Raw genomic sequence first — 72,089 nt, forward strand, 5'->3', positions numbered from 1 at the left:
AATGGAAATGTTAGATTACCCACAATACAGTCCGCAATTGTCTCCCCCTGAGTTTCATCTCTGGTCACATGAACCGCTGTCTTTGAAGACAACATTTTGACACAGACAATGAGGTGTAGGCCAGCGTGGAGAATTGGCGGAAAGCACTGGCGGCTGCCTTCTATGATGAGGCTATTGAAAAGTTGGTACAACGCTATGACAAAAGTCTAAGTCAGAACGGCGACTACGTAGAGAAGTAGCTGAAAGGTGTAGCTAATTGTTACAAGTAAAACATTTCTGATGTTCACTGTGGTTTCAATTTGGCAATCAATCGGAGCTTACTTTCTGAACAGGCCTCGTAATTGTATTTTGCACTTCAATATTTTCCCCGATCTCTTTTTGGTTGTCTTCCTATCTCTGCTAGTAATTGCCGAAGTGCGTCCTTTCATTATTCTCCACGCAGCAGTCTGAATTTGAATTGTATCTGGATGTACTAAGGTATAATTATCGGTTTGGGGAACCGATATGTTACCCATTTCCGCTCTAGGTGATGAAGTATGGTTGTGACTTTTCATTCGTTTTTCCCTTTAGAGAAGTAGTCAGTTTTTATCCGCGTATTGTTTGTGGAAATATATGTCTTTTGTGCATGTAGCTTGAAATGTGTTGGATGTAACATATCTGCAAGCAGGACGATCGACTGACAGCATTTCCGCGCCTTGCGGCACTTGCTTTGGGGCAGTTACTCCGTATTGCCGGCGACCTCATTTAGGTCCATGCAACATCGACGATCCTAAGAGTAGCATGACGCCAGGAAAATGGAGATAGATTTGTCTGAGAGGTCTCGAGCGATAAAGTTGAGCTATAGTCATAACTGTTATGAGCCTTTGTAGTAAACTTTCTATTTAAAAAATTGTCTATTTGTGAGAAAGCTGAATAAATTTGATTTCGAAAATTTTCTCCTAATGTTACATGTACTTTAGGTCAAGGATTCAACTGCTCAGAAAAACTGATTTTTGGTTGGCCCTGTGTTCTGCGTGTGGGCAATGTCGTGAAATAAAACTTTAAATTTCATGAAATAAGGAAACTTAATCAGATTAAATGCCAAAAGAAACTAATCTTATGCTTAATGGAAATTATATAACTAAAATTCAGTATGATGCACATTATGAATGACGTATGGTTTGAAGTGCAATGTTAAACTAAGAATAACCACAAAAATAAACTGCTGCTTTACTCAGAAGAAAATAGCTGTTTGAAATTACTAACACTGTTCACTGAAAATTAACGTACTTGCTAGCAAGACACCTGACAAACATGACTTCACGTTATTTGCACGAGAATGCATTGTGAGATCCGTTCTGACGTAAAAGTGATTTACGTCTTGCTCAACGTGCTGTTTTTCTGTCTGGAGAACTGACGTTCTCGAAAGCAAATACAAATCACCAAATGCAGCAGCCAAAGGTAAATAACCTAGTCTAAATTTCCTTATCAAAAACAATTTCTTATTGAGTGTGGCGTATGGTGTAACGCACACACGACAGAATTCAAAACTTTACCATGAATCATGGTGGTTTATTCTACTTCAAAGAAAATCGTTTTTGAGAAATCAAACTCAGAGCATTGATAAAAAGGCTACACAACATAGGAGGACTCTAACAACTACAAAATTTTCTCATTACAAAGAAACAACGAAAATACCTTTAAAATTCCTCCAAAACCTTCTCCAACAATAAAAAGAACAAGTAACAGTTAGAAAAGAGATTTTATCTCCATAATAAAGTCTTTCAAATAGCTTCTTCAGATTCACAGTAAACAGATCTCATTCTCTGAAAATTAGAGTGCTCGCTACTATGCCTCAGATAAGAATGTCCCAGTGCTGCACAACAGACTGGCTAGCAAGTAAGCCACATATAAAACTTAACACAAAGTTGACGATGTTACTCACTACTCGTGCAGTGCGCTAGTTCACGTTTGTCCCGGTACAATAAAGGCGAATTACTTACAAAAGCAGAAAACATACGAGAACCTTCCACTGTCAGCATTGTGGAATGTAACCGTTGTAAAGGAGGGATAATACACTCATGTCAAAGAAGAAGCAGCAAATGTTATGAAGCAGCATTTGATGTTGTGATTAACTTTTCAGCTTGCATAGACGTCAGCAGCCACACAGAAGGAGTCTGAGAGTACAAATTCCTGAACACAGTTATTCTAGCTGCTATTGACAGAACAAGCAGCCACTATTAATAAATAGCGGCGACCGTTAAAAGTTTACGCAACCAATCCTCCTTAAACAACAAAAGAATGATATTGGCCTCAGGGGAAGGAAATAAGTTGAAATTTTTGGAAGAAAATAAGGAATTTTTGAAGAAAATTTCAGTGAAATACACAGTTGGTGTGCATAGCAACCCTGTCAGCAACTACGGTTACGGCAGTGTATAATCTGTTAATCGCACTGCAGTAGAAGAATTTTAAGGAGAATCAATTTGTTGAGGGGTAACTCCTGAATCCCTCAGCAAGAATTATCTTAAAGAAGAATTTATTGAGTCCTCGTGTTTGGAAGCTAGTCGATAGAGGCTACTGGAGACTCAAATTGTTTCACTTGTACCACTACGACGTCCCGTTAGCCGGCTGCAGTAACGTCGGCAGCTCATCAGAGCTGCAGCGTCGACTGCGTCATCACCACAACCATCTCTCATGGGCCGATGCTCCCTATACGTCGAACCAGCCGCTGCTCCTCGAGAAACTTTTTGTGAGTAGTACTTACACTAAATTGTTTTTAACACGTTTACTGTTCCAACCGCGAATGTTTCGCTGTAAGAAAAATTGCCGGTAATCCTCCAGATGAGCATGAACGTCTCTAATTTTTGCCTTTGCGGCCTTATCGCGATATGTAAAAGGAAGCAATGAATTGGTTTGCTCATGTGAAGAGAAATTGAAATAATCCTGAAATTTACCACGTGTCTCTGTTGTAATCCCGTCAAAATGTTTCTTGAGAAATTTCGCACATACAACACTAAAAATCAGAAAATAGTGATTTAATTAAAATACCTTTTCATATAACACATTTTAAAAACGGACTTAGAATATAAAATAATTTTTCGTAGCCCCATATAGGTTCGTAACCTCAAACACATAGCCTCGAAATTTTGTGCTTGTGAAATTTTAATACCTACGATAATACTTCTAAAACTGAAAAAAAGTGGGATATTAGTTAACCGAAGTCACCAAGAATTCTATTGCATTGCAAATGATGCTATCTATCGTGTGATCATTCTCAACGACAGCTATTATCTATACTTCTTACTGTTATCTACTGCATGTGCCCTACGTTTTGAAGCGTCTCTTTGTAAGTCACTTCATTGACTTTCAGGGTCGTGTCCCACTTTTACATTACTTAACAGCATAGCTTATGAGTTCATGCTGTTACAATTTCATACTGAGAGAAAGATGGTCAGCTGGGTGCTATATCTGGGAGCCATAGCGGTACTCGTATTTCAGCACTACAGTACTACATTCGAATTTTACTTGTTTCCCATATTAACTATATACTTATTAAAGGATTAACTGATAAAGAAGTCGTCATGTATCTACATCGCCGTCTTACGTTTTACCACTTCCTCTTGTTGTCTTCTTGGAAGTGTGCTTGTCGTCCGATTATGTATCTGTTCGTATCTTTGGCCATGGGATAAGTTCCTCTGAATGTAGGGGCAGCTTAATCAACTTTGGTCTAAAGCTAAGGGAAACTATTCTGAGTCCTAGAGACACGGCGACCAGTGGTCCGTCGTTTTGTTGAGGTGGGCTCACATAGAACGCGCGTATTGCGGAGCTAGCGAGCACCTTCCCTGTCCAGGGAAATGTCGGAGACCTACTTTTAGTTCTTACTGCTCGTAATTTTGTGACTGTGATTGTTCAGCTTGATTGAGTCTCTTACTCATCTCTTACTAGGTTTCAGATATCAAAAACTAGCTCGGAATACCTTCCTTATGTAGGAACTGATAGTAATTCACGAATTTGGGAATTTATTGGATTGTTTCTTTCTGGTCTATAACTGCGATAGAGGGACATGAGGCTAGGTGAATGCATCAGTGGATTAGTTTTCTGAATCAGTTGTTCAACGTTTAGGAGCACTGCATGTGTATTTAAAATTGTGGCTGCCATATTAAAATCCCAGTGTGTTTTGTGGAGATTTGAGTGAGTTCCATTGTGCGTCGATTGCATTGCCGTTACCGCGTGTCTGTTCGTCAGACTTTGTTCATGGTATTCTGCATTCACTAGAAAACCAGTTTGTCCTTATAAATAAATCCTCATGCCCTACAGTTTGGACTCGTGTTCTTTCTTGTCGCCATTTTGTAGCTAATCGTCATTCCTTTGCAGTGCATATGTACGTTATTACTACTGATTTACGGTGGCTGCCACCACAGGAAGAATTGTTCACAGAACGTAGTTTCTGTTCATTGTTTCTTCATTGTCATTCCACGCATTTTTGCTGCAAATACCTGTTTAATGCCTGTTGTCCCGATACTCAACCATCTAGGCTAATTTCTCTCTCATACACTTGAGATTTTTCGTTCTCTCTTGAGTTTGTGAATTACTTCTTTCTCTGCGATGAATGGTTAGCCGGACTGTCTGTGCGTGTGTAACCCATGTATCCCACTGTACTTCCAATTCTCAAGTGATCGCATCAGACATACATAATTCTGCGTGTTATTTCAGTGATTTATGTGGTATTTAGTACCAACACTCCACAACAGAATAAGATCCTTAATACATGAAGTGTTCGATAAGTAATGCTACATTTTTTTTCTTGAAAGCAGGTTGGTTGTATTCAGGATTCCAATAAACCATAAATTACACACTATTTTGACTACTAAACCCTATTTTTCAGCATAATCTCCCTTTAATGTTGCGGTATTACGCCACCTCACTGGGAGGGCCTGTACGCCCACGTGCTGCATCAATAACTTCCCCATCATCCACGTATTGCTTCCCATGGAGTGCATTGTTTATTGGGCCAAACACATGGAAATCGGAAGGCGAGAAACCCAGCGAGAGATACCATGAAAGCACCCCAACTGGCGGACGAATGTATCAGCACTATTAACAGAGACGCCCAACTCAGCAGCGATGTGTTTGATTACACTGAACAACAATTTTGAAGTGAAAGTGTGTAAATTACGTGATTTTTAGTTAGTTATATTTATTGCAGTATAAAATGATACAAAATCATCATCTTCATAAATATTTAACTCTAGTTTTTTTAAAACGTAATCTAAACATTTGTATAAATAACTCACTAACTAAATATGCATTCATGTTCCAAGATTCAGCATAACAAGTTTTAGGTGAATAATTGCTTGAATTATGTTATGTGTATGCACTGATAATTTTCAATGGCATTATGGAACTACAAAAGTAAAATGTTAAGAAAAAATGAAGATAATATTACATGAATGAAAATACTTTGTAAGTCTACTTTGTGCCAGAACTATGTAAAGCACAAAAGAAAATATATTAATTAACTAGTAACAAATGTACACTCCTGGAAATTGAAATAAGAACACCGTGAATTCATTGTCCCAGGAAGGGGAAACTTTATTGACACATTCCTGGGGTCAGATACATCACATGATCACACTGACAGAACCACAGGCACATAGACACAGGCAACAGAGCATGCACAATGTCAGCACTAGTACAGTGTATATCCACCTTTCGCAGCAATGCAGGCTGCTATTCTCCCATGGAGACGATCGTAGAGATGCTGGATGTAGTCCTGTGGAACGGCTTGCCATGCCATTTCCACCTGGCGCCTCAGTTGGACCAGCGTTCGTGCTGGACGTGCAGACCGCGTGAGACGACGCTTCATCCAGTCCCAAACATGCTCAATGGGGGACAGATCTGGAGATCTTGCTGGCCAGGGTAGTTGACTTACACCTTCTAGAGCACGTTGGGTGGCACGGGATACATGCGGACGTGCATTGTCCTGCTGGAACAGCAAGTTCCCTTGCCGGTCTAGGAATGGTAGAACGATGGGTTCGATGACGGTTTGGATGTACCGTGCACTATTCAGTGTCCCCTCGACGATCACCAGTGGTGTACGGCCAGTGTAGGAGATCGCTCCCCACACCATGATGCCGGGTGTTGGCCCTGTGTGCCTCGGTCGTATGCAGTCCTGATTGTGGCGCTCACCTGCACGGCGCCAAACACGCATACGACCATCATTGGCACCAAGGCAGAAGCGACTCTCATCGCTGAAGACGACACGTCTCCATTCGTCCCTCCATTCACGCCTGTCGCGACACCACTGGAGGCGGGCTGCACGATGTTGGGGCGTGAGCGGAAGACGGCCTAACGGTGTACGGGACCGTAGCCCAGCTTCATGGAGACGGTTGTGAATGGTCCTCGCTGATACCCCAGGAGCAACAGTGTCCCTAATTTGCTGGGAAGTGGCGGTGCGGTCCCCTACGGCACTGCGTAGGATCCTACGGTCTTGGCGTGCATCCGTGCGTCGCTGCGGTCCGGTCCCAGGTCGACGGGCACGTGCACCTCCCGCCGACCACTGGCGACAACATCGATGTACTGTGGAGACCTCACGCCCCACGTGTTGAGCAATTCGGCGGTACGTCCACCCGGCCTCCCGCATGCCCACTATACGCCCTCGCTCAAAGTCCGTCAACTGCACATACGGTTCACGTCCACGCTGTCGCGGCATGCTACCAGTGTTAAAGACTGCGATGGAACTCCGTATGCCACGGCAAACTGGCTGACACTGACGGCGGCGGTGCACAAATGCTGCGCAGCTAGCGCCATTCGACGGCCAACACCGCGGTTCCTGGTGTGTCCACTGTGCCGTGCGTGTGATCATTGCTTGTACAGCCCTCTCGCAGTGTCCGGAGCAAGTATGGTGGGTCTGACACACCGGTGTCAATGTGTTCTTTTTTCCATTTCCAGGAGTGTATATAAAAGATTACAACTGTTAAATGTCTATATGTACAGTACATACAATTACATATTTTGTTCAGAGATAAATTCAAAAAATGACCGTTTTCGCCTGGCTTGACATTTATAAACATACTCGGGAGCATCCCTTATGACAGTCCAGCAGTAATCTGCTAAAATAGTAGGGCTCCACTTTCCGGTATACTTCTTCTCAAATGTGGCAATATCTTAATGAAATCACTCCCTATGTTCATCACCTTCTGCACCACAATCTTTGGGGAAGAAGTCAAGATGACTTTGTAAGAAATGCATTTTCAGTGACATGTTGCAACCAAGTTTTTCATAAGATGACAACATGTTATCTACAGTCCCCTTGTAATTTATTGCTCGTTTGTTCCCTAAGAACTGTAAACAGACTGTCTTAAAACATTCCCATGTAGGCTTCTCATCATCTTGTATGATTCCATCAAAAGTATGGCCTCCAAAAAGCTCTCGAATCTGTGGGCCTACAAAGATGCCCTCCTTTACTTTGGCATCACTTAAATAGGGAATTTTTGCCTTAAGTACTTAAACATGTCACCACCTTTGTTCATTCCTTTGACAGAGTTATTCATGAGACCCACCTTGATGTGCAAGGGAGCAAAATCTTTTTAGGGTCCACTAGAGGTTCACTCTTAATGTTCTTTAAACCTAGTTGAAGAGATTTTCTGGTTGGCCATTCATGTTTACTGTAATGAGATGCACGAGCTCGGCTATCGCATTCACAGAGAAAGCAGCATTATTTAGTATACCCTAACTGCATATCTAATAGCAGTGCAACCACTTTCAAGTCACCACAAATCTGCCGTTGAGTGTCATTATATTTGATGGATTCTAGTAAAATTTTCATATTTTGGTATGACTCTTTCATATGCACACTATGCCCAACTGGAATAGAAGGAAGCTCATTACCAATATGTAAAAGCACTGCCTTTAAGCTCAACTTTGACGAATCAATAAAGAGTCTCCACTCATCAGGGTTGTAATTGATTCTGAGAGTCTTCATTAGATCATTTATGTCTAAACATGCCACAAGAGTATCTTGCAATTTCAAAAAAAGGAGTGAATTGTTGCTCTCTTCTGCGGTAGAATGAAACATTTACATTGCTTTCCAGAAAATTGCACTGCGCCGTCTTGATGCTAAAATCTCAGTCTTAGCTTTAGAGAGCTCAAATATCTAATGAGACCGCTTAACACATTTTGAGCTAATTTTTATGGATCATCAGTTGATGATATATTTGGAAGAAACTCTGGATATTGTGATGTACATGCTTCAGGACATTCAGAATCCCCATCAAAAGTAATCTCGTACTCTATCGGTGGTTCAGGTATTGGCAATCCTTCCCCATATAGAGCTGGATGTATGGAAGATGGAATTTTAGGATAGATCACTGCCCGCTTTTTCTTCTTAGATATTCCGTTCTTGATAGGAGGAACCATACAAAAGTAGCAGTCACCGACATGGTTAGTTGGCTCATACCAGATCATGGGCACTGCAAAGGGCATTGAACGTCCTTTCACATGCATCCAATTCCTGACGTTGCTGGCACAAGTGTTGCAGATCACCCAAAATAACAACTGTAAGCTTTTTTGCTCGAACAGTCCACGGGTGTACTGCCGATCCATAGTGTCCAACGGGCAAAATATTTCGGCGATCAGACATGTCGCCACCGTCAGGTGCGCTGACGAACTGAGCTTCTGAGGGTGGGCGGCCGTCCTAAATCCCCTTCCCCCGCGAGGCGTCTCTCCGTGGTCCGCGCCCGCGGCCGCGCGTCGGCGATCGCTGAGAGGCTGGCGTCGGCGTCTGGTGGCGTCGGTGTAACTGCCTCGTCCGCCCTGGTCGCTCGTTCGTTTTCTTTGCGGAGCCTCTTTTTAATCAGACTCAGTGCTGGTTCCCATGCTTTCTGAGGTTATATCCGCAATCTCTGTAGATGAGTCCGTCCCTGGTACGAATTTCGATAGCCTCTCTAACGACGCTGTCCCAGTATTTAGATGTCTGTGCCAAGACCCTGGTATGTTGATAGTCCATTTCGTTATTTTCGGACAAACAGTGCTCTACGACTGCCGACTTGTTGGGGTACATAAATCGAGTGAGCTTCTGATGTTCTCGGCAACGATCTTCGATGGTGCACTCTCTGTCCAATGTTAGTCTTCCCACACTCAGAGGGAATCTGGTATATGCCGGCCTTCCGCAAACCGAGATCGTCTTTGACACTTCCCAATATTGGTCGTGTTTTATTGGGCGGCCAAAAGACAGTTCCTACTCGGAGTTTCCTTAATATTCGTCCTATATTTTTAATCAATGGAGATATTTGCTATTTTGTGAAGCAAATGTCACTTTTCTACACACATAGCAAAATCTGTCAGCACTGTTAACACAAAGTCGTGGCGTTTTTGTTCACTTTAATAGCAGGCAGCTTGAACAACTGGTAGTTAATCTGGAAACAAAGGTGCAAAAATTATTACATGCATTAATGAAGTCACTGAAGTTGAAGAGGAGGGAGACAAAAAGATCACTAAAATTGGTATCAAAATGCTTATATCCAAAAAATTGCACACAATTAAGACCAGGGACAGTAATATAATCCATTGTTACTAGTTATTATGACTTTGACAAACCATTATAATATTTGATTTTAAACTCAACATAAAAATCCGTATATAATTATCTCACCGTAATAAAACAGTGTAAAATGAAAACTAGAGCTAATTTTGAATTGTCTTTGAGATATTCGCGATCAGCACATTAGAACTGATAGGAATTGGCTATTTTCATTCGATTTACATTTTCATTGTTGCGCAGTGTTATGATCCGTCCACCACCTCTACTGAGTGTGTCTGCAGGTTTCAACATTGCAAGAGTCGCAGCTGTGTACGGCCCGCCGGCAAGCGGAGGATCGGACAGGTGTGATTGATCTCGTTGAAGTGATGACAAACGCTTCGCCCGGTTACTCACTGTGCTTTTGTTCAGAGCTAGATCTCCGTAGACATTCTGCAAGCGCCTATGAATATCTGCGAAGCTCTGGTTTTCCGCCAGAAAGAAAAAAAAAATCTGTGGCAGTTCTCTGCTTGGGTCGAATCTCTGTTACAGACACTATTTAATTTTGAAGGGCACATATAGCGCCGTCACTGTGAAAATATGTTCGGGACATGTGTACCAACATAACAAAAAAAAAAGATCGATAGTCGAATGCACGTTGCCCGCGGAATTTGAAGTCACCTTGCCTTCTGAACAGCCCTCGTACATGCAGTGTGCAAAAGTTGTCCCGTCTCCACTATATGGTAGTTTTTCACTGTCATCGGACATCCTTTGCATTACAGAATGGCACCATCCCTATACTAGAAGTATTTAAAGAAGCGCGGTATCAGTGAAATACAATACTTCACTTGCTTTAAAAGATTAAAAACCACAACCAACTAGGGGTGAAACACAAGGAAGAAACGTAAGACTTAACAATTCATTCATTGTTTACAATAAAAACAGAAATTGATCTGCTGCCTCTGTCTACATAATATGCCTTTATTTGCTTGTACCTCTTGAAAACGGACAAATTAACATAAAAAATAGAGTTCTACAACCCCAGTTCTCATCTTTTAGCACAGACTATTCGTAATGCCCAAATGGTGGTATCAACTTCAATTAGAAAATTATTTTTGAGCAGAGTTTCAAGAAACTGGAATCAGTAGCAGAATACTAGTGAGTTTCGGTATTAGTTTATCACTTTTTTGAGAAAAAGCAGCCTGCCGGTGTGGCCGAGTCGTTCTAGGCGCTTGAGTCTGGAACTGCGCGACCGCTACGGTCGCAGGTTCGAATCCTGCCTCGGGCAAGAATGTGTGTGATGTCCTTAGGTTAGTTGGATTTAAGTAGTTCTAAGTTCTAAGGGACTGATGACCTCAGATGTTAAGTCCCATAGTGCTCAGAGCCATTTGAGCGCACGGTGTGTGGACTAAGTAGTGTTTTATTTGCATATTTAACTTTATATTTTGAAACTGAGGTAGTCAGAATTTTACAATATTTGTTCGGTTTCTACATTCATTACAGGAAGTACGAACAAAGAACTGAATAACGGTCATTCCAGAAATCGGTTATTATGAGTGGTTTTGATAGTCCGATTGAAGTTGCTACGAAAAAAGGCGATATCGCCGAAAACCGGTTGTTTCAGTGACAACAGTCATTCCTAAGCAGAGGAGGCTGATGTGTGTATACGTGGGGGAAAGTGGTAGTGGGATGACGAAGGAAAGATGGTGCGGCAAGTTTGACCGGCCAGCCGTGTCGTGGTCGTTTCCGAAGAAATGCACTGCTGGACCGTATCGCGCAGACCGATAGTGGATATCGGCGATCACGTAGTCCTGGAACCATAAGGCTGAATGTGCAACATGGGTGGTCCATAGAAGAGTCATGGACGTGTGCAGGCGCCCGCAGTGTCATGGTAATAGAAAGGCAGCCATCATTAGCATTGCTAGCCGCGATGCCGTCCTTATCGGCGTCGGCAGATAGCAGAAATGAACGAAGTGGGCTGACGTGACTGGATGACGGATCTTCGTGTGACAGCGGAGGAGAAATCAATACGAAGAGCGTACCGCAGATGTTGAAAATACCGCTTCAGTTGTAAATTACTTTATTATCGTAATTTACAACTGAAGCGGTGTTTTCAGTATCTGCTATAATGCTCAGTTGCGGATGTTCTGCCAACAGGATTGATTGAAGAGCGTACCGTTTAGTAGCTGAGCGGAAATAATTGTCCTCAGGGCGGAAGTTGGACACATCGACCATGAAAACTGTAACACCAGAGGCGAATGGGTCGAAAGGCGCTTGTAATTTCACAACCTCGTTTGCAGGAAGAATACCACAACGGGCTTGTCATTTGTTCAGCAGGAAGCACACGTAGCGTCGTAGGCAGTGTAGCGTTATAACAGTGGTGTGACGTCAGGCTTTAGGGCTAGCAGGCCGAAGACTGCAGCTGCAGACGAAACTCGACAGTCGACCAAACCTTGTGTGCGAGCCGATCCTGGAGTAAGTTTTCCTCGCCATGGCGGCGCCACGGAGGTTGGATAGGCCTCTGGGGAACCAAAAGTAGCCGAAAATAGGAAATTATTTGCGGACGCGCCTGTGTTGATACTGTTGCTTCACAGTAGTACCCAGGCATGAAATGGGAAACACGGGCGTCGTATCATTCCCCTGTTCGCAATCCATTGTCTTCAATAAACGTCGCGGATGAACACACGAAACGAATAACGAGAAAAGAAATCGACTCGGGGTCACAAGTGTGGGTTGACATTAGTACACTCGATCGTGGTAGGAAAAACAAACCAACTTTCGTATGAAGATAATTTACTACCGAGATTTCACACACACAGTGGAAACAACATGCACATCAAAAACTGACTAGAGCAGAAATGTAAAAGTTCTCCTATCTCAGAATTATCTTTGTTATGCTTGATGTCGACAGTCAATTCACTGTCGATAGGCCCCACATATTCATTTGTACCGATATTTTTAAAGTATAGGAGAGAGAAGATATCAACACGTCAACAACCTAGTGTTCCACTTTCTCTTGTAAGCATGTTGCGAGAACACGGTATATAAATATGCGATAACAGAGATAAATTCTGTGATTTTTATCGACGTGATGGTACTAAGTAGAATAAAAATATTATACTCAGTAAATGTAAAGAAACATAATAACAGTTAATACACTCCTGGAAATGGAAAAAAGAACACATTGACACCGGTGTGTCAGACCCACCATACTTGCTCCGGACACTGCGAGAGGGCTGTACAAGCAATGATCACACGCACGGCACAGCGGACACACCAGGAACCGCGGTGTTGGCCGTCGAATGGCGCTAGCTGCGCAGCATTTGTGCACCGCCGCCGTCAGTGTCAGCCAGTTTGCCGTGGCATACGGAGCTCCATCGCAGTCTTTAACACTGGTAGCATGCCGCGACAGCGTGGACGTGAACCGTATGTGCAGTTGACGGACTTTGAGCGAGGGCGTATAGTGGGCATGCGGGAGGCCGGGTGGACGTACCGCCGAATTGCTCAACACGTGGGGCGTGAGGTCTCCACAGTACATCGATGTTGTCGCCAGTGGTCGGCGGAAGGTGCTCGTGCCCGTCGACCTGGGACCGGACCGCAGCGACGCACGGATGCACGCCAAGACCGTAGGATCCTACGCAGTGCCGTAGGGGACCGCACCGCCACTTCCCAGCAAATTAGGGACACTGTTGCTCCTGGGGTATCGGCGAGGACCATTCACAACCGTCTCCATGAAGCTGGGCTACGGTCCCGCACACCGTTAGGCCGTCTTCCGCTCACGCCCCAACATCGTGCAGCCCGCCTCCAGTGGTGTCGCGACAGGCGTGAATGGAGGGACGAATGGAGACGTGTCGTCTTCAGCGATGAGAGTCGCTTCTGCCTTGGTGCCAATGACGGTCGTATGCGTGTTTGGCGCCGTGCAGGTGAGCGCCACAATCAGGACTGCATACGACCGAGGCACACAGGGCCAACACCCGGCATCATGGTGTGGGGAGCGATCTCCTACACTGGCCGTTCACCACTGGTGATCGTCGAGGGGACACTGAATAGTGCACGGTACATCCAAACCGTCATCGAACACATCGTTCTACCATTCCTAGACCGGCAAGGGAACTTGCTGTTCCAACAGGACAATGCACGTCCGCATGTATCCCGTGCCACCCAACGTGCTCTACAAGGTGTAAGTCAACTACCCTGGCCAGCAAGATCTCCGGATCTGTCCCCCATTGAGCATGTTTGGGACTGGATGAAGCGCCGTCTCACGCGGTCTGCACGTCCAGCACGAACGCTGGTCCAACTGAGGCGCCAGGTGGAAATGGCATGGCAAGCCGTTCCACAGGACTACATCCAGAAACTCTACGATCGTCTCCATGGGAGAATAGCAGCCTGCATTGCTGCGAAAGGTGGATATACACTGTACTAGTGCCGACATTGTGCATGCTCTGTTGCCTGTGTCTATGTGCCTGTGGTTCTGTCAGTGTCATCATGTGATGTATCTGACCCCAGGAATGTGTCAATAAAGTTTCCCCTTCCTGGGACAATGAATTCACGGTGTTCTTATTTCAATTTCCAGGAGTGTACAATGGCAAGTGGGTATTTGTAGGACATACTTCTTCAGAAGTATGTCATTGCAGAAAGTCCTCGCTTACAGTTAAAAATTAAGCTATTTTACACAAAGAAGTAACAGAAGAAAGAAGCGGAGGTATTTAAGAAGAATCGTTGGTAGAACTGCTGTTGAAAGTTAAGCTACTGGATTTACTGACGTCGCGCTAGGTGGGGATAGAGGGGCGATTACGCATATATACTAGGTGCACCGAATATAATTCTTCACGTGATACCATCCGCCCTAGACCCTGGTAAGACTCGAATAAGGACATTAGGTGCTGAAATGAAATAGCAAATAGATAATAAGGGGAGATGAGATGGCGCTTTGTAGTCTCATATGGAGGAATACCCTTAGCAGCAATGGCTGTGGAAGCTCAACATAAATACAGGTACACACACACAGAAACACGTACATCTTTATTGGTGAAGTGATTAAACGTATGGGTTTAACAATGGGAGGATGAACCACACCAGAAATGGGAGCGAGAGTATATGGTGGGACACTATCGAGACGAAACGGATCTTTCTGCAGTTAGAATTTACCTGGATTGAACAGTCTCTTGGATATTCTGATCAAAACGAACAAATTATGTGGAATGAATTGTGTGAGCTTTGTTTTCTAGTTACGGGGTGGTTATACAGTAAGTAGCAATTATCAAGAAAAGTAAATAAAGGTCGCGATTTTATTTACGCATGTGAGTCCTCTGATCTGATGGCAGGACTAAAATGAACAACATTCACAGTGGAGAAAATAGTGAAGAAATAATGAATAAGAGGGATATATATGGTTCGGACAGTCTTCTGTGTGCCTGGTTCATGCAATTAATACAACAGGCACAGTATAGAATTAAGCTGGGTCAAAGGTTGTGTTGAATAAAGTTTTCTTCCCGGAGGACAAGTAAAACACTCATGTATGACGAAACGAAATAATTACATAATAAATGCATTTCAGTAACATGCACTGAACAGCCAAAACATTATGACCACTGCTCACTGCGACGTTAGATGCCACATGGTGGCGTTGCTGGCATATGACGCGATAAGGAAAGTATGTAAGCGGAGCACAAACGGATGAGGGATCGTCTTATCGAGGATATGGGCTACAGTTGAGGAAATCCGTTGCATTAAGCGGCTCTGACAGAGGGCAGATTATTATAACGCTGAGGCGCCGGCCGCTGTGACCGAGCGGTTCTAGGCGCTTCAGTCCGGAAGCGCGGCCGCTACGGTCGCAGGTTCGAATCCTGCCTTGGGCATGGATGTGTGTGTTGTCCTTAGGTTAGTTAGGTTAAGTAGTTCTAAGTCTAGGGGACTGATGACCTCAGATGATAAGTCCCATGGAGCTTAGAGCCATTTGAATCGTTATTACGCTGGCCTGTAAACGACTGTGAATCTCGAAAATGGCGGAGCTGGTCGAATGTTCATGTGCTACTGTAGTGAGCATCTACGGAAAGGGGTAGAAGAACAGTGAAACCACCCCAAGGCGCTAAGTGGTTAGACGTCCAGGACTCTTTACGGAAAGTGGGGTTCGCAGGCTTGTCTGCTCTGTAAAGCAGGATAGATGGTGATCTGAGGAATCTCTGCCGAAAGAGCACATTGCTGGAGCGCGCACAAGTGTTTCGGAGCACACTGTTCTTGGTAAACTGTTGAGCATGAAACTTAGCAGCAGACGACCCCTACGATTTCTCATGTCGACCGAACGACATCGACAGTCATTACCACAGTTGGCAAGGGACCGCCGGAGTTCGACCGTGGGTCACTGGAAACGTGTCGGCTGTCTGGCTGAATCATATTTTTTGCTACACCATGTCGATGGTCGTCTCTGAAAAAGCCATCATCGAGGCGAATGGCGGCTCCAAACATGCAGAGCAGGCTGGTGGGAGCAGTATTATGCTATGGGAGACATTCTCCTATGCTTGCATGGGGCCTGTGGTAGTAACCGCAGACATCATTTCAGATTGCGACCACCTGCATCCATGCATGCTTGGTATATTCCCTGACGGCGATGTCATCTTTCAGCAGTATAATTGTCTATATCTCAAATCCAGAATCATGCTGATATCACAAGCCTCCAAAAACATAACAGTAAATTTTGGAATCTATGGTACACGGAATCGGTACTGCATTGCGTTCCAAAGATGGACCAACAAGTTGTTGGCTCGTCAGTGTGTGTTAGGGGGACGTGGGGTAGTCTCACCAATACATAAGTAGCAAAATGAAGGTCTAGGGAGAAATGACCTTTTTAACTGTTTGACAATAGTTAAGCACACTTTAGTTTATCTGTGTATTAGAGTTCTCAAGATATCATTTATTTTAGTGGGGGATAAGAGGTGTAACATATCGGTTTGCAGAAACCTACGTGTAACTCCTCTTCTCTCTAGCGCATGAATGACGGTCGTGACTTTCTCGTGTGTTTTTGCCGTTAGTGAAGCAGTCAGTTTCGATCCACCTATTTGCGCAGAGATTTATGTCTCTTATGCACGTAGCGTGAAATGAAATAGACGCAGCATATCTGCAAGCCGGGGCAAAGGCCGATTTCATTCCTGTGCCTTGTGAAACTTGCTGTGGGGCAGTTACTCCGTGACGCTGACGATACCCGCTAGGAAATGGTCTGCAGCTCATGGAACCTCGTAGATCCTGACAATAACATGACGCCAGGCGAACTGCAGTTGTCTGAAAAGTCTCGAGCGATAAATATTGAGTTACAGCCGAAACTATTGTGATCTTTCGTTCTGTGAGCAGTTGGAATTTGGAGTGTGTGCATAGCAAGGGAGATAGGATACACATGTGTCAAAGAAGAACCAGTAATAGTTATTCAATAAGATTTGCTATTTTGAGTAATCTTTCACCCTGTACAGACATCACAATGCCAGAGGAGTCTGAAGCTACAAGATCCTGACCATGGTTATGCTAACTGCTGGTTACAGAACAAGCAGCAAATATTAGTAAATAACTGCGACCGTAAAATGTTTACACAACCAGTCTTCCTTACAAAGACGAACTGTGAAACATGCCAGTGTGTACTGACAGCTCCTCAATGAGCAATAGTAAAGTGCAGTTTCAGAATAATTAGGAAAGATAGGGAAAATGGATAACGCAAGAGACTGCAGTAGAAGGTGTGATTATTTCTGTAATGAAACGAAATTAAAAATATAAATTAATATTAATTCAACCTACTTCATGAGTTTCTGTGTTCGGAGAACCATTCTGCGTAATTTAAAAAAAATTTAAATTCTATTCTTTGAGTTCACACGAAAAACGTTTAGGACATGTGAAGATTAAAACATTGACCATGGCTCGAGGCAGCAACTGTAATGTACTCTTCTCGTAGGAAAGGTGAAAAAACTTCCAATTCAATGGCAATCGTATAGGAATTATTAAAAACACAGTGACCTAGGTATCGACGTTTTTAAAATGTCTTCTTCGGAAGAATAAATGATTAATCCTGGTTACATGATGTTGTGGAGGTACGTTAAATATGCAGTCATAAGGCACAAATGAAAATCAGATTCAGCTTCATAAGGATAACTCCACGAAGTATCGTGCCGACTGTCATTAGAAAGTGCTTCATAAATGCAACTAGTTGCTTAGGGGTGAACATGATCTTTAATTGTGCCTTACGACTACATATTTAACGTACCTGCATTACATTACGTAGTCAGTGTGAATCATTGGACCTTATGACGAAGACTTTTTCAAACACGTCGAAACCAAGGTCAAGAGTGTTTAATAAACCTTGTACACTGTAACTGGTTATGCTGTTTCTTCACATGAAGAGCATTTAAAGATACTACAGTGAGCTCCTGGGAAGCACGTAAGGGTGTATGACAGCCATGCAACGCTTTAATATAAGGACGTGCTCCTAAATAATTGATAAAGAAAGCTCTCACACAACAACAAGGCTAATGGGTAGAAATTTCAGTTACGAACTCTGGCGCAGAAACTCCCACTCAGAGCACATTCAGAAGGTACCCGTCGCATGCGTATGAGAAAATTGAAGCTCTCGGGAGAGAAGTGGAACGAATTTCATAGAATTCTCCAGAGATTTATTCCCAGAATTCTGCCTTTCTCGCTCTGCAGATATGATTCGCAAAATTCATCAGCCGAATTTATGAAATGAAACTTTTTACTGCTATTTCACTCTACGTCTATCAAAGTGATTAGAAAGCAGTCTCTTGTCTGAAAGCTCCACAAAAATTCCGAGAAGATAGAAAACAATAAAGGATATGTGAAAGTGTAGTTAATGAGCCGAAAGCCAACGTTTCTGAAAAATCCATAAAGTTAAGTCCAGAGTCTCAGTTCTCTATACGTACAGAATATAGTCTTTGGATTTATGACACACGTAAAGCACTCCTTCCTGTGCTATCAGTAAAATGAAATGGAAACTGACAACCGAAATTCTCAGGAACTGTAGATTAGTTTTGGACACGAAAAATTAGGCCAAATGTGAGAAGGACTCAAGGTCTGAAGGTTGCATACAAAGTTAATTATGTACATAGAGAGTTCATCCATCCTGAATTCCAGACACTCAATGACTTTTACGTTATCAGTATGGATACTGGCAAGACACTAGTCCTGGGAATTCCAACACTGTATCAAAATCTTTACAGTAGTTGCTCAGACTAGCCCGGACATACAAAATGAAGCGAGAAGCGGACTTCAGTTTATATATGTAGGGAGAGAAAATTTAATAAAACATGTTTTATTTACTTACTAAGACATGACTACTTCTTACATTTTATGTTTGCATTGAGTAATGTGCTCCTATTATTCTTTGAGGTATGATGAATGAAACGAATCTTCTAACGGCGAAAGATATTTTTTGTGATCTAATTACAATTTAACCAGTTTCAGATTTTTTACTTTCTTCGATTGTGAAACCTTGCTTCTTAAAGAAGTTCATGAATCTAGGTCAACGTTAAGTACACTATATGTAGTGTTTAAGCTGTTTTTGTCTGTGTTTGCTTGCATGGATTTGATTTCAGAGGGGCTCTGCCTTAAGCAAAACACGATTACATCTTCTGATTTCCAGACATGTTTCGGTGAAGTTTCAGTTTTTTTTTTTTTCATCAATGAGGAAAAATGCTGTTTGTTACTTGTACATTCATAAATTTCAGTTTTTGAGACAGTAATTACAATTTTAAAAGCAGACAAATTTGTTATGTGCACTTTGTTACCAAATGGTGCGGTTTTCCTAGAGTTCCATGTTTTTTATTGCAGTTGTTTTCTTCCACAGTTTGTCATGTGCAACCATGTAAAAATTAATGTAGATATGTTATTTACTTAGAGATTATACAACCAGGAACGTTATGGCTAGGTCTAACATTAACTATTTTTATATGGAACATCGTGTGCTTGCGCGCGCGCGCGTGTGTGAATGTGTGAGTCTGTGTGTGTGTGTGTGTCTGTGTGTGTTTGCAATATGTTTCACTTACTTTTTCTGGTTACCACTTTGTAACTTCGCCGGCCGTTGATGGCCGAGCGGTTCTAGGCGCTTCATTCTGGAACCGCGCGACGCTACGGTCGCAGGGTCGAATCCTGCCTCGGGCATGGATGTGTGTGATGTCCTTAGGTTAGTTAGGTTTACGTAGTTCTAAGTTCTAGGGGACTGATGACCTCAGATGTTCCTATAGTGCTCAGAGCCATTTGAACCATTTTTTTTTGTAACTTCCACCATCACAGTTTACAAATTTCTAAAAGAAGATAGTGGACAGTTGAACATCTGAATGTGTTCCAGGTTGAAATTTCAAATATCTGGGATTTGTATCTTCCATCATGTGTGTGTGTGTGTGTGTGTGTGTGTGTGTGTGTGTGTGTGTGTGTGTGTGTGTGTGTGTTCTCATGTGTGGGGAGGGGAGGGTGTGTCTATGGTTTGGTGTTTCCTGATAGTTCTTTGACGACAGAAATCAGTTCCCTTGCAGAGAGCTGTATACTCATTTATTGTTTGTTTTCCTTCAGCTATGGTTTTTCGCATTTCGTAGTTTTCTTCAGTTATTAGTTTTTGTGGGGGGCTGTTGCTACATTTGAGAATTTTCAAGTCAGTGTTGATGTCTGCTGGGATCTATTTCATGTCCATAAGGTGTTCAGCAAAAGTAGAATGACAGTTGCTATATTTTTAGTGCTCTTCTGTGTTCTGTGTATGTGGTATTAAAGTTCCTGCTTGTGATTCGCAGTCTTGGCATGTCGGTTGGTAAATACCAGATGTTTTCAGACAAAATTGCGGGTACAAATCACAAAGATACGGAAATCCCACCCAGAACTGATTCAACTTTTCAGCTGTCCACCATCATGTTTTCGAACTTCGTAAATACTGACAGTGAAAGTTACACAGTGCAGATCTTCACAGTGAGGATAATGAGGAAACCAGAAAAAGTGAAACATTTTACAGCCACATACACAAACACACAACCTCCCACATAAAATTAGTTTGGCCTAACAATAAAACTCCTAGTCGTAAAATTTAGAAGTAAATAACTGTTCTACATTAAGCACTATTTGTTTGTAGACGAAAAACTGTGAAAGAAAACCAGAGTAATAAAAAACATGGAAACCAGAAAAATCACAGCATGTGGAAACAAAGTCTACATACAAAACTTTGTCTGTTTTTAAAACTGTAAATACTACCTTAAAAACTGAAATTTATATATGTAGAAGTAATAAAGGGCATTTTTCCTGTTTGACAGAAAGAAATAAAAAGCACAATTATGATGCTGAAACTTCAGAGAAACATATACGGAAAGTAGAAGAAAAGATAAAATTGTGTTTTGCTTCAGGGAGATTCCCTCTAAAAATAAATCTATTTCATGAGGGAGTATCAAAATATATAACATAAATGACTGAATCTTTTGATTGCGTTGACTTATAAGCTTAAATTTTTTGCACCGCCCAGGGTCCACAGACTTTAGTGCCTGAGATGAATATGAACTTGATACGCGATCTGAAGTTTTCCCGGCGTATTTCCAATTTCAACAGTTCTCGGGTATCCGACCGGGTGGCGTCGTAATTCCTTCACAATATGTCGGCAGACGTACACGCTGCCATCTTCAGGTGGTTCCAGACGAATGCTGTGCTTTTCGTCTCGGCATCCTATATATACTAGCTGTTACCCCCTCCACCGTTCCTCTCCTGGTGTCTTTGGTGCAGCCGGCGCGGCGGCTTCTGGAGGTGGTGGGGGAAGCGGCGTCTGGGTGTGAACTGGGGTCTGCAGTCTCCCTGCTGCCGCCGTCGGGGGCGGTCCTCGATCTCTGCGACCGCATCTTTCTCTCCAGGCTGAGTGCAGGGTTCCAAGCCTGACAAAGTTGAAGGCCACTGTCTTTATTAATTGGATCGTCCTATAGTCGGATTTCGATGGCCTCTTTAGTAACTCAGCCCCAGAAGTAGGAGGATTGACAGAGTATTTTTGTGTTTTTCATAGTCCATAGTATGGCCAGTACCTATACAATGGTCAGCCACGGCTGATTTAGTGGCCTGGCGTAATCCGGTATGGCGCTTGTGTTCGCGGCACCTCTCTTCTACAGTGCGAACTGTCTCAACAATGTATGACTTTCCGCACTGACAGGGAACTTGATAAACGCTTAGATTTCGAAGGCCTTGGTCATCTTTCAATGAACCCAGTAGAGTCAAGGTTTTTGCAGCGGGTCGGAATACACATTTCACATTGTGTTTCCCCAGGATTCTACCGATTTTTCTTGAGGTGTTTCCGACGAACGGAATGCACGCCAATGACTTATGTTCTTCTGTTTCTTCTTCTTGTTCTCTTGGCGCAGTCTGTCTGAGTGCGTGTTCGAATGGTTTAAATGGCTCTGAGCACTATGGGACTTAACTTCTGAGGTCATCAGTCACCTAGAACTTAGAACTACTTAAACCTAACTAACCTAAAGACATCACACACATCCATGCCCGAGGCAGGATTCCAACCTGCGACCAGACTGTAGCGCCTAGAACCGCTCGGCCACTCCGGCCGGCTGAGTGCGTGTCTTATTTGCTTCTGGTTGTACCCATTTTTCCGAAATGTTGTCTCGAGGTGCTGCAATTTTGCTGGAAGGCTCTCCTGATCGAAGATCGATCGTGCCCTGTGAACAAGTGTGCGCATAACGCCTTCAAGCTGGGAGTTGAGGTGGCAACTGCAGGCATTTAGGTACAAATCGCTGTGTGTAGGTTTCCTGTATACGCTGTGTCCCTCAGGCTGTGTCGGCGTGCGAACCATTCAACGAATATCATCGATATGGGCTAACGGAGCCGAAGGCCCACTCTTGTACTTTTGATGACTGCAGGATACAAAGCTTTACGCCTCGTTTGGGCCCGCCAACACTGATATCACACTGTTGATGACTGGAAACATGTTGCCCGGTCGGACAAGTGTCGTTTCAAATTGTATCGAGCGGATGGACGTGTACGGTTATGGAGGCAACCTCATGAATCCATAGACCCTGCAGGTCAACAGGGAACTATTCAAGCTGATGGAGGCTCTGTAATGGTGTGGGGCTTGTGCAGCTGAAGTTATGTGGGACATCTGATACGTCTAGATACGACTCTGACAGGTGACACGTACGTACGCATCCTATCTGATCACTTCATCCATTAATGTCCGTTGTGCATTCCGGCGGACTTGGGCAATTCCAGCAGTACAATGCTACACCCCTCACATCGACAATTGCTACGTACTGGCTGCAGGAACACTCTTGCAAGTTTAAATACTTTCGCTGGCCACCAAACTCCCCAGACATGAACATTACTGAGCATATATTGGATGCCTTGCAACGTGTTGTTCCGAATCTCCAACCCTTCGTACTCTTACGGATTCAGGGACGGCTCTGTAGGATTGATGGTATCAGTCCCTCCAGCACTACTTCAGACATTAGTCGAGTCCATTCCATGTTGTGTTGCGGCACTTCTGCGTTCTCGCGGGTGCCCTAAAACAATGTTAGGCAGGTGTACCAGTTTCTTTGGCTCTTCAGTTATAACAGTTGTAACATCTCAACAGGAACACTTGAAAATGGCAGTTCCACCAAAACGAGCTCATTGAGGATCAACAGAATCTACACGCGCTGAATAAAACAATTTGCTGCTAACCTTGTAACAGCTGAAGGAAAATATTATATTTAAACCCTATGCACGCTGCGGGCCCAGTAGAGAAGTTATTTGTTTTCATTAGTTTATTAAATGTAGATTTGTAATACCACATCAGTCTAGTTTAATAACACAAATCCCCGCGTCATTTGCTGAATACAGTAGTAATTCTAAAAAAACGGTAAAAGTTCATTTACAGTGATGTGATGATGAACACTAATATGCAGTTCATGTACACTTACAGTTCGGTAACCATTCAGTATACATTTGCATATCAATACTGCAATATTCGTCACCGATTTCACTGGAATTTTCCTCTTGTAAGGGGGGATCGTTACCTCTCCTTGTTGTTGGTACTGGAGCACCTCATTAGTTGTTCCCATCTCATCGGAATACACCGAGCTCTGGAACTACTCAGAATCCGAAAGACCTCATTATTCAGATTCACTTCTATTCTCGGTATCTGGTTATACCGCGTGGTGTTGTATATTAGCGCAAAGTTTATATATTTCTTTTTCTTCTAGAAATAGCTGGAACAGATCTGTTCTCAGACTTTCTTTTAACGTTCGATATCTAACCTCTCGTTTCTTTGTTGTTTACAATTCTTGGCTTCAGCTGTGAAATACTAAAGTTGTTTGGTCTACTCGGTTTTGGAACATTTATTTCAGCGTTCGTGTCCCTTTATATTTCCACACACCTTCAAAACTGTACGAGAATATACAAAGAGTTCTTGAAAGAATTGAGGAATGAATGGATATAAATCATGCACAATTTCCAGAGGAGTGTTATAGCATTCGGTTTTCTTAATTGCTATACGTAACATGCTTTATAATCTGCTTCGCGTATCCTAGTACTTATTTCCTCCTTCTGTATCTCCCTTTCGCTGATCTTTCAGTGCTTGGATGCTGTAGCACATGTCAAGCGAACGTGACGCTTCTTCTGGTAAAAGTCTTGAACGATTTTTCCCATGCCTTCTCTTTTTACTACTTCTTCATTTCGTAGTTTATCTATACACTTAATTTACTTCAGTAGCTCCACATTTCTATTACTTTCAGTCTCTTCTGCGAAGCTGCAACGATACACACTTCTCTTCCTTACAGTGCTGCGCTAAAGACACACATTTTCAGGTACTTCTTCCTCATTTCGAAAGCAGCACACACTTTTACTAAAAAAAGCTTTCTTCACCTGTATATCTAATTCTGATATCTTATTTCTTCTATTACGTTATCAATCTTGCGCCCTGGGTAGGAAAATTATCCCACTTCTTGTAATAAGCAAATCGCTGAACTCCTTCATAGTTCCCATTATTGTCTTCGTCTTTACTTTTGTTTATCTTTAAGTCAATTCACGTAACGAGCACTAACAATTACATTAACAGAGAGGAAATGAGACATTAGAACGGACTCAAAAACAAGAACGTGACAGTGGATGCAGATGTGCGACCCGTGCAAGAACACATTCTAATCCTGAGTGCTAGGTGACGCCATCCTTTATTTCCAAAGAGGCGGCCGGGTCATTGGACCGTCGTCTAGCGACCTGAACACATACAGCGTTCTCGTTGCTGTCCCTTTTCGATGTAGCTTGACACCGCCGTATTCACGCACCAAAGCTGCAATCGGAGGTTGTTCATAACCAGGCATATGTAAAGCCATAAATGATTTGTTGGAAACGGCAAAAGAAGCATCGATGGTGTCATTAAGAGCTATGTTGAGAGGGTGTCAGGAACCGGTAGCTATTCTTATAGGAAAACATAGCTACCTGTAATGTGTTTCTTGAAGTTTTCCCGGCGGACGGAAGTTTCTATCATTTTCTAGGCGTGCGTTCAGGATAGTATTACTTGTTGTTCAGATATTCCAGTTGACTGCCTATATCTTGTCCTCAGAGTGATTCGCTTGCAAGATTTTTAATCATTTTAATTGGAGTAAAGGTTCATGCGTGAGAGATAATATTGTTGGTATCAACAACATCAGTCATAGGTACAACTTTATGCAACCGCAGACAGAGAATCCACAGTGCTTACGAAGTTTGTGGTTGATTATTATGGACGAAAAATGTTGGAATGACTTGAGAAAAACATTTTCTTAGAGAGCGCAGTCGTGAAACAGCACTTTCCATGATTCGCCTAGCTGCAAACCCTGGTCTTGTTTCAGCGGGTTGTCTGCTAATCTTATTTCAACAGCTTCCTTCACCACTGAATCCCAGCAGAATGAGGCTTTGGTCAGTACCTTAACTTTTCCATATTGTGTAAAGTGATTTAAAATATTGCAAGCGATTAACTTTGAGAATGGCTGAAAGGTTACCAGTCGAAATATCGGAACAACAATTAATATTATCCAGTATGCGTGCCCAAAAAGTGGTGGAATAATAGCTGCTTGTACTTCGCACTGTTTTATTACTTCGGAAAGACACAGAGGAAGGAGAAGAAATTTTTTTTCCCGAATAAGTTGCCACGTACATGAATCATAATTTAAATATGACGTGTGTTCTTCATTTTACACTCTCAGTATCGTAGTTAGAGGGAGACAAGCAGCGGCATTCTGGAAGAGCGTTAGAAACTTGATACTAAGCAAGGATGTCCTACAAAAAACATATGGGTTATATACTGGTCGTACCGTACTATGTTCCAATCTTGAAGTGTACCTCGGAGACCTGGGCATTAAAAGGAAGACAGACTCAAAATAAGAGCTAGTGCGATGAAATTCTTGAGAAACAGTATTAGAGTGACAGAGATGGAAGGAGTAAGGAATGAGAGGTTCAGGTAATTAAAGAAAGCGGACCCATTACGGCAGGGTCGGGCACGGCGTGCCGAACTACACGTGTGCAGTGTGTGCGGGCCGCAGACTGGCCGAATGCCGGCCTGTCACTCGGCTTTACTCGGCCCTTCTCGGGAGTACACGGAACAGCGCAACATTTCATTTAGCATTGCGGTGTGGCATTTTGCGATCGGCACAGCTTTCTGAGTTCGGCGGAATCATGGTGTCATCCGTGTTTACCCTTAGATATTGTCGGAGCGAGGTAGCCCAATGGTTAGCACATTGGACTCACATTCGGGAGGACGACGGTTCAAACCCGCGTCCTGCCATCCTGATTTAGGTTTTCCGTGATTTTCCTCAATCGCTTCAGGCCGGGATGGTTCCTTTGCAGCGGCAAGGCCTACTTGCTTTCCTAATCCTTTGGGACGAATGACAGCGCTGTTTGGTTCCTTCCCCCAAAATCAACCAACCAACCTTCGATAGTGGTTTTTGGTATGAAGTTCGTTCACAGGTCTAGTGACTGTACAGAAAGAGGCACTCTAGCGATACAATTCTTTAAAATGAATGGGAATGCCAGAAGAGAATTCGCATAAGCGTCGGGTACCACTTATTTGCTAGGAAACGGCATTATAGTACCATGCAGAAAGAATTTAATTTTTAGATGACAATGAAAGAGCAAAACATGACAGCGATCGATAGACAGGGTTCATTGTTCTGTACATCAAGAATCACTTTATGCTAAACTTTCAGGCCTGAGGCACTTGAAGAAACTGGTGGTACGAACAGTAAAATTTCTGAAGTCGCAGCCATTATTCCATTTTCAACTGCAACAGTTTTCATTGGAAATGAACGAAGAGTAAGAAGAGGGGGGGGGGGGTTGTTTGGAGAAGGAGACCAGACAGCGAGGTTATCGGTCTCATCGGATTATGGAAGGACGGGGAAGGAAGTCGACCGTGCCCTTTGAAAGGAACCATCCCGGCATTTGCCTGGAGCGATTTAGGGAAATCGCAGAAACCCTAAATCAGGATGTCCGGACGCGGGATTGAACCGTCATCCTCCCGAATGCGAGTCCAGTGTCTAACCACTGCGCCACCTCGCTCCGTGTAGAGCAAGAAGACTTCATATATTATTGCAAAGTGCGTGGGTTAAGCCAAGGGGCACTCATGGAAATATTTCGATTTAAATCTCGCTATTGTTGAATTTATGAAGGAAAAAAAGAGTGCAGGAACGAAAATTAGAATATCCTGAATGGATTGCACACTTCATATGTTAAGTGGACTTGGCTGCACACTGCCCAATACCAAGGCAACTTCTTTCTGATTTGATGGGGGTGCATTTAAAAAAAAATTGTGATTTAAAAGGGACACATTCTGACAAAGACAATCCAGTTCCCTAAGCTCATTGACGTTAAAGAAAGAGCGAGATTTGAAGAATGCATTGTGACCTTGCAAGAATTACAATTATAGTTTTATAAAGGTCTTCAGGGTACTGTGAACCTCATATCCGTTTTCGATCTGTTTTTGAGACGGTTTGCACGTTAGTTGAAGGCGCTCTTGTGGATCTGCAGATGTAACTGATTGACCTCCAACGTAATTCCGGTTTTAATTACAAATCTTTTCAGCGTAAAACTGGCCAGACCGTCTTCATTGCTTTTCTCAGGTAAATTTTCCAAGTCTCCACAGTGAGGTTGCAAAAGTGCTACAATATTTCGATCGACAAATTTGCGCGAAAGACCTTTTTTCGGTTATGAAACTAAACAAGACACGTTTAGGTGGCAATTTGAGTGCGAAAGTCTGGGAAATTGTCTGCGTCTGTCCGTTTGCCGACAGTTTGAACGAAATGAAATAATGAATTAGTACTGAAAACTTGTTTTGTTTGTGATCTGTGTTGTTCGGAAATGTGAAATATAAAACCAAGTCATGTGCAGTACGACTTTACTGCGATTTAAATTCGGTGCGTTCATTTTTTTCCCCTCTTCCCTTCCACGATCTCAGACAGCGCGGCATGGTGGTGCGGGAAATGTGAAGCGATGCTGGGCGCTTTGGCGCTCGGGCCATTGTTCGGCCTGAGAGCCGAAATCTTGGCCACACTTGCATTACAGGAAAGAATAGAGGAATCGAAACTTACAAGGAACCCCTTGAGTGTGAGGTCACAAAAGGCCAATGTTATTTACAGAATTCGACGAGTCACATATTGTCTACCATGCAACCACAATACTGGCTGCTAATGACAACAAGGGTGGGACTGAAGGTATCTAATGATGAGCACAGCATGAGGCTATGCAGCATAGTTGAACTGCTTAGTCGATGAGTAACTTACAATAGTGCTATAGTGCTAGTGATGTTAATACAAAGCAGAGCAATGGCAATGATAAGCAAAGTAAACATTGCATTATATCTACAAAAATAGATAAGGAAGTTGACACTACATCAGAAAGGAACCTAAGAAATTTCGCAGAGCGAGAAAGAGGTGACAGAGGAAATGTTGACATGTCTCCAAGATGAGTCAGTGGAATGTGTGACGTCGCAAACAACGTTCCAGTACAGTGATGAAGATGCTTGCTTAACAAGAGAAAGTGATTTTGGAACAGGCGTCGAGCCGTGTAGTTAATTAGTCTCGTCGGACAGGGAGCCACATACACTGTCTCCAGTGAAACGTAGTGAAGGGTAATTGTTATACCGGGAACGGGTACCAAACATAATTATGTACATGGAGGGTTATCTGCAGTATAGTAAATAAACAATTATGAACAGACTTCGAATAAGTCCGCAGCAATATGACCGTGTAGTGCACAGGATATTCAAGGCAGGACAAGATGCACTTGTTACAAAAACCGGTGTTTGCGCGTTTGAAGGATGGATAATAGAAATTATAACATGAGCAAGATAGTGACCTGCTACGTCATGCACATCAAATTGTGTGCGACATAGATTACGGTGATTTTAAGGGAAGAAATGGGTAGTTGCACAACTTCTAACAGTGCTATGGAACTGGAAGACATTGTTGTTGTTGTTGTTGTGGTCTTCAGTCCTGAGACTGGTTTGATGCAGCTCTCCATGCTACTCTATCCTGTGCAAGCTTCTTCATCTGCCAGTACCTACTGCAACCTACATTCTTCTGAATCTGCTTAGTGTATTCATCTCTTGGTCTCCCTCTAAGATTTTTACCCTCACGCTGCCCTCCAATGCTAAATTTGTGATCCCTTGATGCCTCAAAACATGTCCTACTAACCGATCCCTTCTTCTAGTCAAGTTGTGCCACAAACGTCTCTTCTCCCCAATCCTATTCAATACCTCCTCATTAGTTACGTGATCTACCCACCTTATCTTCAGCATTCTTCTGTAGCACCACATTTCGAAAGCTTCTATTCTCTCCTTGTCCAAACTGGTTATCGTCCATGTTTCACTTCCATACATGGCTACACTCCATACAAATACTTTCAGAAACGACTTCCTGACACTTAAATCTCTACTCGATGTTAACAAATTTCTCTTCTTCAGAAACGATTTCCTTGCCATTGCCAGTCTACATTTTATATCCTCTCTACTTTGACCATCATCAGTTATTTTGCTCCCTAAATAGCAAAACTCCTTTACTACTTTAAGTGTCTCATTTCCTAATCTAATCCCCTCAGCATCACCCGATTTAATTTGACTACATTCCATTATCCTCGTTTTGCTTTTGTTGATGTTCATCTTATATCCTCCTTTCAAGACACTGTCCATTCCGTTCAACTGCTCTTCCAAGTCCTTTGCTGTCTCTGACAGAATTACAATGTCATCGGCGAACCTCAAAGTTTTTACTTCTTCTCCATGAATTTTAATACCTACTCCGAATTTTTCTTTTGTTTCCTTTACTGCTTGCTCAATATACAGATTGAATACCATCGGGGAGAGGCTACAACCCTGTCTCACTCCTTTCCCAACCACTGCGTCCCTTTCATGCCCCTCGACTCTTATAACTGCCATCTGGTTTCTGTACAAATTATAAATAGCCTTTCGCTCCCTGTATTTTACCCCTGCCACCTTCAGAATTTGAAAGAGAGTATTCCAGTTAACGTTGTCAAAAGCTTTCTCTAAGTCTACAAATGCTAGAAACGTAGGTTTGCCTTTTCTTAATCTTTCTTCTAAGATAAGTCGTAAGGTTAGTATTGCCTCACGTGTTCCAACATTTCTACGGAATCCAAACTGATCTTCGCCGAGGTTGGCTTCTACCAGTTTTTCCATTCGTCTGTAAAGAATTCGCGTTAGTATTTTGCAGCTGGGACTTACTAAACTGATAGTTCGGTAATTTTCACATCTGTCAACACCTGCTTTCTTTGAGATTGGAATTATTATATTCTTCTTGAAGTCTGTGGGTATTTCGCCTGTCTCATACATCTTGCTCACCAGATGGTAGAGTTTTGTCAGGACTGGCTCTCCCAAGGCCATCAGTAGTTCTAATGGAATGTTGTCTACTCCCGGGGCCTTGTTTCGACTCAGGTCTTTCAGTGCTCTGTCAAACTCTTCACGCAGTATCTTATCTCCCATTTCATCTTCATCTACATCCTCTTCCATTTCCATAATATTGTCCTCAAGTACATCGCCCTTGTATAGGCCCTCTATGTACTCCTTCCACCTTTCTGCCTTCACTTCTTTGCTTAGAACTGGGTTTCTATCTGAGCTCTTGATATTCATACAAGTGGTTCTCTTCTCTCCAAAGGTCTCTTTAATTTTCCTGTAGGCAGTATCTATCTTACCCCTAGTGAGACAAGCCTCTACATCCTTACATTTGTCCTCTAGCCATCCCTGCTTAGCCATTTTGCACTTCCTGTCGATCTCATTTTTGAGACGTTTGTATTCCTTTTTGCCTGCTTCATTTACTGCATTTTTATATTTTCTCCTTTCATCAATTAAATTCAATATTTCTTCTGTTACCCAAGGATTTCTATTAGCCCTCGTCTTTTTACCTACTTGATCCTCTGCTGCCTTCACTACTTCATCCCTCAGAGCTACCCATTCTTCTTCTACTGTGTTTGTTTCCCCCATTCCTGTCAATTGTTCCCTTATGCTCTCCCTGAAACTCTCTACAACCTCTGGTTCTTTCAGTTTATCCAGGTCCCATCTCCTTAAATTCCCACCTTTTTGCAGTTTCTTCAGTTTCAATCTGCAGTTCATAACCAATAGATTGTGGTCAGAATCCACATCTGCCCCTGGAAATGTCTTACAATTTAAAACCTGGTTCCTAAATCTCTGTCTTACCATTATATAATCTATCTGATACCTTTTAGTATCTCCAGGATTCTTCCAGGTATACAACCTTCTTTTATGGTTCTTGAACCAAGTGTTACCTATGATTAAGTTATGCTCTGTGCAAAATTCTACAAGGCGGCTTCCTCTTTCATTTCTTCCCCCCAATCCATATTCACCTACTATGTTTCCTTCTCTCCCTTTTCCTACTGACGAATTCCAGTCACCCATGACTATTAAATTTTCGTCTCCCTTCACTACCTGAATAATTTCTTTTATCTCGTCATACATTTCATCAATTTCTTCATCATCTGCAGAGCTAGTTGGCATATAAACTTGTACTACTGTAGTAGGCATGGGCTTTGTGTCTATCTTGGCCACAATAATGCGTTCACTATGCTGTTTGTAGTAGCTAACCCGCACTCCTATTTTTTTATTCATTATTAAACCTACTCCTGCATTGCCCCTATTTGATTTTGTATTTATAACCCTGTAATCACCTGACCAAAAGTCTTGTTCCTCCTGCCACCGAACTTCACTAATTCCCACTATATCTAACTTTAACCTATCCATTTCCCTTTTTAAATTTTCTAACCTACCTGCCCGATTAAGGGATCTGACATTCCACGCTCCGATCCGTAGAATGCCAGTTTTCATTCTCCTGATAACGACGTCCTCTTGAGTAGTCCCCGCCCGGAGATCCGAATGGGGACTATTTTACCTCCGGAATATTTTACCCAAGAGGACGCCATCATCATTTAATCATACAGTAAAGTAGCATGTCCTCGGGAAAAATTACGGCTGTAGTTTCCCCTTGCTTTCAACCGTTCGCAGTACCAGCACAGCAAGACCGTTTTGGTTAATGTTACAAGGCCAGATCAGTCAATCATCCAGACTGTTGCCCCTGCAAGTACTGAAAAGGCTGCTGCCCCTCTTCAGGAACCACATGTTTGTCTGGCCTCTCAACAGATACCCCTCCGTTGTGGTTGCACCTACGGTACGGCCATCTGTATCGCTGAGGCACGCAAGCCTCCCCACCAACGGCAAGGTCCATGGTTCATGGGGGGCATGGAAGACATAAGGTAACGAAATTTCAAACGAAGCATCAACTTGACTACGCACAGCAAACTGCGGAATTTGTAAATGAGATAATAAACATATCTCTTCGTTCTGTAAGGAATTTGCTTTCAACTCCGACCAACAGAGGTTTTAGAAGGAAAGGCATATGAAAGCAACCTTGAAAATTGGAGGACAGTTGTATAAAGATCAGCTACCATCAATATCTCCACGCTTTAATACACAATTATGTCGTATACAGTTATGTCGAATGGTAATGCGGATGGTAAATTGGCTGGAAGTTATTTATTGTGCTGCGAGAAGTTGGAGGTGCTCTGCCCCCTACGATTCTTCATCTTGGGCGTGATCTTGCAAGGGCAGTAGGAAATATTTGCGTCACAGAAAGCTAAATTGGAAAAATGGGCGTAAGAGAACTGTAAATATAGTGTAAGCACTGCTTTTGGCCAGTAGCTGGTGAATACAACTTGCTTTTCCTTGATTCCTGGTCTGCGTATAGAAATCATAGTCCTTTAGAGCAAACTACTCCTCCTGAAAAATGTGTGGCGTTGCAGTTCATACCGCTTGGAACCACCGGAGAAATCCAGTCTCTGGACGTTTGTTTTTTCCGTTTGTATCAAACATACTATTGCACTATCTGCAGTTGTGCCTTAAAGGATAGCCAGTTTCATGATAAATTCCATGAAAGACTGTTTCGCATTGAGTTGCATGCCTTCACTTTCCATCGGTTCTCGTCACTTCATTAAACCAGTATGATTTTATATGCATTCTTTAAGAGTGGATACTTAGCTGAACATCCTGTACAGTTTGTAACTCCCAAGGAGATCCTCTTCGAACTTGTTGGTGCGAACCTTTGTGATTTCTGTGGCACACTGTTTTTCATTCAGTGTGCATGTGCAAATTAATGATTTGTTTTGAACTTTTCTTGAATGTCGACGATGCCCATTTTGTGAAGTGTAAACACACATCCCATAGAAGTTTGATCTCTGCATATTTTCTGTCGCTCTTCTGATGCGCATGGTGAGTCATATACAGCTAATAATTCTCTTGTGGAATTGTTAACATAACACTTTCAAATGAGCCTTACTAAAGGTTGAATATTGGACCTTGCACTCAAGGGTTTCTCTGTTAGAATATCTCTCATGAGTGGAGGAGAAGAGGAGAAGTGGATACTCAGACAGATACACGAGATGTAAGGGAAAGAGATAAAGAGCCAGTTGGATGATAGATATGAAGGGTTGGTAGCGAAAGAAAGAAAAAGACGGGATCAGGGGAAGATGGGGAGATGGAGGGTATACAAAAGGCGATGGAGAGGCTTCTGTTGCAAGTAGACCTGGCCAGTGGCTGAAAAATGTACAAAATGACGATGATGATGATGATGATGATGAAGAAGATGGTGACAATGACGACAATGTGTAGTACAGTGACACATCATTCTCCATCTCTCTATGTAAGTTAATTACATAGTTTTGCTTGAGCGTAGTGTTTCGAAGTGTGGCGCTCAGCTCAATTTAATGGTAACTGACATAGAAAGTTCTTCAACAAAAAGCGCTTCTAGCACTGGAGAGAGTAACACATCATTTAGATGTTGAGCATATGGCCTTAATAACGCACAGCTGTTGTCTGGTATGCTCACATAGTATACTCAGAAAAAAGGATAGATATGTTACTAACAAATATCTGAACTACTTTCTATCAGCCAACATCCGTCAGTGTTATTTAACGGGGCCTGTAACTCACGTGATCGAAGCGTGACAACCTCACAGATCAGAGAGGAATGGCCGGAGCATTCATAGTAATTTCTTGCACGTAATAAGCGCAGGACACATTAAAACGGTCAGCATCTAAAGTCAGAGACCGCGATTTGCTGTGAGCACTAGAAAATTAACGACTGGAAGCAATGCTCTTTCCGCCATTACGTCTCTTCATAGTAATATGCTGTCTTCGCTATCTGAGCCAAAGCGATCTGAAACAATGTTAATTAGAACACAGACATGTAAATATCTACACTAGTAGAACTTACGATAAGAATAATGATAAAAGACTTTTTTACATCTGTTATCGTGTTTAGTTCTAAGTACAAAACCAGCAAACATCTGTACGCCACATACGTCATATGCACGCCATCCCTTTTCAGCACAGAGTCTAGGGGTTTTATGTCGTAACTTACGTCCCACGAATATATGCAGTTATAAAGCACCAAAAAATTGGTCTTCCGTAAACCTGCTGTTGATTCAGTTTGTAGCGAAAAAAGAGTGAGGAACGTCATACTGGTGTTAAATAATTTTATTTAGTCTCGTACTTCACATGAGCTAAACAGCGATGAAATATGAATGATCAAAGAGTTTTACTAAAAAGTGGAAATGTTGAAATAATTTTTACCGTATGTGGAACAATATTGTAAATTTGTATCGCGCTGTTTGTAATGGAACTATTGTCAGATGATGTCCTTACAGAACTTCCTTCTTGTGTTATAACATGTTCATGAATATTGAATTTTTTATTTATGTAACTAAACGTCTAGCGTATGGACAAGGGAGGAAATATGAGTTTTAATAGAGCTGATTAAGGAATTTTACGTCCGTCCATTTCTTAAATTAGCTGCGTGATTCGCGAGCATTTTTTCGGTTGAATCCACTTTCTGTTTACAGCATCATGATGGTCGCATCCGTGTTTGGCAACATCGCGGTGAACGCATATCGGAAGCGTGTATTCATCATCGCCATGCTGGCGTATCACCCCGCGTGATGGTATGGGGTGCCATTGGTTACACGTGTCGATCACCTCTTGTTCGGATTGACGGCACTTTGAACAGTGGACGTTACATTTAAGATGTGTTACGACCCGTGGCTCTACCCTTCATTCGATCCCTGCGAAACCCTACATTTGAGCAGGATAATGCGCGACCGCATGTTGCAAGTCCTGTACGGGCCTTTCTGGATACAGAAAATGCTCGACTGCTGTCCTGGCCCGCACACTCTCCAGATCCCTCACCAATTGAAACCGACTGGTCAATGGTGGGCGAGCAGCTGGCTAGCCACAATACGCCAGTCACAACTCTCGATGAACTGTGGTATCGTGTTGAAGCTGCATAGGCAACTGTACCTGTACATGCCATCCAAGCTCTGTTTGACTCAATGCCTAGGCGTATCAAGGCCGTTATTACGGCCAGAGGTGGTTGTTCTGGGTACTGATTTCTCAGGATCTATGCACACAAACTGCGTGAAAATTTAATCACATGTCAGTTCTAGTACAATATATTTGTCCAATGAATACCCGTTTATCATCCGCATTTCTTCTTGGTGTAGCAATTTTAATGGCCAGTGGTGTAGCTGACAACAGGCGCTGGGGCGCTCTGCGATCATGTATGGCACGTGGCTACACGCGTGCCGTCTGCAAAAGCCGCATCGTTTCTGAGCATTCAACCGCATAGTAACTCTGCATCGTCCAGTCTGACGCTCGAGTGCACGGTCAGTGGCCGAGTTCCCTTCCACAGCACGCTGTCGTTGCAGCTGCGAGCCAGATTACGAGGGGCGTTCAATAACTAATACAACATATTCTTTTCTGCCGATTTCGGTTGAAAAAATGCTGAATTTGCTATGGGAATACTCTCTCTTCAGCTCCTGCAGTTTCATGAGGTTGCGATAGGTGACGCTGGTGATATACGTAACCTTCAAGATGGTGTCAGTAACGGTGGTGTGTTCCAAACTGAGCTCTTTGATTGAGTTTCTTATGGCGGAGAAGTGGAACATTGCTGATATTCAAAGGTGTTATATATTACCGATATTCTGATCAGGGAATGATCTGCAGATTGTAACATGTAAAGAAATACTTCAGAGCAAAGATCTCATTTGAAAATTCAAAACTAATATTCAGATCTTGTATATGAATTACTTCTTAACGTATTATTACTTAGAGACGCTCGTAGAATGTCTACAGAGACATGGCAGTGAACAAAAGCACGGTGAGTCTTTGGGCGAGCAGTCTGTCATCATCGCAACAAGATCGCGCAAAAGCGGTCGATCTTGCGCGTGCCGTCCGGCCGCACACACAGACGACTTCTGCAGTGTTGGAACGTGCAGGCATTCGCATTCGAGGTGATCGGCGGATCACAATAAAACATCTCGCTACTCAACTTGACGTTTGTGTTCACAGTCGAGACACTCGTCGACCAGCTGGGGTACGCAAAGTAGTGTTCCCGCTGGGTTCCTCGTCACCTAACAGAAGACCGTAAAGAGCAAAGGAGGACCATCTGTGAACCGTTGCTTGCGCTCGATACTGATAATAACAAATTTTTGTCAAGCGTCGTCGCAATCGTCACAGCCATGGGTTCAACACTTCGAACCGGAAATAAAACGGCAATGCATGGAGTGGCGCAACACCACCTCTCCTCCGAAGAAAAAGTTCAAAGCCACACACTCAGCCCGTAAAGTCTTGGCGACGGTCTTCGTCAACTCTGAAGCGGTTATTCAGTTGAATGTCCCCCCGCCCCCCTCTCACTGTGCAACGATCAACTTTGAAGTGTACTGTGCAACCATCAGGGAAACCGCTTCAGCGTGTTCATCGTCACAAAAATGCTCCTTGACAAGGCAAGCCATCACACAACTCTGCGCTCCCTACTGGAGGTCACAAAACTTCTTTCCACTGTTCTTCCTCACCCACCCCGTAGCTAGGATCTCGCACCTTCCGACTTCCATCTGTCTGGCCCAATGAAGGATGCACTCAACTGGAAGCAGTACGAGTGTGAGGGGGAGGTTCTTAATGTAGCAAGACGATGGCTCTGAAGTCGACCTGTAGAGTGGTGCTTTGCGGACATTCAGGCCCTCGCAGTAAGGTGACTTAAGACCGTCACACTGAACGGAGATTACGTTGAAAAATAGTGTTTTGTAGCCAAAAGAGTGGGGAATAATATGGTGTATTGGAATCCTGAATAAAACCATCCCGCGTTCAGGAAAAAAGTGGTGCCTTACTTTCTGAATGGCCCTCGGGACATAGTAGATAATGTGAAAGTTCCATGAGGCTTTTCGGGGATGATGCTATTATCGGTTCATGTAGTTGGCGGGAAACCGTCACAGAGATGATGAATCCATTTCAGTGACAGACGCTGCAAGAGAGGCGTTCTGGCCGCGGGGGATTAGCCGAGCGGTCTAGGGCGCTGCAGTCATAGACTCTGCGGCTGGTCCCGGCGGAGGTTCGAGTCCTCCCTCGGGCATGGATGTGTGTGGTTGTCCTTAGGATAATTTGGGTTAAGTAGTGTGTAAGCTTAGGGACTGATGACCTTAGCAGTTAAGTCCCATAAGATTTCACAAAAAAAAAAAGAGGCGTTCTGCGTCAGCGTGGCGTTTACTGTTAAAAGTTTCGAGAGCGTATGTCCCTAGAAGAGTCAATACATTTATTGCTTCCTACTACGTATATCTCGCGAAAAGACCGTGAAGACAAAATTAGAGAGATCTGAGGCCACACGAAGGACTATCGGGAATCGTTCCTGAGCGAACTACACTGACGAAAAAACAAATCGCAAAACCAAGAAAGAGTAGTGCGACATGAATGAAAGTTGTTATACGTCTTGCTACATCTGAAAGATGATATCGGTTCAAATTTCGTGCCATTCGCAAAAGAGTGGCGCTAGTAACACCAATATGAGGATGCAAATCAGGTTTGCTTTAAATACACGCTGTAACGGCCATGAGCGGTACTTTCCTTGAGATTTGATGCAGTGAGAATGTCTTTAAGGTGTCAAGAATGTCTTTAAGGTGACAGAGACGCAATTTTCAGCACCTCACTGAGTTTTAACGAGGTCGTGTAACGGGGCTACAAGACCATGGATATTGCAGAAAGACTCGGCAGGAATGTAGCCACTGCACGTGATTGCTGGCAGCGGTGATCATGAGAGTGTGCACTCACAAGAGGACCGGGCCTCGTGGTTACTACAGAGAGGCAATACGTCTCGTTCGACGGACGGCTATGGCACATCGTACTGCATCTGCAGCAGCAATCTGAGCACCACGGTGACGCAACGAACTGTTACAAACCGGTTACTTCCAGCACAGCAACGAGCTAAATGCCTGTAGTGAGCATTCCACAGACCCCAAATCACCGCCATTTGCGACTGCACTAGTGTCAAGCTAAAGCATTTTGGAGGGAAGGATGGAGGTCTGATGAAAGCTGGTTCTGCCTCGGTACCAGTTATGGCCCTTTGTTGGATAGAAAGAGACCAGTTGAGGGTCTGCTACCAAACTGTTTGCATGGTAGACATACTGGACCTGCATCTGGAATTATGGTGTAAGGTGCGATTTCGTATGCCAGCAGGAGCACTCTCGTGAGTTTCCCACGCACACTGCCTGAAAATTTGTACATCAGTCTGATGATTCGAACTGTTGTTGCCATTCCAATTCATATGTTCAAATGTGTGTGAAATCTTATGGGACTTCACTGCTAAGGTCAACAATCCCTAAGCTTACACACTACTTAACCTAAATTATCCTAAGGACAAACACACACACCCTTGCCAGAGGGAGGACTCGAACCTCCGCCGGGATCAGCCGCACAGTGCATGACTCCAGCGCCTCAGACCGCTCGGCTAATCCCGCGCGGCTGTTGTTGCCATTCATGAACACCATTCCAGGGAGTGATTTCCAACAGAGTAAGGCTCCCTTGCATATCGCTGTTGTAACCCAACATTCTCTACAGAGTGTCGAAATGTCCCTTGGCCTGATCGATCAGCTGACCTGTATCCAATCGAGCACAAATGTGTCCTCATCGGACTGTTCCTGTACTGACTGAGCAAGTGCAACGAGCATGGGACTCCATCCCACAAACTGACAGCCAGCAGCCTTACATCACAGTACATGCAAAATTCTGACAGTTACACCAGTTATTAATGCACCTGCACTTAACATTTGCAACAGCTTATCTCGCACTTACATTAACCTTTAAACTTGCAGTATTAATCACGGAAATATGTTAGCCACACAGCCGGCCGTTGTAGCCGAGCGGTTCTAGGCGCTTCAGTTTGGAACCGCGTGACCGCTACGGTCGCAGGTTCGAATCCTGCCTCGGGCATGGATGTGTGTGCTGTCCTTAGGTTAGTTACGTTTAATTAGTTCTAAGTTCTAGGGGACTGATGACCTCCTTTGTTAAGTCCCATAGTGCTCAGAGCCATTTTGTTAGCCACACAAATGTATTCCAGAAATGTCATTGCTCTACATTAATTATTTTTTGTGTTGTGTTTTTTTTCCACTAGTTTATTGGCAACTGAAACAGGAACGGGAGGAAGTGACAGTGCTACTGTATCTGATACAAAGTACCCTCCACCACACACCACAGGGCTACTTATGGAATATGGATGTAGATGTACATGCAGCTGACCGTGTTTATTTGCCATATTATAGGTGATACTGAAATAACCCTTTAATATGATCATTTGCTGACTAGCAATGACTCACAAGTTACACGATATATGCTTTGTGCATATGGTTCAGCTTCGGGCGCTACTTCCGATTTCGCGCGGTGGTCGTTCACAACGGGGTCCACACTATTATCTTTGTCATTTTTTGCACCGCACCGTCTCCACAGGTACAAACCAAGTTACTTCGTGTGCACTCTACTTGAAAACGCACGCACACACTGAAATCTGGTTTGCAGGACAGAGCGTATCAGGTTGTAGAAAGGGGCCCAAATCAGTTGCTGTTAATTGCACAAACATACAAACTTTATTTTGCTAAAACACTTAATCACACATGCCCTTAAAAGATTCAGAAACAATACGGCTGAAGGCCAGAACACAAGTTATTAAAATTGCCTTGAGGAATACACACGGCTGAAGGCCTTAGTTACAGAATAAAAGAACTCAGGGCTTAAGGCCTGGATAATAATAATAATTTCCAGTGGACAAAATCCCCCTTGTTTAAAAAATAATTTCGTTGATGTTTTTAGGGCAGCAACCAGCCACAAATTTACTTTGAGTTCCTTTATTCAAAGGAAACCGTTACCGGTTTCGAATCGTTGCGATTCATCATCAGACGGATTTACACGCTTTCTTTCTACATTTGGTGTGTTTTTATAGATAAATTGTCCTAAAATATAAATAAAACATAATTACAAACACGCCACACACAGATGGTTACGTTGCAGATTTTCGTTGCATGTGACTTACGAGAAACGTCGGCTTCGAGTGATTGTTTCTATAACGTTCATCCAATCGATGTAAATGCATTTCACCTGCATCTTCGTTGTTGCACACGTAATAGTTCTCACTGTACGCTTTAGATTTGTCGCTGAGATCATTTCAACCACGCACCACATGTTTTGGTACATACAAAGAGCTTACAAACATATGGGTGTCACAGATGCTATGATATATTGTAACATTTGACGATGATGTCCTATGTTTGGAAAGGATCATATATTCTTTTACAAAACTGTAATGTCTTTTACATTAGTACACAGAGATTGAATTTTTTTTTAAATCTGTTATTGCTAATTTAATTATAAAGTTTCTTTATATATATTTAGAGCTGTATAGGTAAAATAGTACATTATTTTATTACATTTGGCAGCATGAGAATTATAGTAACATATCAATTTTCTACTTGATCTGCAGATAGGTGTATTAATATTATTTGCTTTGGAGGCTGGAAAGTAATTTTTGGAAATTTTTCAGGAAAGGGGTGTTAGCCAACTCTGTTTGTTCGTTAAGGATATAGTCTGGGGTGGTGTTTTTGTGTGTGTGTATTTCTAATTCTTCTAATATATTCATAGTGGCCCCTTTTTTCTGTTAGATGTAAAATCTTTAAGTTGTCCTCAATGTTACCTACTGAATGGTTTTCTTCAGCAATATGGGCTGCAAATGCTGATTTGTTCAAGTTACCAAGTCTCAGAGCGTCAATATGTTCTTTATATCTAATTTCAAAGCTTCTGCCTGTCTGTCCAATGTAGAATTTTGGGCATGTATCACATTTGAGTTTGTATATTCCTGATTTACGGTAGGGGCTCTTGGAGGTGTTTACATCATGGACCAATTTTTGTTGTAATTTATTATTTGTGGAAAAGATGATTCTGATATTTTTCTTCTTTTTAAATAAGTTTGCTATTTGGTATGAAAGTGGGCCTATGTATGAGAGAGTAGCATATTTAGGTTTGACTTCAGTGGCACACTGATTTGGCTAGAATTGACTGCTGTGAAGTGGATCTGTGGGTTTTGTCTGCATTTTTTTGTGGAGTTTTTCTATTATTGTGGGTTTAGATTCATTATTATGAGCAACTGTTCTAATTATAATGATTTCATTTTGTTGGTCTGTGTCACTCATTGGTACTTTTTTAATTCGGTGTAGCATCGTTCTGAAATATGCCATTTTTTGTTGGCGGGGGTGGCAAGATGAGTTGCTAAAACTGACATCTGTGGTGGTAGGTTTTCTGTAAATACTAAATTGATGTTTATTGTTACTATTGCAAACTTTCAGGTCAAGAAAGTTAATGCTTTTATTAGTTTCATGTTCAACTGTGAATTTAATATTTTTGTGCATTTTGCTAAGATCTGCTGCTAATGTATCTATTTCATTGCTTGTACCATCAAAAAGCAGTATTGTATCATCAACATATCTTCTGTAGTATATTATTTTGTTTGAGATGTGCTGGTTGGCAGAAAAGAATTTTTGTTCTATATGGTTGATGTAAATGTCAGCCATTTTCCCAGCTAAGCTACTTCCCATTCCCAAACCATCATGTTGTTGGTACAGTTTGTTGTTGAAGCTAAAGTAATTATGCTCTAGAATAAGTGAAAGTATTTCTATGAGTTCACAGATCTCTGCAACACTAATTTTCTTGTATTTAAGCAGATTGTTTCTTATAATGTTAATAGTCTCTTTTACAGGGATGTTCGTGTACAGGTTGACTATGTCTAGTGATGCTAATTTAGCTGTTGGTGGGATGTGGATGTCTTTAATTAAGCTTATGAGTTCATGAGTGTTATGTATGGTGTAGTTATTTTCAAATGTATAGTATTTGGTAATGAGGTCTTTTAATTTACGGCTTATGAAGTACGCAGGGCTGTTTCTTGAGTTAACAATCAGGCGAATGGGACAATTTTCTTTATGAACCTTTGGCTGTGCACGCAGTTTTGGTGCCGAGGGATTCATTGTTATGCAGTTACGTATTTCATATTTGTTCAGTAAAATGTTACAGTTTTGTAGTAGCTTTCGGAGTTCAGTTTGGAATTTTACTGTAGGATCTGTCTTTATTTCAGTAATATTGTTGCTATGGAAAAATTGCAAGGTTTTCTCTACATATTCTCTTTCATTCATTATGATTAAAGAATTTCCTTTGTCAGCTTTTACTATGAGTGCTTTACTTTCAGACAGTTTGCTGTTGATATTTTTCAAATCTTTAAGTTCAGTGTTTTTGCGGGTATTATTTGTTTGAAGTTGTTTCCTTATCAGTTTATTTGTCTTGTATGCAACTGCATTTTTCTCACATGTGTCTAGTTTTGCTGTGTCACAAGCAAGTTTTGTGCAGGCTATGAGGTTTTTAACACTGTGATTATTGAGATTTGTTCCAATATTATGTTTCAGACCTTTATTTAACAAAGTGAGTTCACTGCTGCTAAATTGGATGTCAGTTGTATTAATGACTCTATCAAAAAATTTGTGTTGGCTTAGCTGTTTGTTATTATCAAACTTTGGATTGTTCATAGATTTTAAGGCTTCAATTTTCTTTTTGTGTTTGGATAGGATAATCTTTTGTTCTTTGTCTACTTTATCGTCTGTGTGCTGTAGGATGTGCGAGAATTGTAAAGGTGAGAGGCTGTGTCCTAGCTGCAGATGCAAGTTGTACATGACATTGTTTAAGTGTTCTTTTTTCTTGTATTGCATTTTAATCTCTGTTTTTAGCCATATATTTTCACATTTTTGCTTAGCAAATCTGGCAGCTTTAGTTTTGCAGTTTATTTTGACTTTGACATATTTTGGGACAATTTTAAGTGACATACACTCTTTGTTGAATTTAATGTTAAGAGACGTTTTCATTAGGTTAATTTTATGTTTCTTGAAAGCATGTATATTTCTCATTACCTGGCGGGGTAAGCTTAATGCAATTTTGTCACATGATGACATATTGGAGACCGTGGCTGTTTTTGAAGACAAATGTTGATGTTTTTAGGGCAGCAACCAGCCACAAATTTACTTTGAGTTCCTTTATTCAAAGGAAACCGTTACCGGTTTCGAATCGTTGCGATTCATCATCAGACGGATTTACACGCTTTCTTTCTACATTTGGTGTGTTTTTATAGATAAATTGTCCTAAAATATAAATAAAACATAATTACAAACACGCCACACACAGATGGTTACGTTGCAGATTTTCGTTGCATGTGACTTACGTGAAACGTCGGCTTCGAGTGATTGTTTCTATAACGTTCATCCAATCGATGTAAATGCATTTCACCTGCATCTTCGTTGTTGCACACGTAATAGTTCTCACTGTACACTTTAGATTTGTCGCTGAGATCATTTCAACCACGCACCACATGTTTTGGTACATACAAAGAGCTTACAAACATATGGGTGTCACAGATGCTATGATATATTGTAACATTTGACGATGATGTCCTATGTTTGGAAAGGATCATATATTCTTTTACAAAACTGTAATGTCTTTTACATTAGTACACAGAGATTGAATTTTTTTTTTAAATCTGTTATTGCTAATTATAAAGTTTTTTTATATATATTTAGAGCTGTATAGGTAAAATAGTACATTATTTTACTACATTTGGCAGCATGAGAATTATAGTAACGTATCAATTTTCTACTTGATCTGCAGATAGGTGTATTAATATTATTTGCTTTGGAGGCTGGAAAGTAATTTTTGGAAATTTTTCAGGAAAGGGGTGTTAGCCAACTCTGTTTGTTCGTTAAGGATATAGTCTGGGGTGGTGTTTTTGTGTGTGTGTATTTCTAATTCTTCTAATATATTCATAGTGACCCCTTTTTTCTGTTAGATGTAAAATCTTTAAGTTGTCCTCAATGTTACCTACTGAATGGTTTTCTTCAGCAATATGGGCTGCAAATGCTGATTTGTTCAAGTTACCAAGTCTCAGAGCGTCAATATGTTCTTTATATCTAATTTCAAAGCTTCTGCCTGTCTGTCCAATGTAGAATTTTGGGCATGTATCACATTTGAGTTTGTATATTCCTGATTTACGGTAGGGGCTCTTGGAGGTGTTTACATCACGGATCAATTTTTGTTGTAATTTATTTCATACCAAATAGCAAACTTATTTAAAAAGAAGAAAAATATCAGAATCAGCTTTTCCACAAATAATAAATTACAACAAAAATTGGTCCATGATGTAAACACCTCCAAGAGCCCCTACCGTAAATCAGGAATATACAAACTCAAATGTGATACATGCCCAAAATTCTACATTGGACAGACAGGCAGAAGCTTTGAAATTAGATATAAAGAACATATTGACGCTCTGAGACTTGGTAACTTGAACAAATCAGCATTTGCAGCCCATATTGCTGAAGAAAACCATTCAGTAGGTAACATTGAGGACAACTTAAAGATTTTACATCTAACAGAAAAAAGGGGCCACTATGAATATATTAGAAGAATTAGAAATACACACACACAAAAACACCACCCCAGACTATATCCTTAACGAACAAAATTACTTTCCAGCCTCCAAAGCAAATAATATTAATACACCTATCTGCAGATCAAGTAGAAAATTGATATGTTACTATAATTCTCATGCTGCCAAATGTAATAAAATAATGTACTATTTTACCTATACAGCTCTAAATATATATAAAAAACTTTATAATTAAATTAGCAATAACAGATTTAAAAAAAAATTCAATCTCTGTGTACTAATGTAAAAGACATTACAGTTTTGTAAAAGAATATATGATCCTTTCCAAACATAGGACATCATCGTCAAATGTTACAATATATCATAGCATCTGTGACACCCATATGTTTGTAAGCTCTTTGTATGTACCAAAACATGTGGTGCGTGGTTGAAATGATCTCAGCGACAAATCTAAAGTGTACAGTGAGAACTATTACGTGTGCAACAACGAAGATGCAGGTGAAATGCATTTACCTCGATTGGATGAACGTTACAGAAACAATCACTCGAAGCCGACGTTTCACGTAAGTCACATGCAACGAAAATCTGCAACGTAACCATCTGTGTGTGGCGTGTTTGTAATTATGTTTTATTTATATTTTAGGACAATTTATCTATAAAAACACACCAAATGTAGAAAGAAAGCGTGTAAATCCGTCTGATGATGAATCGCAACGATTCGAAACCGGTAACGGTTTCCTTTGAATAAAGGAACTCAAAGTAAATTTGTGGCTGGTTGCTGCCCTAAAAACATCAACATTTGTCTCCAAAAACAGCCACGGTCTCCAACATGTCATCATATGACAAAATTGCAATAATTTCGTTTAAGCAAGAATCTTCAAGGTTTTAAGACGGCTGAAGGCCCTCTCTTAACATTAAAACAAACTAAATTAATAGACGGCTGAAGGCCTCGGACAGTACTTGAGACTAAAAATCACAATCAAAAAACAACAGATCAATGGTGCTCACAAGTGTTCCAAGGGTCTGGATGAGGAGGTAACTCTAACGTAAGCTTAGGTAAGATAGGCAGCCAAGAATAAGATTAAGTAATCAGATGGCAACCCGACCCAGGGACGGCTAAAGGACCGACTAACAACCTAATCAATCCCCTTCCGCCGACCAACGGCACGACAATGGAAAATATCAGCGGAGGACGAAGATACCAACAGCACTAGATCTTCAAAATTGGCATTTAAAAACAGCCAAGGCAGCATATACACTGAAAAATATGACCAACACCAAAGACTGTCGAACTACACGCCGTGCCGGACAGCATCAACACGGAAAGGAGTTACACACTCGCTGCTCTGTCTCAACCGACCGACTGCCTATTTCAGTACACAGACAGCATTCATCCGCTCAGTGGGAATCACAGAAGCTACACACAGTTCCACGTAGACACTTGCACCTAGAACTCCGGCAATCGTAAAACCAATCACTGTGAAACAACAAGGAGAAATCACAAGTCGACACACAGAGTTTCCGTAAGTGGTCGGCGACCAAATACACGTCGTCCGATGAGACGACCGACCGAACGACCAACCAAGGTCGTCCCCACTCATGTCATGTGTGTCAGCAACAGTCGGGGGTGTCTCGGCTGTCCGGACCTCATTGCAGCTCCATCCCGACTCAACTTCTAACAACCCTACCACAACAAAGGTCAAAAATTAATTATGATTGTAGTGTTGCTCACGCTGCTAAATATTGCATTTTCGGTCAACAACAAAGTTATATTATGTGGCAGGTGTCATTAGAGCACAGTTAATAAAGTCATTTCTTGAAATAATGGATAAATTAGGCACTCATCTTTTTGTGTTTCCCACGCTGGTCTCGTTGTGAACTCATGGTTCAATCGTCGAAAATCTAGGTAGTGATGATTCCAAGCTCGGACGCAAAGAGGCCTAGGTGTTATTCTGCGATATTCAAAAGTTTTATAGATGTGTTTCATAAACCATTCTTGAAGATTAAACTTTTGCAAGTTAGGACAATGGTGATGTAAAAAAGTAACCAGCACTCCGAATTTAAGTTACACTTCTTTTTTATTACTTTTGTTGCAACATCACGTAACTCGTTCCAAAACATCACTTCACAATAAAACATACTTGAAAATATCTTCCTCACTGTTAAAGTTCACATTTCATAAACTGACTACAATTTGCGTCTTTTTAACATGACGACCAAAGCTTGACTCTCTAATAACCGCTTACGCGCCCAAAAATCAGTGTTACAAGTACGTCAAAGATCATAGTGACAAAAATAAAGAATACACGTAAGAATAATATCATTGCAATATATACATATCGATGTATCGAAGTACATCTACATTAATGAAATCAAATCTGAATGTTGTCACAGAAATATGTTAACTATTTTACAGAAACACAGTAGAATATTGCTGGTATCGAGAGGTTGAGGTGAGGTGCCGTAATGGTTACGTAATTCAAGTACCATTACAAACTCCATGTCCGTTCGGAACTCGGAGACGCGGCAACCCGGGCACACTGGCTCGGACCCAACCATGCGGAGGTATCACTTGCCCATTGGCCACCCAACGTCTCTGCAGAAGGAATGAACCAACCCACGTCCGGAAAGATGACCAACAGACGAGGCCCAGAAACGGTCAAAAGACCAAATACACGTCACACGATGAGACGACCGAACGAACGACCAACCAACGGTCGTTGCCGCTCCAGTCTCCTTCCGTCGGACAGTGCATGTGTGTCGCCAGCGGTCGGCGACTGCTGGCTATCCGGACTCACTGGCGCTGCGTGCCGACTGAACTCCCGACACACGACGAGCCGGAAATACTAACGGTCACTTCAAAGATAATACGACAGTGCTCTTATCGATACGCGCTGTTGCTGCCACTCACGGTGTGAAGGTTAATTACGCATATAAAATTTGTTTTCGTGGTTTTCTTTAGATTTCTATTCCTTTTCTTTTGTTCATATGGGCATTTCTCATTGTGATTATGTAACATTCTACTGTGGTTTTTAAATGTAAAGATGTAATTGTGAATATTTCGTTTGCCAATGGATAAATATGTTTCTTGCTTTATACCTGTGGTAAAGTTTTTTTTAAGTTCTCTTTTGGAATATTATTAATTGTGAAAAATGCAATCAATAACATTTATAAAGATTTATGTAATTTACGATAACGATATAACATCTATAGACAGGGGACAGCGATAGTGATATCGATAGTCGAAAGGTTGTTGTGTAGTAGAGGGGATGGTGGACGGTGTGTCTTTGAAGCGTGCGCGGAAAAATAGTACTGTGTTTTATGAAAAGCATACGTAATTGTATGGACAGTGATACCTAACTATCAGATTGTTAATTCTCTTTACCACTGCGGTATATAATGCCATCGCCAGCGAACTTTAAGAGCAAATAAACCGGACTGTAAAAGTGCCGCTAACAATACTTTGTTGTGGCCGACACGAACAGTGCTTTTATGCGAATGAACTTTGCTGGTATTGGTTTTGGGCGGTGGAACTGGTGTCTATCACATTCTATGAAGCCGTGAAAGTGAAGACTTTAATGAACTGTGCAATATAAATGACTTTCAGTGACGTTGTCGAAGTTTGAAATGCGAGAACAGAGTGGACATTGTTTACGGTGTGCTTCACACACAAGAACAATTCTATGAACTGTGTATTTGTGGCTAAGACTATATGAATGTGACGAACTGTGAAATTAGGACGATAGCATCCTGGACAGTGCATAAAGTGTAAAAGCGAGCGATGTCTGCGTCATGTACTTTGAAAGAGAGGACATGTCAACAACGTTCGTATACTGGCGTCTTGTGGTTTGTTAATCACCAAGGGGTTAATGACACAGCTGTGCCGGAACTTTATTTGCGTTTCGCCGGAGAAGATTAACCAGCGGAACTGCCCGTATCCTGCTCTCATCATCGTAACCCGCCGACATCGTGCTGCCCAACGCAACGCTTCGTATGCAACAAAAAGTTAAGAGATTTCGCCGAACGCTATCCCCTGACCTAGAAACTTTCTTTCTCTATTAAAAGTATAAGGATTACAGACTCTATTCAAATAAATTCTTTGTTTGGTTTACGTTTGCTTTCTGCAAACGAAAATAAAATTACAATCAGTGAATTAAAAGTTGCCTGGTAGTCATTGTTGAAACACCAGTAAATATATACTTCCTCTCATTAGAACTGATTCTCCTTGCATGTCAAAATTATTGTAGTTATTTTATGTAGTTTTATGTATTGTTATGAGACTAGATATATGACAGTGACTAATAAGAGTATTTTGTTGCGAAATACGGCTTCGCGCGAAAATTAGGGCGGCCGCCATAATTACTTGCGTTCTGACCAATAACGTAAAAGCTGCTATTCCCGTATTGGTGCATTTCCTGACGTGAGCGTGAATTATAAATGTCAGCTGTCAAATCACGTAGGGACTGTTTACCCAATAATAATAGTTTTTGATATTGTATTGCTACGTGTCGTAGTATTAAGAGACACTGGTTATACTCAAAAGTGGGTAGATGTATGGTGAACCCCCCCCCCCCCCCCCCAGTGTTCATGCCATTATTAACAGTATTGTGTCGGATTCACGAAATTTTGTGACTTTTTCTAATTCCTTTCAGATATTGTCTTAGATGTCTTCGAAGTTGCGGGGAATATATACACAATTTTGTCGGTTCAGGTTAATTTCAGAGCAGTTTCTCGTGAATATTAGAGTTTTCAGTTCATAAACAAAGTGGGATCGTGACCAATTGAGAAGTAGAACAAAGAGTGCGGTTTTCCAACTAGAATTTTGGATGACTTCACAGTTCAGATTTTGATAATTATTTTTCCTGTGGGTTGAGGTCATCACAACGGGCAGGCAAGCCAACAACTTAGTGACGCCAGTAAATCCAATAAGAAACGCGGCGACAGTTCCGTAAAGAAGTCAAGCAAGAAACGGCATGAACACGAGCCGCGCACGGCTCACCCTCAAATCGTAAAACTCAGTTTGTCAGCGCGAAAATGCCCAATTGGTGCCCGGCTCCCAAAGAACTTGACCCGTGGAGGTAGGTACGCCTACACGACTTAGTGATGCGGTAAACGACGATGTAGTCGTGGGGTAAACGACGACGCAGCGATGGTCAGAGCGCAGCAGCAGCGCTATGCAGCGCGAAATGCCTGCTTCTGGACGGCGCCAGTTGGTGGAGCCCGCTTGCCCGCTTGCCGTCCGTCACAGCTGCGTGGCCGAGCGCTGGTGGTCGGCTGATTTATGCATCGGAATCTGCCTAACCGGAGGCCGGCGGACGGCGCATTAGCTCGGCGCCGCGGAAAACGCCAATCGAACGACCGGCCGCGACATGCCGCCCTCATTATGATTAATAGGATTAATGGCGGCGCTCCTTTGTTTAATTAGCTGCGCTGGCTGGGTGCTGCTGCGGCTGGCGAACGCACAGGTTTTTTCCGTTGCCGTTATACACGGAGACGAGGTGCGCGCCACGTCGAGTAGCGACACGCGATAGGCTAGGCTTATGCACTGCGGCTGTGTGTAGCCAGCCGCCTGTCATTTGGGCGACCGCATAAATCACGGCAAGCGGCGCGGCTGCAGTCCGCTGCAATCCGCAGCTAAAACTCTGCCTGAGCCACTGGCTGCGAAGCTGACTTTCATGATTATTGGCTGTCGTTTTAAAGGTGAACGCTGCCGATAGAGTCATAACAACACAATTACTCGCCAGAGAAATAAACTGTTCTCTGGCACCACATCTCGAAGGGAAGACATCATTTCGCACTATCTCTAATCGATACTCTCGATAACCTGTAGCGACCTGGTTTACTTTGTTGTATACGTCACGCGTTTCTACACACAGCTGTTGTGACGGTACGTCACATAAATATTGACATTTTTGTTGTTGTTGTGGTCTTCAGTACTGAGACTGGTTTGATGCAGCTCTCCATGCTACTCTATCCTGTGCAAGCTTCTTCATCTCCCAGTACCTACTGCAGCCTACATCCTTCTGAATCTGCTGCTTAGTGTACTCATCTCTTGGTCTCCCTCTACGATTTTTACCCTCTACGCTGCCCTCCAGTAATAAATTGGTGATCTCTTCATGCCTCAGAACATGTCCTACCAACCGATCCCTTCTTCTGGTCAAGTTGTGCCACAAACTCCTCTTCTCCCCAATTCTATTCAATACCTCCTCATTAGTTATGTGATCTACCCATCTAATCTGCAGCATTCTTCTGTGGCACCACATTTCAAAAGCTTCTATTCTCTTCTTGTCTAAACTATTTATCGTCCACGTTTCAGTTCCATACATGGCTACACTCCATACAAATACTTTCAGAAACGACTTCCTAACACTTAAATCAATACTCGATGTTAACAAATTTCTCTTCTTCAGAAACGCTTTCCTTGCCATTGCCAGTCTACATTTTATATCCTCTCTACTTCGACCACCATCAGTTATTTTGCTCCCATCGGTTGTAAACAGTGAACAATATTGTTAAGGTTGAACCAAAAATTATTTGTATTTTATGTATCTGCATTTTATGAACATAATTAGTATAAAAGATACACTTAATGTTCTTGAAACAACTGATATGCAGCGATAATTTAAAAATAGCATCTTTATTTAAAACATGTCTATTAAAATAAAAAAGGATTGAAAAGAGACGCGATTGTACGGCCGAGGCGGAAGGACGTACTTTACGGTACACACACTGGTTTATTTTGCGATACGGAAGGGCCGGCCGGTGTGGCCGTGCGGTTCTAAGCGCGTCAGTTTGGAACCGCGTGACCGCTACGGTAGCAGGTTCGAATCCTGCCTCGGGCATGGATGTGTGTGATGTCCTTAGGTTAGTTAGGTTTAAGTAGTTCTAAGTCCTAGGGGACTGATGACCTCAGTAGTTAAGTCCCATAGTGCTCAGAGCCATTTGAACCATTTTTTGATACGGAAGCCAGCCATTGAGTGGCTACACATATTTTATGTAAGTTATTCGGTATTCTGCTAAAATAAACTAATTACTGTTATCAAAAAATGAATTTCCTTGTAATAGTTGTCACCGCAAATGGTCGCAGCGGCTAATTATTTTTAATAAGCATTTTTTCAGTAATTTGCGCTGCGAGAAGCTCATCTTCCGATGCAGCCTCTGGTCGGCCATTAAGCGCCAAAGTATTTATTTTTCAACGTGTTAACAGTAACTGTAAATGCGAGAGATTTCGTTGTAAGAACCTTTCTAAATTGCAACAGATAATTAATTTACGTTAAAGTTCAATTATACAGATTCCATGAGTTCAGTAAATTTTATCTTGGCCGCTCCACGGCAACAATCTAAATTCTCTCAAGCCTTGCTTTGCAATCAATAAAACAAAATTACATTCAATTCAGTTAATGCCAACTTTTTTAGTCACCACGTTCAACATCTAAAGTTGGTACATGAATAACAGCGGCCCTTCAAGAACCCGTCTCATATTTACTTATGCACATAACTTAAAGTGATAAGAAAAGATAATATCCCTGAGAGAAAAAATCATGCACTAACAAAAGAAAAATTCATTCAGATAAATTAAATATAAATATATATATATATATATATATATATATATATATATATATATATAATTTTTTATATATAACATAACAAATGGCAACGTAACACTGTTCCGAATCATACTTAACAATATGCAATAAGTTGTGTTGGGCAGTTCAGACAGTGTCGGAAAGCCAGAAAATTGTTGTGACTGGGGAAAAAATCACAAAGGAAATCCCAAAGAGTTTAATTTTAAGTCCACTCCTGTTCTATATACATGTCAATGAGCTTCCACTTAACATTCAAAGAGCAAAACTGGTACTGTTTACAGACGATACTAGTGTTATAATAAATGTCTTAGAGAGAAACCAACAGAAGAGATTATAAATGATATTTTCCAAAGAAATATTAAGTGATTCTCTGAAAATGGACTGCCCTAAATTTTTTAGTGGATCCTGATGCAGTCTGGAATTCCGCTGTGATGATGTCTGCCTAGTACACATTACGACCCTCTTCAACTATCGGCGGTCTCTGTCAGTCAACAGACGAGGTCGGCCTGTACGCTTTTGTGCTGTACGTGTCCCTTCACGTTCCCACTTCACTATCACACCAGAAACAGTGGACCTATGGATGTTTAGCAGTGTGGAAAACTCAGGTGCAGACATATGACACAAGTGACACCTAATCACCTGACCACGTTCGAAGTCGCCGTTCTGCTCTCTCACGATGTCTAATGACTAATGAGGTCGTTGATATGGAGTACCTGGCAGCAGGTGGCAGCACAATGCACCTAATCTTAAAAACGTATGTTTTTTGGGGTTTCCGGACACTTCTGATCACATAATGTATTACTAAACTTTTGAAACAATTAAGTTCAGCTACTTCTTATCTTTGTACAATTTGTAATGTTGGAAACAAACGTATCAACCTCCTGGCGTATTTTGCATATTCCCACTCAATAATGTCCACCGGAATAATTTTCTGTGGTAACTTATTGCTCAGAAAGGAAGTACTCAAGGTACAAAAGGACGTCATGTAGGTGACTTTTCAAAAGAGCTAGGCATTTCAACCACACCGTTGTTGTTGTTGTCGTCTTCAGTCCTGAGACTGGTTTGATGCAGCTCTCCATGCTACTCTATCCTGTGCAACCTTCTTCATCTCCCAGTACCTACTGCAACCTACATCCTTCTGAATCTGCTTAGTGTATTGATCTCTTGGTCTCCCTCTAAGATTTTTACCCTCCACGCTGCCCTCCAATGCTAAATTTGTGATCCCTTGATGCCTCAAAACATGTCCTACCAACCGATCCCTTCTTCTAGTCAAGTTGTGCCACAAACTTATCTTCTCCCCAATCCTATTCAATACCTCCTCATTAGTTACGTGATCTACCCACCTTATCTTCAGCATTCTTCTGTAGCACCACATTTCGAAAGCTCCTATTCTCTTCTTGTTTAAACTATTTATCGTCCATGTTTCACTTCCATACATGGCTACACTCCATACAAATACTTTCAGAAACGACTTCCTGACACTTAAATCTATACTCGATGTTAACAAATTTCTCTTCTTCAGAAACGATTTCCTTGCCATTGCCAGTCTACATTTTATATCCTCTCTACATTTGTCCTCTAGCCATCCCTGCTTAGCCATTTTGCACTTCCTGTCGATCTCATTTTTGAGACGTTTGTATTCCTTTTTGCCTGCTTCATTTACTGCATTTTTATGTTTTCTCCTTTCATCAATTAAATTCAATATTTCTTCTGTTACCCAAGGATTTCTATTAGCCCTCGTCTTTTTACCTACTTGATCCTCTGCTGCCTTCACTACTTCATCCCTCAGAGCTACCCATTCTTCTTCTACTGTATTTCTTTCCCCCATTCCTGTCAATTGTTCCCTTATGCTCTCCCTGAAACTCTCTACAACCTCTGGTTCTTTCAGTTTATCCAGGTCCCATCTCCTTAAATTCCCACCTTTTTGCAGTTTCTTCAGTTTCAATCTGCAGTTCATAACCAATAGATTGTGGTCAGAATCCACATCTGTCCCTGGAAATGTCTTACAATTTAAAACCTGGTTCCTAAATCTCTGTCTTACCATTATATAATCTATCTGATACCTTTTAGTATCTCCAGGATTCTTCCAGGTATACAACCTTCTTTTATGATTCTTGAACCACCGTTATAATACACATATTCGTTAATGGCATTCGTCATAAGTAATCCATCACAATTAGATGAGAACAAGGTGTACGCACTGAAAACAATAGAGGGAAAATTAATCTTTATTACCCTTTATTAAAGTTCCCAGTCGCTCACAGAAGAGTTCTATGTGCAACAACAACAATTTTTGATCTTTTGCCCAGTAAAACAAAATGTCTAACAGGTAGCGAAGGAAGTTTTGAATCTTATTTAAAATCGTTTCTCCTGGAGAATTCCTTATATTCCATTGACCAATTTATACTCAAAAACTGGTAGCCAGTTAAAAAACAAACAATGAAATTTACTTGCACGAGTCGGACTAAAAATAATTATGTGCTCATTAATGCATGCATACATATCCAGTAAACTCACTTGTTCCACATCTTTTTGATGAAAGAAGCGTTCAAATAATCTGTGGAACATGTTAGACTGTTCTGCTTGAGATCCTCTGCTATACCCGCAGGAAAGGACACGTAGTTTAATTTGTGGAAAGAGGCCAAAATGAGTGGCTGTTCAAAATGGTTCAAATGGCTCTGAGCACTATGGGACTCAACATCTTAGGTCATAAGTCCCCTAGAACTTAGAACTACTTAAACCTAACTAACCTAAGGACATCACACACACCCATGCCCGAGGCAGGATTCGAACCTGCGACCGTAGCAGTCCCGCGGTTCCGGACTGCAGCGCCAGAACCGCTAGACCACCGCGGCCGGCTGAGTGGCTGTCAGTTGCACTCGAACATACTACTTTATTCATTTGACAAACATTACAAGAGTAAGAAAACATTAAAAACAGAGGAAGCCAAACATTAATTTTAGAACTTAATTCCCGGCTAAATGTGCATTCAATCTCACGCCTCAAGGGCAAAACAACTTTAATTTAAAATCGGCTGAAGGCCAATAACTTACGGCTCAAAACAGGAATGAATTTAAAGGCAGAACGCCTTATCCTACAACTTCTTTGAATCAGGCTGAAGGCCCAAACAATCTCACGCCTTAAGGGCAAAACAACTGTAATTGTAAATCGACCAGAAGCCATACATAAACAAACAACAAGCGCAAATAAGAAATGGCAGCACATCAAACGGCGCCCAGAAGTTACCAAGGGTCGGCCTGGAATTCAAACACGAGCGCTCGCTTAGGTGAAACAGGCATTCGGCCCAACAAATTCTCAATCCGACGGCAACCCAACCGACAGACAGTCAACGGACCAAGCGACAGGATAACTTCCACTCCACTCGACCAGCACACAACAGGGAGTTCAATGGAACACGCAGAAGGTATCGGCGCCCACAACGAATTACACATTCGGCTGTCAAACTACACGCCGTGCTGGACAGCCACAACACGACGACGAAAATACGCTGCCTGAATTGACGTCAACGGCCAGGGCAGGTAACCGGAACTTTAACGGCCACGAGGCCGAAGATTCAGCTGGTGCACTTATTCCAAAATAATCAAGTTAAGTTAAAGTCCACAGGAGGTGCGGCTAGAATTTCGCCAACTTGAGAACACACGTTGTTGATCGCGGGAATGTCCGAACAGCCCACAACGAAATTCAGACGACACAATGTGAACAGTTGGGGCTGGCTGGTAGGTTAAGTAAAGACTCAAGTTTCGTGTCTGGGATCGGTGAGCCACGGACCTCGTAGCAATGGCAACAGCCCCTCACACTCCGACCGCGCGTGGACCCCGCCAACGGCGCCGGCCAGACACACGCCACGGAGACTTCCTCGCAGCTCCACGCCAACCGACCAACTGCCCGCACACGAAGGAGCCGGAAACTATAAGCGCGAGGCCAAAGATAGTACAAAGGTGCGAATATCGACACACGCTGCTACTGCCATTCGCGGAGAGAGAGGATAACAGCATAATCGCGATAACCGCGGGAGACTAATCACAGAATAGCAACCAAGGTTTAATGCAAAGCATAACACTAGCCAGCCACGGCTCACTGCTTCCAGTTTAGTTTTGTCCTGTGTCAGTAAACAGTAAGAGGCAGTTTATCCACATGCTATGCTAGCGACTGGTCCCGGCTTCACACGGGTGGTATTAGTCGACAACAACAATATTACACCTGGGGGTGAGGACGTTTCGGTCGGCTTAACGTGAGTCAGCTTGCAATCGGGGTTGATAGTGTATGCACAACTGACCTGAAAGCAACTACAGCGCGATGTGTTTTCCTTAGTCACCACTGAGCATGTTTACTGTAACGTCACCGCTTGTTTACAGTGACAGCCAAATCCAAATGTCGTGACAGAGTAGTAAGTATGTACGGCCAGATAATTTGTTTATAATACTTAATGATGTACACAAACCCTCCTCATTAGCGACAACTATATCAAAATCCATACAACAGTTACTGAGGTTAGCCATAAAATACAGACAGACAAACGCAGTGGGGTACTTCAATTTATGATTTTTTTTTTTTTAATCATCCGTCTTCTCACTGGTTTGGTGCCACCCGCCGTGAATTCCTCTCCTGTGCAAACCTTTCCACCTCAGAGTAACAACTGCAACCTACGTGCTCAGTTATTTGCTGAATGTATCCCCTATGTCTATCTTCCTCAACAGTTTTTACCTTCTACAGCCCCCTCTAGTTCCGTGGAAGTTATTCGCTGATGACTTAACAGATGTCCTATCATCCTGTCCCTTCTGGTCAGTGTTTCCCATTTTTTCCTTTCCTTGCCGATTCCGCGGAGAACCTCCTCATTCCTAATCTTGCCACACCACCTAATATGATATATTCTGCTGTAGTACCACATCTCTAATGCTTCGATTTTCTTCTGTTCAAGTTTTCCCACAGTCAGTGTCTTACTGCTATACAGTGCTGTGCTCCAGGCGTGTGTTCCCAGAAATTTCTTCCTCAAGTCAAGGCTTACGTTTGATACTAGTAAATTTCTTCTGGCCATGAATGCCCTTTTTGCAAGTGCTACTTTTCTTTTTATGTACCCCTTGCGTTACTTTGCTACCTACATAGCAGAATACCTTAGCTTCATTTACTTCGTGATCACCAATTACGATGTTAAATTCCTCGCTTTTCTCATCTCTCCTACTTCTCCTTACTTTCTTCTTTCTTCGGTTTACTCTCAGTCCATATTCTGCATTCATTAGATCGTTCGTTCCATTCAACAAATCCTTTAATTCTTGTTGACTTTCACTAAGGAGGGCAATGTCAGCAGCGAATCGTATCATTGGTTTCCTTCACCTTGAATTTTAAATCCGCAGTTGAAACTTTCTTTTATTTCCGCCATTGCTTCTTCGACGTATGGACTGAGCAGCAGCGGCGAAAGACTACATCGCTCTCTCACACCATTTTTAATTCGTTCAATTCCTTCTTGGTCTTCTGTTCTTACTATTAGCTTCTGGCTCTTGTACATATTGTATATTACCCGTCTCTCCCTATAGCTCACCCCATTTTTCTCAGGATTTCCAACATCTTGCATCAGCTTGCACTGTCAAACGCTTTCTCCAGGACAACATATCGCATGAACGTCTTTTGTTTTTTTTCAGTCTTTCTTTCTTTATCAACCGTGACGCCAGAAATGCCTCCCGGACCTCTTTACTTTTCATAAAGTCAAGCTGATCGTCATCTCACAGGTCCTCAATTTTCTTTTCCGTTCTTCTGTATATTATTGTTGCCAGCAACTTGGACGCAGAGCTGATAACTGATTGTGCAATAATTCTCGCACTTGTTGACTTTGCGGGCCGGAGTGGCTGTGCGTTTCTAGGCGCTACAGTCTGGACCCGAGCGACCGCTTGGGTCGCAGGTTGGATTCCTGCCTCGGGCATGGATGTGTGTGTTGTCCTTAGGTTAGTTAGGTTTAATTAGTTCTAAGTTCTAGGCGACTGATGACCTCAGAAGTTAAGTCGCATAGTGCTCAGAGCCATTTGAACCATTTTGAACTTGTTGACTTTTTCTATCTTCGGAAATGTGTGGATGATGTTTTCTTCCCGAAGTCTAGTGGTATATCCCCAGTCTCACACATTCTACACACCAACATTAATAATCGCTTTGTTGCCAATTTCCCCTCTGATTTTAGAAATTCCGACGTAATGTTATCTATTCCTTCTTACAAAGCTCTTTTAAATTCTCATTCTAATACTGGATCCGCTATCTCTTCTATACTAACTGCTGTTTCTTCTTTTATCACGTCATCAGACAAGTCTCCTCCCTCATAGAGGCCTTTAATGTAGTCTTCCCACCTATCAGTTCTCTCCTCTGCATTTAACAGTGGAATTCCTTTTGCACGATGGGAATTACCAGACTTTGAACGCAGAATGGTATTTGGAGCTAGACGCATGGGACATTCCGTTGATTTAAATTTCACCGAGAGTTGCTTTGATTTTTCTATATGCTGAGTCACTCCTTCCGACAATCATTTCTGTTCCGATATCTTTACATTTTTCATGTAGCCATTTCCCCTTAGCATTTTTGCACTTCCAATTTATTTCATTTCTAAGTGATTTGTATTTCCGAATTTCCCTGAATATTTTGTACTTCCTTCTTTCGTCGATCGGCTGAAATATTTCTTGTGTTACCCATGGAAACTATTTCTTGTGCTAGCCACCGTTACTTCGCAGTTACCTTCTTTGTACCTACGTTTTGCTCTCCAACTTCCGTGATTACCCTTTTGAGGTGCGTCCATTCGTTTTCAACTGAACTGGTTACAAATCTGTTTATTAACACATTAATTATTGTCTCAGAGAACTTCAAGCTTCTCTCTTCATTCGTCAGTATTTCCGTATTCAACTTCTTTGCGCACTGATTCTTCCTGACTAGTCTCTTAAACTTCAGCCTACTATTCATCATTACCAAATTGTGATCTCTCAGTCTGTATCTGTACCAGTGTGCACCTTATAGTCCAATATCTGATATCATAATCTCCGCCTGAGCGTGATGTAATCTCACTCAAATCTTCTTGTATCTCTCGGTTTTTTCCAAGTATACCTCCACCTCTTGAACAGAGTATTGGGTATTACCGTCTAAAATCTGTTGCAGAACTCAGTTACCCTTGCTTCTCTCTCTTTACTACTACCAAGCCCATATTCTCCCGTAACCCTTTCTCCGACTCCTTCCCCTACCAGCGCATTCCAGTCCACTATGTCTATTAGGTTTTTCATCTCACGTTACGTGCTGAATTACCCGTTCAGTATCCTCATATAGTTTATCTCTCTTCATCTTCTGCTTGCAACGTCGGCATGTATACATGAACAATTGTTGTCGATGCTGTTTTGTTGTCAATTCTGATGAGAACAACCGTACTACTGAACTGTTCACAGTAATTCACTCTCTGCTCAACCTTCCTATTGGTAAATAAACCTACTCCTGTTATACCATTTTCTGCTGTCTTTCATATTACCCCATACTCGTCTGACTCAATCTTACATTTCAATTCACTGACGGCCATTATATCTAGATTTGGCCTCAAAATTTCCCTTTTCAAATTGTCTAGCTTCCCTGCTACGTTCAGACATCAGACATTCCACGCCCCGACTCGTAGAACGTTATACTTCTATTGGTTATTCAGCCCTTTTCTCATGGTCACCTCCCTCTTCGCAGTCCCCTCCCGGAGATATGAATGGAGGACTAGCCCGGAATTTTTCCCAATGAGGAAATCATCATGATACTTTTTCAGTTACAGGCCACATGTCTTGTGGATAGATGTTACGTGTCTTTAATGCAGTGGTTTCCATTGCCTTCTGCATACTCATGCAGTTGATCATTTCTGATTATTCCGCCTTTTAGGCGCGGTTTCCCATTCCAAGGGCAAAAAATTGCACTGAACCTCTGTCCGCTCCTCTGCCTCCTTTGACAAGACTGTTGGCAGAACGAGGTTGGCTTCTTACGCCGGAAGTCTCCTGCTACCATTGCGGAAGGTCTTTATTCAAAGTTTAAACAGAGGTGGGGTTCTAACCCGGGATCAAGGACGTTCTGATAACTAATCAAACACTGCAGATGATATAGGGTGATTATAATTAAACTTTCGCAACTTGGGAGGGCCCAACGAATAAGGGGTGAGCGTAGTACAATGAAACGTTGTGGAAACATTTGTAAAGACAAGCGGAGGTGAAATAACGAACAAATCATTGAAAGAAACGTATTTTAATTTCCACATGAGACGGCTTTTGTTAAGAGCTTACCGTCTCCACGTTTCAGGTTACAAACGTTGCCCAATGAGACGACCATATGTGCCAACGACTGCCTCGAACTGCATTAGAGATTGCTCTACTGCTGCCCAAAACATCTCAGGCGGTATGTTGCCTACCTAACTCGCTATGCTCATCTTCAACGTCTACGAGTGTTAGCATCCCGTTGATTAAACCACGTCCAGCAGGTACCTCCACAACCAGAACTCATACTGGTTCAAAACTCGCTGGCCACGCAGTTTTCAACGATCTGCCAATGATATGGTTTTCTCCAAATGTGTTACCAGGAAACCGAATTACTTCAAGACCAATGTGGGGTGGAGCTTAGTCGTCGTCACTTTCAAAGGGCAGCAGCACTATTGCTATTGATTTGATAAAACAGCTTTACGAGTAAAGCCCTGCTCACTTTGCCCAGACCCATCTACTGTATTGCACACTGATGTCTGGCTTCAACCTCTCGCGTCCGTCGGCCGTCGTAATTTAACATATTATTATTATTATTGATTGTTGCCGACTTACGTGGTGGGCCGGCCGAAGTGGCCGCGCGGTTCTGGCGCTGCAGTCTGGAGCCGCGAGACCGCTACGGTCGCAGGTTCGAATCCTGCCTCGGGCATGGATGTGTGTGATGTCCTTAGGTTAGTTAGGTTTAACTAGTTCTAAGTTCTAGTGGACTAATGACCTCAGCAGTTGAGTCCCATAGTGCTCAGAGCCATTTGAACCATTTTGAACTTACGTGGTGGGCCTTAATAAAAGTGATATTTCATTCAATTTTGATTTACGGTTAAATGCTTTTGTGAAGTTCTCCTTTTTAACAATATTAATCTTAAATTATTTGTTACGTTAATGAATGTTAGACTCACTGAATCTTAAAACATGAGCATACAACTTGAACATTGGAATAAACTTTTCATATTAATTTCCTCGGCTAGTCAGTTCACTTTAAAGCAAAAGATCTTTAGTTATTAACTACAATTGCGGCCCACACACGCGCGAGAGTATTTTTTCTTACCTCCGTTAACCATTGTATTGTAGTCGGAGTCCTGGCTCTGGCTCTCGGCTATGGTACTGAAAATAAGAATCTTAAAGCTACATATTTTCTGCAACGTCGGGCGGCTGTGGAGAAAAATTAATATTATGTTAATAGCGGGCGAGTTTTTCGCTCCCGCTAATTTTTCATAAGTTAATATCGCCACGTAATGGCGTCGTTGGCTGCATCGGCCGCTGCGATTGTTGAACTGTAAATTACTTGAATGCAGGTTAATTCAAGGAAGGCGGACATGAAATCGGGATCACCTCTTGCAAATTAAAAGTGCACAATAATATTAAATCAATATATTAACTGCTTAACTTATACAAATATGCTTACATTTGCCAGCACTCGCAAGATGTCCGTCTACACACAACCAAGACAAGAGAAGAAGTGAAGACGACTAAAAAATTAACAAAAGAGCGTATCTTGTCATCTCTTTAGATCATTTTGTTATATTTCTTTGCACTCGAAATCTACACAGAGAAATTATTATTTTACGGCTGCATGATAAAAATATATTATTCAATTTTTAAATATCTCTTCTTTATAAATACTGTTTTTTAAGTGTTTTCTTATTACCTCACTGGGGACGCTATAAACCCTGCGTCACCGTACCAATACCGACGCCTAACAGCAAGTCATGCCACTGACATTACTTACAAAGCAAATCCTGCAGCGCACGGTCTGGACATCATTCCTCTGAAGTTGGGTACCCGTAAGATAAATAGTTTTCCGTCTACACTGGTTCAAGGGCGAAGGTTTAATTGTGGCATGTATGTAAATAATGGGTCAAGTGCCAAATGGTTCAAATGGCTCTGAGCACTATGGGACTCAACTGCTGTGGTCATCAGTCCCCTAGAACTTAGAACTACTTAAACCTAACTAACCTAAGGACATCACACACATCCATGCCCGAGGCAGGATTCGAACCTGCGACCGTAGCAGTCGCACGGTTCCGGACTGCGCGCCTAGAACCGCGAGACCTACGCGGCCGGCAAGTGCGAAAATAGGAAAATTTGAGTTTTTGTGAAATTCCACTGTAAATGCAATAACGTATATCCTGGCACAAGCGCAAGAACAGCGGCAGTGTTTATAGGCGTTTGAAGACGGCGCTCGTGTCTAAGACCAATATCGATGTTGTAATAATGCGCCATGCGCCAACTACTCTCCGTTAGAGTCTTGGTGTGCACTTGTGTGAACTGCTCACAATTGAAGTGGTTCTGTGGTTTCTTTGTAATAACAAGGCACTTCTGAAGTAATTATTACGTGCAAATAATATACAATATTGCAAAATGGAAAGGAAACTGCACCAAAACCGGAGAAGGGAGATGCTCAAAGTGAAAGGAAAAAACTAGGCAGCGGAGGAAAGGAACATACTCGAAAAGCCAATATTACGGTTCCAGATAAAGAGGCTGTCCAGTACCAAGTGGGCCTTGCCTGTCATTTCAACAGTTATTTTAAGGCTTGGAATCAACGTAAGTAATGTTAAAGTACCGGGTGATCAAAAAGTCACTATAAATTTAAAAACTTAATAAACCACGGAATAATGTAGATAGTAAGGTAAAAATTGACACACATGCTTGGAATGACATGGGGTTTTATGAGAACCAAAAAAACAAAGTTCACAAAATGTCCGACAGATGCGCGTCGTTTGGTGATGATCGTGTGCTCAGCCGCCAGTTTCGTCATGCTTGGCCTCCCAGGTCCCCAAACCTCATTCCGTGCGATTATTGGCTTTGGGGTTACCTGAAGTCGCAAGTGTATCGTGATCGACCGAGATCTCTAGGGATGCTGAAAGACAACATCCGACGCCAATGCCTCACCATAACTCCGGACATGCTTTACAGTGCTGTTCACAACATTATTCCTCGACTGCAGCTATTGTTGAGGAATGATGGTGGACATATTGAGCATTTCCTGTAAAGAACATCATCTTTGCTTTGTCTTACTTTGTTATGCTAATTATTGCTATTCTGATCAGATGAAGCGCCATCTGTCCGTCATTTTTGAACTTCTGTATTTATTTGGTTCTAATAAAACCCCATGCCATTCCAAGCATGTGTGTCAATTTGTACCTCTCGATCTACATTATTCCATGATTTATTCAGTTTTCAAATTTATACTGTCTTTTTGATCACCTGGTATTTTAATATGTTTAATGGATTACTGAAACCAATATCTTATCGACAAAAAATCATTACTCCAATTATGAGGTTATAGTTAACTACTTGCATGGAATCATTTACCTACCTAACAGGATAGGGTTATTTTATGAAAATGAAACATAAGTTTTTGGTGAAAGGACACTCTTTTAGGTCTTTCGAGTGCGATATTGCCCACATTGAGAAACAAAGGAGGCTAACGTGTGTGAAGGCCCGAAAGATTTAGTTAGCCTCATCACTGAATCTACACGCACAGCATCATTCACAGTAACTTTTAGGCAAGAAACAGACCTTTACAACCTTAAGTCAGCTGCTAAAAAAAATATTAGTTTCACCAGTATGCGTATCTCAACAGCACAGTTGATCGGATTGACTGCTGAACATCTAGGGGTACAGAGAGTTCAGTCAACTCTGAATATAAATGAAGAGTTCAAGTAACATCTTGAAGGGGAGCGTGAAGCCTTCGATGTTCAACAGGTGCAGCTGGAAAAAATACGCTGTGAACCTAGGTTGTCTGAAGACAAGAGATGTAGCTAAAATAATTCCATTTGCACTAAAGTAGACGAAGTGTTTTTTCGAGAACCTTTGGAAATGAGTGCAAATGTGTGTGATGGCACTTGTATCGTAATTTGTCTTAAAGCCATTGCATACAGAACGTTTCATTTTCTTCAAATTTTGTATCATTTTGTTCGTGAACCTATTTATGTAGAACAAAAACACTCATAGGTCGTGAAACCTGTTTACCGATTTTGTTAACTGCTATGCACATTCTGTTGATGATCTCTAAACCAGATTTTTGACGTTTGACCCAGTGTTTACTTACATGCCACAATTATAGCCACCATATTTATATATAGACATAGTACAAGTTACAAATTGCACTACCTCCGTACCTCGTCCAAAATTAAATAAATTTACACGTTCAAAGAATATAAAAATTGTATTCTAACTCCATAGCTCTAATAGATAAGGTAAGGAGACTTTCCAATTCTTCAGATGCCCTACAACCAAGAAAATCCTTTCTTAAACGACTCACAAACTGGGGCATTGGAAATATTTTTATCCTCTTTCCAGACAAAAACTAATTCTCCGAAAGTCTGTATTTGTGTATAGCTGAGTCATAGCGTTAATGCTTTTCAGTGCTCAGTTATGTGTAGCCAAATTCCTGTAGTATGCATCTGGTGTAGAGGAGTTTCGAAATGTAAATATTTGGGAGGATATATCCAGTTCCAGCATTTACCACACAACCATGGGAACCGACCCAAAATCTTTGAACGGAAACAGGTGACCAAAGCTATTTTTTATTTATTTCTGCGGCACTAATTTACACTTCTTCGTATTCTCTAAGATACACATCTGCGGCAAAAATGCGAAGCTAGTACCAGAAAGACCCACCAATAGTACAGGAAGTCTTAAAAATAAAATATAAACTGATTTCAGTGTAATGGGTGAAGTAGAGGAGCCCTAAGCAACTGAAAAGGTAAGAAAACAGAAGAATTGCGACCTGGGGAGGTGGGGTAGCGTTGTGTGCACGCGTCCAGGAGTGTGTCATTGGTCCCCTTCATGCGTCAGTGACACAGTGAGGTCTGCAAAAACATTTATTTCTCTTGGTGACTTTACGGAGCTACAAACTGTCTCAGGGTGCCGGTCGGCGGCAGGGCATGAGAAGTTCTCACACCTTCTCAGCGAGTCGTGACGTCGCCGTCACATGTCAGCAGCGTGGGGACGAGAAGGTGCGCCCTCCCCCCCCCCCCCCCTCCACGCACCCCCAGACATTCGACGGAACGGAAGAAGTCTAACGTAAGAGCCGCGACGCTCACTGCTGCAAAAGTTGTTACCATTTGACAGCTGGAGCGACACTAGTGCTCCAAGCGGTGAGGAAGGAGAACTTCAGATGCGTCGTAAGTATAATGTTTGTTTTGCAGCCCTTTCCTACGTGATTTACGAAATATTTGATTTATTTTTTGATCTCCAATAATTTGTGTAATATCAAAAGACATAGATGTTTCTAAAAATGATTCTAAAGTAAGCACAAGCAGGGATAAAACTCATGAATCCAGTGGCAATTACAACACAATCGTGAAGAAACACGTGTGACGTTGGATAGAACTGGAGCATACGGCGTTAATATCAACTGAATCTAAATACATAGATTCACACGTAAGAAGCACAGACATCTCTAGATGGAAAAGGAATCGACACCCCCATTTATCTTTCTGTAGGCCTACTGTATTTTAGTCATTGTCGCTTGTTGCCAAAAGCACGACCTTCATCTTTATAATTTTCTAAGTGGGACAAGCAACTGCCAAACAGTGGGGGAAATATGCTGTGAGTGTAAACCAAAAAGCCGGCCGTTGGGGCCGAGTGGTTCTAGGCTCTTCAGTTCGGAGCCGCGCTGCTGCTACCGTCGCAGGTTCGAATCCTGCCTCGGGCATGGATGTGTGTCCTGTCCTTAGGTTAGTTAGGTTTAAGTAGTTCTAAGTCTAGGGGACTTATAACCTCAGATGTTAAGTCCCATAGTGCTTAGAGCCATTTGAACCATTTGAAACCGCAAGTCCTCAAAGCCAATAACACTGTTAAAAGTGATGGCATATGTTAAATTTGCCATTATAGATGATATTTGCACTAGAGCTGATATATCACTAAAGATGATATATGCACTAATTTATCAGTATCGGAGAACTGCTGTACCTTCTGCATTAAAAGGTGGAACACATTGTCACTTAACCCACATTTTATTTGTATGCCTTCCACATACCTCTGTAATGTTCACACTGATGGAAACATAAAATATTCTGACAAAACTTATTTGCCAGTAATATAACAAATTTACAGCAAACAGCTTATTTTCATCTTTCCACCTTGCAGATGGCATGCTGTTCTGGCTTAACAACAAGTCAAGGGCATCCTTTTTTTTAAATAGCGGGATCCTATAGTCTTCAAAATTTGATTGTCCTTCTACACCTGATCTGATATAGTTTCTGTTGCTGTCTGTACTTGACCTTGTCCCATAACAATTTTGTACAAAGTCTAGCGACCTGCACATTGTTATACTCCGCACACTTTTTCTAGATACGAATAACTGCACTTAATTTATCTACTTCATCGTCAAAGCAGGTCTGTGTTGACGATTCAGATGAATCTGGCACTGATACATGGAGAGTTGAACTGGCTGCTTCTGTGCCATAGGAATGTTTTACGACTTTAGACGGATTGTCGAACCTTTGTGGCAGTTTCCTCTTCACAGTCAGTTGAGATGGCTTATTTGGAAAGTCAAACAATGTGGTTAACTGCATTCCACACGAGTTTATTAAAAATGGTTCCAATGGCTCTAAGCACTATGGGGCTTAACGTCTGAGGTCATCAGTGCCCTAGACTTAGAACTACTTAAACCTAACTAACTTAAGGACATCACACACATCCATGTCCAAGGCAGGATTCGAACCTGTGACCGTAGCAGCCGCGTGGTTCCGGAATTAAGCGCCTAGAACCTCTTGGCCACAGCAGCCGCCCCCGAGTTTATTACTGTCTGCGTTCGTGAACTGGTTTTGTTCGACGTGTAGCGGACAAAACATTATTATAAAGGTAAACAGGGTATTTTTGCGTTAGATCTTCTCGTCTGCTATTCACTAGCCGTTTTATGTCCCTAAAACGAAACATTAATCATCAATATAAATGTAGTTTTCAAGTGAATCCTGATGATACAGTTTAGTAACGTGATGGTATATACCCCTCAGGATCCTTAGGAAACCTAAAAAAAAAGACAGGTGTGGTGTCTCCTTCTTCTTGTTGCTGCATTTATTGCGCTACACTACGCGCCCATTTGTAAAAACCACTGTAAAAACCAAAACTACTATTCGCTTTCGCTTTCACGATCGCGTCGAACTCAACAGTTTAACCTACTGGCCGCTTGGCGCGCTGCTGGCGCAGTAGGCAACAAAATCGAGGCTAAGTGTCGCGACTGTTATGTTAGACTGTGTACGGTTCTGTGGAGCTCCCTACTCAGCGCTCTTGCGTCACGCGCTCAGATAAGGACAAGCAACTGTGGTCCATGATGTCGGCTGTCATGAAGATTAGGCCCTCGTCATCCACTATGGGTCGACCAAGACCACAGCAGACGTTCTCGAGTCAGCCAGGAACTGCAGGAATGTATCACGCCCGGTCGGTGTTGAGGTGACGGCTTCCACGATTGACTCTTAGTTGAGAAGGGCTGTGCACACGACAGTCTTCCCCTCGTCTGCAGTATTAGGGTAGACAGCAACGGCAAACCACTGCTGTTGTAGGCATCAGGCTGGCTGCATCTCAGTGATGAAATCAGCCAACAGATAACAGCATTCCTTGCCTCACTGTAATGTTCTCTGCCCTTAGCTCGCCAGGTAGAACTTTAAAAAAATTGAAGCAGGCACATTGAAATTCTGGGTTGCTGAGCTTGGGTATTTCCGACACATCTGACTTCCGAAGTGGCGCTCTGGCGCTGAAGTCACGAAATGTTGCTTAAAAAAATGGTTCAGATGCTCTAAGCACTATGGGACTTAACATCTGAGGTCATCAGGCCCCTAAACTTAGAACTATGTAAACCTAACTAAGCTAAGGACATCAAACACATCCATGCCCGAGGCAGGATTCGAACCTGCGACCGTAGCAGCCGCGTGGTTCCGGACTGAAGCGCCTAGAACCGCTCGACCACAACGGCCAGATGTTGCTTCACACCACCGTGTTATGTAGCACTGTGGCGTTTAGGTTTCCGTTTTCCTCGCTCGGAGATAGTGTGGCAAAGCTCGCCTAGTGCTCTGATGTCCGTTACATCGGCGGTACCTCTTGTTAACATTCCGCCAGACCCAGAGCTAGCCTTATCTGGTCTAAGGTCACTGGGTAGAACTTTAAAAAAATGGAAACAGGTACAACGAACTTTTTCAACTATCGTAATTCTTATGGATATGAAAAGTTTCTGTTATGATGGGTTACATTTGCTATTTTATTTATTTAATGTTGGACAACATGGTTTTGTAGATACAAAGATAATGAACAGGATGGCAGCCAGTCAAGGAAAATTTAGGGAATTGGTTTAAGAAATTTATTTCAAAGGCCCAGTGGAATCTCTCTCCCAGAGTAAATCGCGCCGTGTCTACGTGACACAAGTCGCTTGCCTTTCAAAACCGAGATGGTTCTGTCCAGTTAAAGCTGCTGACAGGAGACGGACTTCCTGAGCCCTCTGCTGAAACTACTAGCGAGTTCACGCCATTGATTTTAGCCAATAGCGTGCGCGGGATACCAATCACGTGTGTGGACGCCGGAGCGTCCTGCGGTGCAGAACACAGTTGCTTCTCGCTCTTGTAATCCAGACTTCGAGCAGAAAAGACGTCTTTTTGGAACGCAGAGCCTCTGGCTCTGCCTTTCGCTACCGGCCACCAATGTAAGTTAACATGAACCACTTCCCCTTCCGTTGCCCATTTTAATTAATTATTCGACCTCCTAGACTGGCCTAAACCTGCTAACTTCCGACCCTAGGTGCGCCCTTTGTACTCCGTATATTGAAATATATCCTGTTCATTGTGGTTAATTTCCTGTTCTGTCATTTAACGGCAGCCCTGAGTGCCCACTATCAAATCCTGACTGCTCGGCCTCCTGCACACTGCCGCCATGAGGCATATTTAAGGGTGGGTAGGACGTCAAACGGGCCGACTTGGAGCAGGAGAGGCACCACAGGACATTTTAATGTCTACTGTCTATATTTTTACAAATAAATTCATAAAACTTTGTCAGCATGACCAGGAAGGATTGAGGACTCACACTCATAGCAGTGGAAGTTCAAAAACGTAGCAAAGTACCTTTTTTTTACATGTGAAATTTCATCATTTTTTCACTTACCACTGGCTGCATTTGTTTCTGTAGGTACACTTTTCTTCCTAAGTAAGAGAGATTCTTCGATGAATTTTGCACAGCATACAAGCAGTACTTACAGGTGTACGAAACTCTAGAATTTTCCAAATCTATTAAAAACTGTGGTAAAAATTGAGATAATTAACTATAAAATTTGAGATTTTTCTAAACAAGACGTTTAAAATGTAACAGTTCATTCACTTTTTCATAAATTATATAAACTCTAGAGTTTCATACACATGTAACTATAGTTATATGCTGTGCAAAATTCATCGAAGAATCACTTTTACTTAGGAAGAAAAGTGTACCTATGACAACAAATGCAGCCAGTAGTAAGTGAAAAAATGATGAAATTTCACATGTAAAAAAATGTATTTTGTTACGTTTTTGAGCTTCCACTGCTATGAGTATGAATCTTGAATCCTTCCTGATCACGCTTTCAAAATTTTATGAATTTGTTTGTAAAAGTACAGATAGGGAAAATTAAAATGTCCCGTGGTGCCTCTTCTGCTCTAAGTCGGCCCGTTTGACGTCCTACCCCCATTAACAGCCTTCTTCCCCCTTCCCTGCCAAGCTATACATTAACATCGGTTGCAGAAGTCCCTCGTAAACTTCCCCTAACTTTACAATAGATATATTCGAATTTTTTACGCCCAACACGCGGAGGTAGAGTGGTGAGCTCCTCTCAGCCCATGAAGAAACGTCATTGTTGGGAATATTAGTAAGCAAATTTAAAATTTCAGCCTTTCAAATCTCAGTTAACTTATACTGTTCAATAAAAATAGATAACCCTGTACGGCATATTTAAGACAATAATTAATGTCGACAATTTTTGTAAAATCGTGAAACGCTTAAGAGAGTAATTTGATGAAGGATAAGAACAATGCAAAAAGGAACCAATCAGAAAAATTCTCAGAGGGTTGCAGTGGTGGAATTGAGGTGGCAGAAGTGGTGTTTGCTGGTTTATCGCTGTGTTCTAGGCACCTTAGATGCTTATGGTGCCTCCAGAGTCTCAGAAATACTAGGCTGTACTCTCAGAGACATCATTATCATCGTCACCAACGTGCAATTCCAAGGATTAGGTGTTACATGCTCCACTCCGTATCATCTATCCATCTTTAGCGAGGTGTATCTACTTCTCCCTTTAGAGTCGGCCAATAATTTATTTGGCAGTATGTTTTCTATCATTCTGTCAATGTGATCAAATACATTCTATTCCATTCTATCTTATCATTAGCTGAAAAGATTTTTAAATATAACCTTATTGTTTAATTCCCTATCTTCCAATTTATCCGCTAATGGCTCGAAATTTATTAAACTTTTCTTGATGTCTTTGTCACAGTTAAAACTAATATCACATCCTGTATCACTGAAGTGGGATACTTGTTCCAAAATTTTCTCACTTATTATTATTTTCAATCTGAGTGGATTCTTCTTTTCTGATATAGTTAAATGTAGTGTGATACGTTTTAGACCAATCTGTATACTGCTCTTTGTAAATTATGTTCTGTTCCTTGTATAAATATCTGCTCATCAGCATACCCATACATATTAAAGAAATGGATGGATGTACGGTGTTCCAAGTCTCCTTCTAAAGTACTAGATCGATCTGAACCAAACTTGATATACATATCACTTACTGTCTGGAAACAGTGACTGTGAGGGGAAAGAGCCACCTACCTATCAAAATGGTGGGGGCGGGATGAAAAACAAGTGTAGCCCACTATACGCAGACAGCCAGTATTTATTCATCCAGTGTTCGAGAATGAGAGCGCTTAGTCACTAGCAACAAACTTTACACATAATTTCAAACCATTAAGAAACTTTTTCTCGCTGACACCTGCCTCAAAAACACGAGAGAAAAAGTTACCGCTTACTATATTTTGGATGTTCATGCAATAAAGCTGCTGCATCAAGCATAACGTTTTAATTTATTACTTCTTTACAACTAATTTTCTTCGCGACACGCTATGGAGACAGTATTCACATGCACTACTGAGTGCACTTGCAAATTTATATCACTGTTCGACTCATAGTGCAGGAGATATGGTGTCATAAACAATGAGATGCGTCAGAACTGCCGCATCATGCGTGTCGTTGAAATTTTATGTTATTTGCTACTAACTTTATGCGCAACTCATTTCGCAGACAGTATGCCGCAAAAAGTACCTACGAAATTATATCATTGTACGACACAAATGAAATGAAATGATCGTATGGCATTTTTGGCCGGGAGGCCCCACGCGGGGGAGTTCGGCCGCCGTATTGCAAGTCCTTTTTAGTTGACGCCACTTCGGCGACTTGCGAGTCAATGATG

This window comes from Schistocerca nitens, chromosome 5 (genome assembly GCF_023898315.1).
Source record: "Schistocerca nitens isolate TAMUIC-IGC-003100 chromosome 5, iqSchNite1.1, whole genome shotgun sequence".
Taxonomy (NCBI): domain Eukaryota; kingdom Metazoa; phylum Arthropoda; class Insecta; order Orthoptera; family Acrididae; genus Schistocerca; species Schistocerca nitens.